At 44.5% G+C, this 72,089-nt stretch overlaps 1 protein-coding gene across 2 annotated transcripts; it reads right to left on the bottom strand.

Moving 5' to 3' along the window:
- Positions 1-29,152: 29,152 nt before the first annotated feature.
- Positions 29,153-68,459, bottom strand: tsc1b (TSC complex subunit 1b; the record flags this gene model as incomplete). Of its 2 annotated transcripts, none has more annotated exons than XM_084324300.1 (22): positions 68,417-68,459; positions 63,933-64,145; positions 61,768-61,871; positions 61,472-61,624; positions 60,875-61,019; positions 59,695-59,849; positions 58,951-59,024; positions 57,253-57,431; positions 56,434-56,549; positions 53,080-53,251; positions 52,187-52,308; positions 51,557-51,662; positions 51,146-51,247; positions 47,971-48,619; positions 45,004-45,047; positions 42,400-42,566; positions 38,491-38,673; positions 37,608-37,718; positions 33,436-33,558; positions 32,280-32,467; positions 30,271-30,444; positions 29,153-29,804 (listed from the first exon to the last, which is right to left on the bottom strand). In XM_084324300.1, exons 2-22 carry the CDS (start codon positions 64,039-64,041, stop codon positions 29,153-29,155), a joined length of 3,828 nt encoding a protein of 1,275 aa, XP_084180426.1. In that variant the 5' UTR covers positions 64,042-64,145; positions 68,417-68,459. The 2 variants fall into 2 exon arrangements, with proteins under 2 accessions (XP_084180426.1, XP_084180425.1); XM_084324299.1 differs by lacking the exon at positions 68,417-68,459 and adding an exon at positions 67,660-67,769.
- Between the last annotated feature and the right edge of the window lie 3,630 nt (positions 68,460-72,089).

Here is a 72,089-nt window from a genome sequence, read left to right as displayed (position 1 = left end):
AATGGGATGGACATGGGCTTGAGCGGGATTCGAACCACCAACCCTTCGATCATTGGACGCCCCGCTCTACCCCTGAGCCACGCCGCCCCACAAGAGCAGACCCTTCCCCCCTGGCACACCGCTCTGAAGCACTCTAGCTTACTGCACCTGGTATTCCCAGGGGGTCTCCCATCCAAGAACTAACCAGGGCAGAACCTGCTTAGTTTCCGAGATCTGACGAGATCGGGCGTGTCCAGGTTGGCATGGCCGTAAGCCCCAAGAGGCTACCCCCCACAATACTGTGGGGCCAGACGGCGCGCCGGGGAGACAACCCCCAAGGGGGTTGATCCCTCAATCCAGGCAACAGGCCAGAACTGGAGCACTGCGGACTAGACAGGCGCCTAAGGGGTCTACTGTGAGAACAGTACCCGGCGGAAGGGGTGTTCGGTATGCTGTGCACCATGTCATGACCTCCACAAACCCGACCCCCCATCCAGCGGGGTCGAGGTTCAAAGGAGAGGCTGACACAATTGGCAGACGTCATGAAAGATGCGGGGGCATACTCTCGGGCAGACAGGGTCAAGCCCAGCCTCAACCCGAGAGTCGACTCTGCTACCAACACACCGGAGAACCAACCACCTCCCTATGTTTAGTTTAACAGGAGGCGGTTGTTCCCTTAACCCACCAAGAAAACTTAGAAACATAACTGCGCGTATACACAGGCTATACAAGCAGTACAAGTGTTTCAGTTTTCAAAGGGTTAACCCAGGCCAACAGGTCGACGAGAACGAGTCCGGACCTGGGCCTGGCGGACCAGGACCTACACAGGGATGCCTAGAGGGGCTGACAGCACCCACCCCGACAGCCCCCTCCCATCCCCGCCCAGCAGGGGGAGGGAGGGGTGAAACTATGGAGAAGGACCAGGCCCCCTAACACAGCGCAAGGTACAACACAGTATGGACCAAGCACGTCACTGTTATGGGCAACTCGTAGTGGCATACATATGACACACACATCCACGACATCAATCCCCGCGAAGCCCGGACCAATGTAATGATCTACTCCGTCATCTCCCCCCGGAGATCCACGTGAGTCATCGAGTCTAACCTAGTGCACTGGCGCTCGGTAGAGATAAAAATCGCCTTCCCAGTCGCCCGCATAAAAAACACAGTTTATATGAATTGGGCAACCAAGGCGCGCCGGCCCATAACGTGGTTCCACATTGGAAGCACCCAGGGCCAGCGCTACATGCACGTCAAGAACCCGAAACACATCAATGGTGAATTCTAATAAGAAACACCAGACAACATTCCCTCCATGCTGTCTGGGACGAGCAGCAGGAAGCCGGTCAATAAGACACAGACACAGGTCTCATATGACGCGTCTGAGGGCAATCCTGTCAATTCTGCTCTTTACATAAGAGGGGAAGACAGAAGTTCCCCCAGAGAGACCTCTACGTGAGTAACAATTGAAAAAGATACATGTAATAATAATAATTGGGCCAAGTGACCAACGGCCCAATACACACTGTAATAGAGAGCAGAGCAGAAAACAAACAGTTTTCGAATGCATCGCATCATCCAACTTTGACAATGACGGCGGTCTGCAGCACAGAGCCTGTAAACTCACGGATGTCTCATGACCAATAGGAAAACGCGCTCAGTGACGTATTCCCTGGCTGGGGGGAAATCCTGTGACCCACCCATCCTAACATGGAGTGGAACCAGGGAACACACGCTACACATGTAACTTCTGTAGGACAACACCTAACCCAGTTGTGGACTCAATGCCACGTTTACTTAAACGTGAACACGATACACACAACCCTCTATCACAATAAAAAAGGGCAAAAAGTTCACTCTCACTACTGCAAGAGGAACGCCGTTTTCTATGATGAGAGAAGACAAGTCCTCGATCAAGTACTGGTTACAGGCCTTGCTAAGTCTACATAATAACGACCAAACAATTTTCAGAGAAAACTGCCTCTCTCTAAGCAAGAGAGGGGGGGGGGGCAACCCGGGGGATAATTTTACCCACCCCCTCACCACCTCACCCCTGATACGACGTCAAAAGAAAAAACAGAGCCGTGATACCAGGTGCATGGCGCGCCAGATGAAGCACATACTTCTACCTGTAGAGTAAAAGCTTTACATCATGCACGCCAGCCACAGCCAATAACCTTGTTTGAAAACAGGTTTTCCACAGCTCTGCTTATGTGTTAAAACTTGCCACTCGTTATTTTTATCATTACCCTTAAGTAAAGAATAACAAGCTAAGAGAGGGACTCAGGCTCTCGATCATATGCCACTATGTACAGCGTTGTAGGGTAACACCCAGCCAGTTGTGGACTCAGCCACATTGTCTAAACGTTACATGAACACACACAACTTCTCATCATACAACAAAAAACCCAGTTCATTTTTACTCACGTAAAAAACAACGCTGTTTTAGGTAAAGAGAAGACATAAGCCTCGGCCAATGCTAACCTAAGCTATACAAAAGCGACCAAGACAATTTTCATACCACACGTCGTATCTCCAAATGTAGTGAAGTAACATATGTTTTGTTAAGGTTAGCTTGTGTGATAGTCAAATAGCTTATGTAAACTAAGCCTAGCTTAGCTTAGCGTGACAAAGGTTCAAGGTCTGTTAGCCAACCTAGCTCTGTTCAGCCCGGCCATAGCCGGTTCCATACCCCTGCCGGTAGCAATCACTCTCGGCCATTCTCCAGGTTGACCCTCTCTTTCTTCAGATATTCTTCAGCCTCGGCAAGCGACCAAAACGTCCTCCATTCATCATCTTTCAGCTTCACGGACAATCTGGCCGGGAAAAGCAACATTGGTCGGCAACCTAGCTTCCATAGCCTGGACATGGTGTCTCGATATTCCCCTCTCTGCGCCAACACTTCAGGGTGTAATCCTCAAAGATCGATGGGAACTTTGTGGTCTCCAAAACGTAGATCTCCTCTCCTGGAGCGGGCTGCTCGGACGGTCTGCAGTCTATGAAGTTTCACAATAAAGGGTCTTGGTCTTTGATCCTTACCGGGTGGTTTAGAAAGAACATCTTTGCCCAGAATTTCCTGAAGTAAGCCGGGTATGAAGTCTGAAGAACGGTTCCCTTCAGATCCCTCAGGGATTCCAACGATTCTTATATTGAGGCGTCTCTCCCGGGATTGCATCTTGCTGATTCTGACCTGCATTCTGGTCAATTCTGTCTGTTTGTCGGACAGGGCCCCTTCCAGGCTCTGTCTTGAGGCTTCACCAGCAGGCTATCTCTTTAACGTTAGCCAAGGTTCTTGTATGCTGCGTCCCCACTTCTTCCATCACTGGTTCAATTGCCGTTCTTATCTCCTCCGTCACCAACTGACGATATGCGTCAAAGTGTTTAGCAAATTGGCTTTCTGTTAATGCCGCTGATGTTGATATAAGTTTACTAATGGCTGCAAGGCTAGCTTCACTTAGCTCAGTCCCTGCTGTGCCAGCTGTGGTACACGAGGAGCTAATTAGCATCCTATCGGTTGCTGGCGTAGCCACGCCTCGTCCCGCAGTCCGCTTGCTCGCCATATACAAATTAGATGTAGTCAGCCTGTCGATGTACTCAATAAAAACCAAATAAAAACCAAAAATAAAATAAGACTATGGGGGTAAATGTTTTAGAACGTTTGTGGAGAGCTGCTGTGAAACACGACCTCACTCCATCACACGTGGCTCCGCCCCCCCAAAAATATAAATATTTTAAGTGTATATAATATATTATATACTTAAAAAAAAAAGATAATACTTTTTTTTTTATTCATTAAAAAAGTCCCTTTCTTGGGGGCCCCTCTGGTGGCCACGGCGCTTAGTTCTCTCATGCGTCAGACCGGCCCTGGACAGAGGCTTCACTGATTTTATATACTGTATATAACTAGGAACTAGCAAATGTGAGCAATATTAGGAAGACCAACTATTTCCTTTTTCTACAGACCAGTTAACCCATATTTCAAAATCATACAGAGCGACTGCACATAGAAAAACAAAGTCAAGCTACGCCACATCACCGGTGTCAAGTGAAGTACGATATATATATATAAATAAATAAATATATATATATATAGCACATTTGAATTGGAAATCCGGTAAAGTGATAATAACAACCTCGTGCACTCGCTTGGAAGGCGAGAAGAGGGTTAAACGAACAAAGCCTTGGGAAAAAAAAGAGTCCAATCCTCCAGCTCCTGCTCCGATCCTCGCAGTTACCCCCACAAAGTACACAAGAAAAAAGAAAATAGCATCATGCATATCATTCATTAGTAGCAAATAAAAGAAATTCTCTCTAATAGCGCCCCCAAATCCCCGAGCTCCCAGCAACCGCGGAGCGGGGAAATCTAAAGAAATGGGGGGGAGGGGGGGGGGTAGTGAGATGCAAAAAGGAAGCCGTCTCCCTCAAGTGCTTGTTAGGCCCAAATTATTATGGCGATGAATAATTTTAAAAATAAATAAGAAAAATAAATAAATAAAAAAGAAACATTTATAGATCTAAGTATTACCAGAGGAGCAGCGGTTCTGTTGCCAGGCTCTCTGGGCCCCGTTTGAAATCTGCCTTTGTTTTTCACTTTGATCTTTAACTGCTAACCTATCACATCGCTTCACCTGATTCCCCCTGTTAACGCCTCCCTCACCCACTTCCTACCCGTCAAACTTTCTCTCTCTCCCCCTCCTGCATCGCCGCGGCTCTGCCCCGCGTTAAATGATAATCATCATCGCATCATCATCACCACCACCACCATCATCATCCTCATCATCATTAACTTTATGGTTCTCTGTTGCTTTCACAACAATGATTACCATACTGCACTGGGAGCAAGATTAGATGAAGAGAGCGTGCACAAGAGAGAGAGAGAGAGAGAGAGAGAGAGAGAGAGAGAGAGAGAGAGAGAGAGAGAGAGAGAGAGAGAGAGAGAGAGAGAGAGAGAGAGAGAGAGAGAGAGAGACGCACAGGAGGAAAGCTGGGAACAGAGGCTGAGGCAGTGGGAGAGAGATGGGAGTTAAATAGTAAAATAGCATGAGAGAGAGAAATTACCAGCTTCTGTCTTCTGTTCACCTCACACCTCCCCTATTCTCCACTCCACTTTTCTCCCCGCTACCCCTCTCCACCCTTCTCCTCTCTACCCCTCCCCTCTCTTCCCTATTCTCTACTCCTCTCTCCTCTCTTCCCTATTCTCCAGTCCTCTCCTCTCTACCTATCTCCTCTCCTCACCCCTCTCTACCTATCTCCTCTCCCACCTCTACCTATCTCCTCTCTACCTCTCCTCACCTCTCTTCCCTATTCTCCAGTCCTCTCCTCTCTAACTATCTCCTCTCCTCACCCCTCTTCCCTATTCTCCACTCCTCTCTACCTATCTCCTCTACCTATCTCCTCTCCCACCTCTACCTATCTCCTCTCTACCTCTCCTCACCCCTCTTCCCTATTCTCCAGTCCTCTCCTCTCTACCTCTACCTATCTCCTCTCCTCACCCCTCTTCCCTATTCTCCACTCTTCTCTACCTATCTCCTCTACCTATCTCCTCTTCCACCTCTCCTCACCCCTCTTCCCCATTCTCCAGTCCTCTCCTCTCTACCCTTCTCCTCTCCACCTCTCTCCTCTTCTCCCCTCTACCTCTCTCCTCACCCCTCCCCTCCATATTCTCCACTCCTCTCTACCCTTCTGCTCTCTACCTCTCCCCTCTCTACCTCTCTCCTCTCCACCCCTCTCCTCTCCTCCTCACCCCCTGCCTCCTGGGGATCCTGACCTGCAGTACAGGGACATCCCAGCCCCTGAGCCCCGTGCCCTGGCGTCTCCGATTGATATTGTAATGAGACTATATCTTCCTCAACATCCAGCCCTATACCCTACTACTGCCTCCACCCAGCCATCCCGACACCCCCCCCCCCCCCCCCCACACTCCTCCCAGAGCCCCTGAGCGGCTCGCTCCATTCCGTTTCATCAGACATCAAACAGGCCTGACGCTCTCCACGCGGGCAGGACCCAGGGACCGCAACATCTGCACAGGGAGGTGTGTGTGTGTGGGGTAGGGAGGGGGGGGCGGACACACCGGCCTCCGAAGAGTGGGGGGTGGGGGCACATCGTGCACCAAGCAGATGTCACAGAGACCTGAACAGCAGGTTGGGGGGGGGGGGCACAGGGAGAGAGAGAGAGAGACAGAGTGAGGGGCCGTGTCGCCACCCCTCCCACACCCCTGGCCAAGTCTGGATAGAGACCCCCCAGTACTGCCACACACACCACCTCCCGTCGTATTCCTCCTCTCCTCTCCCCCCTAGCTTGTCACCCTTCAGCCTGCCTCCCCCCCCCCCCGCTGCCCCCTCTGAGAGTACAATTAGGTAATTACTAATTAGTCACCTCGACGCTAATAAGCTAATCATTATCTGTGTGTGTGTTTTCTTTTTTTCTATTAAAAAGCCTTGTCGTCCGTGGGCTCCTCCCCCGAGGGCGGGGCGTGGTGACGCGGAGCCCACGCGGCGTGAGGACCGGCGGGGCGGAGGGCTAAAAGGCACGCGGCTTCTTTTGTCCCTCTACTCCCTCTGGCGCCGGGAGAGCCAAGGCTCTGATCCGGCCCGGCAGAGGGGACCCCCGGGTTAATGGAGACAAGAGAGCCCCGCTCATTGTCGAGGGTCAAAGTGGCTCTCACATCCATTAACACCATGAGTATCTCATCACCGCCTTGTTCTGGCAGCCGGGAGCTTGTGATCCGCCCGCGCGGCACGGAGCCACTGACATTTCCCCAGTTAGCGAGAGTGGCAATCAGCAGCGTCTCGCTGTCAATGACTCATCAAAGGGGTTGTTTGAGAACAGCTGTGGACGTCAGTGCACTGCCACAAGAGTTAACCCTGAGTGAAGGCTTTTTCTTATTTTTTTTTCTGAATTACCCCCAAGATCCTTTTATGATGAAGATGCAGCACACGCACACCTTTAAAAGGCCACTTGGAAAATATTGGCAAAACATTTCAACACTTTTTCACTTGAAAGATGGTTCCGTTTTCCGAATGAAGAAGGTTTCTGATGTTCATACCATTCTTGTAAAGGGTTGATTGCTGGTTACTGGTTAAGCTCTTTTGCTCACACTGGGCAGCACCACATGTGGGAAATAAATTCTGTTTGGTTGACCTTTCTGAGAGCTTTTAAAGGGGCTGTTCACCCAAAATCCCCCCTCACCCGAAGTGCTATCTATCCATCCAGATTGTTTTGGTGTAATTCACCTAGTTTTGGAGATATCTTCCGTTACTTTGATACAATGGAGCTGAATAGAAGCACAACAAAAATAAACACTTCAAAAACTCAAATGCAAGGTCTCTTTCCAGAAATCATGATCTGTTTACTCAAGATAATACACAGACCTTGTTGTGAGCAGTTTTATGTACAAACTATTTCCCACTAAAGTACACCCCCATTCATTATTATGGAGATGTAGTTCTGCAGAAAATAGTTCCTGCATTAAACTGCTCACAACAAGGTCTGTAGATTATCTTCATGATTTCTGGAAAGAGACATTGCTTTTGAGTTGGTTTTTTTGTGCTTCGAGTGCCACAAACTTGAGTGCCATTCAGCTCCATTGTATCCGAGATATCTCCACGGCAGACATCTCTATGGTAGATATCTCCAGAACTAGACAAATCACACCGAAACTATCTGGATAGCACTCCGGGTAAGGGGGAACATTTAGTTTTTTTCCCGATTGCTTAGGCACGATTTTGGAAGCAGGCCCCGATGTTTCAAAACACCACACACAATTAGCAGAACACTTTGCTAAATGAAACACTCTTGTAAAAACTATACACTAATTTATAAAAAAAACACATATGACTTCATTCAGTTTGAACCAGTTACACACTGTTGTGCTTAACCTAAAACACTTTTAGCAATTCTACTTCTCAGTGATTAGAGTACTGTAAGTGAAGTACACAGAGAATGTGCAAATATACAATAAATTCACCAAACACTACACAAAACCAATGCTGCAGACTATACGAAATATAATTTATTTCTCTCCATATAGCCAAATCAATCAACATGTCAACATGTCCCAGTTTTCATGCTACTACAGTAGTGTGCATAACACTAAGCTCAGCTAATATCAGACAAACATAAATGACTGTATCCAGTACAGGTTAAAATTACAGTAAAACAAAAAACTAAATAGAAAACGTTCAAATAGAGTACAGAAAATACTAGACATTATATATTCGCCTAGCTGGATCTGGCCAGAGAATCGATGGGAAACTGGGACATGTTTTGTTGTGATTCTCCATGTTGACTGATTTGGGTATATGGAGAGACAATTATAATATTCTCTGTGTAGTTCCATTTTGGTTGAAGACAGGTGAACTCACCTGCTGCATTTTTATAGTGCTTAAACCTGATTGGTGTGTCTACAATTAAGCAATCGTGTGTTTGTGCATCTGATGGCTGTGTTTAATTAACCCTATCCCTATTTTCTGAAAATCTGCCTAAAAATACATACCTAAGTAAATGGAAGATTGCTCCACTTCCACAAGGTCCATTTTCATGTTCTTGGTATCTAGGGACATATATGGATATCAGGGAATGTATTCAGTGTCATAAATATTGCGTCTGTTACTAGGCTTGAGTAAATTGTAATGAACCAAAGGAGAATATCAATTAATCATTTATTTTTTCCATATTTGACAGGGAATAACACCATGCTAAAAATGACCAGACATGAAAGACTGCCACTGAGCTTATTCAGCACCTTCTTGAGATCACATGTACAGAAAATCTAAGCAAATGAATAAAGGGAAGATGATTAAACAGAAGGTTTTGTAGATACAGTACTGAATTCTGCCATCCGGAGACATGCAATTTGAAATATGATTATAGAATATAGAATATCAGACCTATAAATTACCTTATTATGGCCAAGTCGCACATCTATGGATCGGGCCAAATCTCCCCTTTCCAATGGCAAAGTTAAATCTGGATTTAGTATCACCAGGTGTGATTCACAAACCGTGAATGAAATCTACTGTAAGTACAGTTACTTTATAATGTAAATTTTCTCCGACATTTTTCATCAGATTGCAAAAGTTTTCTTGCTAGACGTTCACAGAAAGGTAGAGACACTAACTGTGTTCTGTTTTATGGCAATAACATTCAGGTTTGTGGGAGATAATCCCGAAAAATAAGATAAATAAAAAAGTAAATCCAGAAGTCAGATGATTGACAGGGGCTGCTGGCGTGAGCTGGGTAGTGTAGTTTTTCGAAATTCGAAAGCCCTGGGTCTCTTCCTTCAAAAGACTACACTCACTTTTGGCTGCGCGACTTCCTCCCGTCAATATGCGCCGGTGTCAGACTCAATGCCCTGAGATTTCTATAATCTTTTTCTGTAACACTTTATATAAAGTTTATAATAACACTCAGTTATAAGACCTTTATAAGGTATTTGTAGATAATGAATTAATCATGAACAAATCATTTATATACATTTGTAAATTATTATTAAATCATTTATAACTATATTTGTATAACATTTACAAATTAGTTCTACATTATTTATAACTCATTATCAACATTGTTTGTACTTGATTTGTTCATCATTAAATAATGTTGTTTAATGTGTAGTAGTAACACATTTGTAGATGCTTTGAAACATGGATATGAAAAAACTACTATACTGTACCTCCATTTATTTGTTCATGTTCAACAAATGGTTTGTTAAGACATTCATAAAACATCTATACATCATTTGCAGATGCTATTGTGTGCCCTAATCTAAAGTGAAGCCTATTGATCATTAACAAATGTCTAATAGTTTGTTTATTTGTGGACTTTCATGAATACACACGAAGCAATTACCAGACTTGTCTTTTCATGTTTAACAAATGATTTATTAAGACATTCATAAAACATCTATAAATCATTTGCAGATGCTATTGTGTGCCCTAATCTGAAGTGAAGCCTATTCATCATTAACAAATGTCAGTTATTTGTTTACTTTTTCATCACCCGTTACAAATGTTGTAGACAGCTTTCGGATACACCCTTCTTTGTGACATCAAACAGTGACAGAATTAGGACTATAGATAAATGCAATTTTATTAACATAAAATACATGTGCATAACATATAGTGTAACATGGGGGGGACTAGGACCCATGATGAACAAATCAAGTACAAACAATGTTGATAGTTATAAATAATGTAGAACTAATCTGTAAATGTTATACAAATAGTTATAAATGATTTAATAATAATTTACTAATGTATATAAATGATTTGTTCATGATTAGTTCATTATCTACAAATAGTAAGTAAGTAAGTAAGTAAGTATTTATAAAGCACCTTTCATACATGTCATGTAGCTCAAAGTGCTGTACACAATTATAGGCATATATAACGATAAAAGCAATAAAGTCATAGTGATCAGTTAAGATCAATGTTTAAAAAAAAAAAATAATAATAATAATAATAGTAACGTAAAAATGAAAATAACGTAAAAACAGTCATTTGCTTACCAGTTTGGGAGAACAGGTCCACACAAACATTTCCGCTCAGTGGCAACCGGAAGTGCACTAAACCAATGCACTTGTATGGTAGGTAGCAATGTTTAGGTCTTATAATGCTAGTGTAGTTACGTTTTTATCAGTGGTCATAGTTGGGTCCATAGTGCTTTACCAAGTCCCATGGATCCATCAGTGGCCGTGTATTGTGTGCGTATGTACCCGTTCGCTCATGTGGTCAGTGGCCAGAGTTGGGTCCACAGGACTTTAATACCTTATAAAGGTCTTATAACTGAGTGTTATTATAAAGTGTTACCTCTTTTTTTTTATCCACTTTTTCTCCTCTTTCTATTTTTCTCCCATCCCAATTCCCCTGTGCCAATTCGCCCCTCCCGTCTTGATCGTTGCTCGCATATGCCCCCCACTGGCCGGTTGTAGGGAGGATAGAAGCCTTGCATCACGTGTCCCCTCCGATACACGAGGAGGCATCCTGTCACATCTTTTCACCTGTCAGCGCGGACTCTCATTGGCGAGGTGTAACGTGTGGGAGGCTCACACTACCCCCGCCATTTCCTGTCGCTGCTGTGCAGGCGTCCCCAACCGACCTGTAGGAGTCGCTGTCCACAATGTCCAGATTACCACTCATCGACTTCCACCCGCTAACTCTGCCAATTGAGTTAGTATGACGGCTGGCCCAAGCCGGAGGCAACGCAGACAGCCGGAGTCGAACCCGGTGTCTCTTGCGTTGTTTGACGAGCGCAATGTCCGCTGCGCCACCCAGCCACCCCCAGATTTCTATAATCTTATATTTCACTAATAACAGTTAAAATCATTGGTAAACACACGTAATGCTGAAAATATACACATTGACTGCTGTTTTGACAGGGGTTAGGGTCTTTACTCTTGGCTACAATTGGAAAAACATTAATTCATACATTCTGTAGAGATGGATTTATGGCGTGATGTCATTTGCAGTCCAGTACCGGACCACTCGGGCTTAAGAGGTTAACCAATTGGCTCATGTGTGTGGTAATTTGAAATTCTGTGTCTAATGTAATGCAAGTGTGTTTAGTGTTTTGCAAATCACTGTGTGTATTGTTTTGCAAAAACTGTGAGGCTGACATTGTGCTTATAGTGGTGCAAATCTGGGCCCATGTTTTGCTCCTTGAGTGTAAGGTTTTGATAATTGTGTAATACTTTTGATTTTAGTGTTTATGCAATGGATAAAAAAAAAAAAAAAAAAACAGCCAATTGACTCATCTCACACCGCCCTCTTTCCTTGATCCTCCAAACACAACTGTTGTTTCCCTCGGACAAGTGTGATTGGAGGATCAAGGAAAGAGGGCGGGGTTTGAAATGGGTCAATTACGGAATTACAATGTCAAATCAGAAAAAATATTCAACTTTGCCACGAAACCACCGTCGCCCGTTCCCGATCATCCACATTCCTGTATTGGTTGTGCTCAGTCTTGATCTCCCAGCGAGCGCGCTGTGACACAGACGTCATGTCGTCCTCATTACGATTCATATTTATTTTGTCACACAGTGGAGCGCTGCTTCCAAACATCTGTTTTCCGTGGCGGATTGAATTAGTGTTTGTCCTCCCGACTCCTGCCACAGAGGAACAGGACCAAGACCGAGCAGTACGGCAGACTAGATAATAACAATATATAGCCTACCTGTGTATAAGTTGAGTCAGCATTGAAAACAAAATAGATATCAGAACCTCTACTACACAAATTCATTGGTAGACAATGGGCCTCATTTGTGAAATGTTCTTACACACAAATCTGTTCTTACACACTCTAGTGTAGCAAAGCCTAATGGCTATTTGTAACTCCTTGCTCCCGACTTAAATCTAATCAAATCTATTTGTAAAGCCCACAATCACAGGTTAATGTCCCCATGGGCTGGACAAGTCTTGAAGCAACATCACAATAAATAAGTAATAATAAATAAAAACATTATGAAATCCAAAACAACACTCCCAGACATACTGTACCCCAGCGAAGATAAGGAAAAACTCACTAAAAACCTAGCAATAGGAAAGAAAGCACCACAGGCAATGTGGAGGAGAGAAACCTTAGAAGGGCCGTTCAATGGGGGATCCCTTCTTGGATGTCGGTGATAGTAGTGTTGCTAAGGATGATCGGTGGGTGGAGAATAAAACCTGCGAATATTTGGTATGTATGAACATATAGCCTACATGTAATAAAACACAAATATGTACATTTGTAACTGACAATCACCCAGGCTTGCAAAGACATTCATGTTACAAGAGGTACACAATACATGTCAAGGACAAGGAAATACAAACAGCCATCGGGCTTAGTTTCCTGGCTGTAAGACTAAATTCAGGAACATTTAAAATTTTCTTTTGAACTCCTATCACGTGTAAGAACAAATTTGTGCGCAAGAACATTTCATGAATGAGGGCATATTTTAAAGTGCTGTGGGGGTTTATTATTGAGAATGCTTGGCATCGTGTACATTTGTATATGAATTAAACTTTACCATGAATAAAACATCCAGACTTCATATGCAGGGATATTTTTTTTTAACTACGGAGACAAGCGTCAAAACCACAGAGAGAGAAAATTAATGGTCGAAGCCACTAGCAATATGTCTCCCCTATAACAAACCATTGGAACGCAAGCGAAGCGGGGGAGGTACGTGGTATACGCGGTAAAGGGAGCAGCCTTTATTAGGCCGAGCTGAGCGCGTTGGCTTTCGCCTCGGCGGTGAAGTTGGTGCAGTTTATCACAGTCCGGGTAATGAGAGATAACTTCCCCACGTCCGCTGCGAGCGGGTCTGCCCGCCGCAACTCCCATGCATTTTTTATCAGCCGCAATTACTCAGAGCTTGTTGATATTTCCCCATTCATTTCATTTGGGAACATTTGCATCAGATAACCAGAGGCCTGCTGCGGGGCTAACCGCGCCACACGCTACAGTAAATAATGGCTCTCTCCCGTCCGTCCCAACACCGTTCTGTGGGGGGAGGGGAGGGGGGGGGGGGGTTACTAATGACCGGTCCGCGTGTCAGCGACACCAGAGGTCAGACTCTTTGACATGTAAAACCTTTTTGTCATCCCTCATCACCGCTTGGCTTCACAGTTTGGAACAACTGTACTAAAGTCTTAGTAAATACATTTAAATTTTACATTTAGTCATTTAGCGGGCCCTTTTATCCAAAGCCACCTACTTATGTTCTGCACAAGAAGTCAGCAGGAAGGGTACAACTCTGGCAGCTAAGGGTAAGTAAGATTGTTCGTCAAACAGTGTTGAACTGGAGTGACAGACTCTTGAGTGCATAGTAGTATAGACATACTAGCATAGTAGGTACTAGGTGGTAGTAATATAGGCAAGGTAGATTCCTTAGTAGCTGAGTGCATAGTAGTAAAAGACAGTACAAGGTTTAGTCGTTTTTAAATATATATTTTATTTGTATTTTTTTTATTATTATTAGTGAAGTAATCTGGCAAGGCATTGTGCTCAATTCGCGCTCAAGTCGTTTGATCGAGATTAATGGCTAAATTACCATTTCTCTTCTTGTGTTTTGACAGGACAGACCGGAGTTAGATTGAGTGACAGGCCGGCCTCTGGCTCCAGGTATTGGGCCTGTTGTTGTTGTTGTGATTGACAGGTAGGGAGAGAGGTTAGGAGGTCCAGGCGGCACTCTGTGCCGTTTATGCAGATGAAACACATCAAAAGTACAAATGAATAAATAACCCGGTAAGCACTATTAAAGCATTTAGCCTGAGGGGGAGGAGGATGGCGTCATTACCAGATCAAACTAAATGTCTAATCACAAAACTATTCGCTTCAAACGTAGAACAAGTCAAAAGATGCCAAGCTTAGAAAAAAAACTAAAAACAACAACAGACAAACAATTCTGTGAACTCACAATTAACTCACTAACAGAGCGCTAAGCGCAAACCAACGATGGCTAATTATCTGAAGAGAGACAGGCCTCTGTAGCTAATAAAAGCTGAAGGAGAACGGCTGCAAGAAAAGACACACCGGCGCTCTCCTGTCCATCATATCGGCTCGTTCACTGGAGAATCAAGTGCCGCGGTCAGGATCACAGGGAAATCCCCATAATTCCCAAAGCTGCCAACCAGCATGGGGGACCGGAGGGAGGGGCCTCAGGGAATACTCAGGGGTCATTCTAAGGAAGAGGGCGCGGTAACGGATGATAAACAAACGGGACTCGTGGTGCGGTTTTTGACACTCGAAAAGAAATACGATTCCCTTTGAAATCCAAATGAGCCGCGACGTGAAGGTCCCCCGTCTGAGGAGACGATCAAACAGACCGCGGTGCCACTGCCCCTAAGCTGCACTCAAGAGAGAATATCTGTTTGAATTTACGGTTGGTGTGTACTGTTATCATATCATTCTTTCGCCCCACACTGGCCAAAACAGCCACGTTAAATCGGAACTTCTTTTGAACCGAACTTCCCATTGCAATCGCACCGCGATTCGGTTCAATTGGCCTCAAAGAGCCCCCTGCTCTCCCGGCGTTATCCACCTTCCACGGACACACCATCCTCCTTTGACCTTCTACACACCCAGCCCACGGCCTCAGGAACCCTCAGCTATTGATTTTTATAACTTATCTGTTTACTCCTCGTCTGCACGCGCTCCCCCCTGGCTGCTCGGAGAGCATGGTTTGCCCCGAGGCGATCAGCAGGGCTCAGCTTGTTCCAGCCTTTGATCATCGTTCAGCCAGCGGATTAACATATGCACGCTCTCTTCCTCTCTTTGTCGCGAAGCCCCGATAATAAATCTATGGCCTCCACACCCCCACCCCTCTCTCCCCCCCTCTTCCTCTCTCCAATACGGGACGAGCCGCGAATCAATCAACCTGCTTTATGTCTCTTGTCCGACATGGATGCAAATCGCAGGAGGATCTGCGGGTAAAGCTCTGCTTATTAAAACCCAATGCCTGACTCATTACAACCCGCTCTCGTACACATGCATGGAGCACAGATGAACAGCAGGTAGCGCACATTAAATACCAACACGTGAGACAAGTGAGCGGCACTGGTAAGAAATACAGACGGATGAGATTAACCCGATTGTGAGACGGTTATCTTAATGGAAGACGGTGTTCAGCCAAACTAGGAGAATAAAGAGCTTGTGAAGTTAATTAGCGGGTCGTTGCAGGAGGTTACAGTCCCGTCTGAAACGGACGGAAATAAACGGCAGTGCTTAGGGTTCTTCATGCCCTTGCTGTGCAATAAGTGCAATACCAATTATGGCAATTTGAGTTTACAACCTCCCTAGTCAGCTTACTGCAAGGGTCAAGCCATTTGGGTAGAGTTAAGACAAGATATAAGACAAGATACAACTTTATTGTTCATTAACACGGACAATTTGTCAAAATTACATGATACGATATATAATCTGAGAAAACCCTTCACCTGACCGTCTTCACCTGTCCCTCTTCATGCACATGCATACACACACACACACACACACTACATTCAAAATGTCATATTAATGAGGACAGAAAGTAAAAAAAGAGCTCAGTGTTGTGCAAGGACCATGTACATAGTCACATACACCATTCATGTATATGTGGGGGGGGGGGGGGGGTATGATCACAGTCCCTGTGTGTGTACTGTAGTAGTTGCTAATGCTGTAGTCGAGTCAAATCTCAAGTCCGAGTTGAGTCTCAAGTCCCCATTACCCTAGTCCAAGTCCAAGTCATCAAGGTTGAATCCACTCCACTCAGGCAGTCAAAGAGCTGACCTACAAATGATATATTGACATACTACATTAAACATAAATGACACAGCGGCCACCATTTCAAAAAGGGAGTTTATTTACACAATAGCCAAACAAATGCACTAGCCATCAATATCTTGTGACAAATGATTAGGAACATTTTTATTTTTTATGCTTTTTGGGGGGTTTTGGTGATCAAATATCGAACTATAATAAGCAGTGCAGGAGCTCACTTATCCTTGAAAGAGACTTTTATCACTGAAAAGGCCCATACATCTCCATAAATGTTCAGGGGGGAGGGAATAAGTGCTTACCCTACAGACCCCAAGAAGTGCTGTATATTCTGTATTGTTTAATATAAATGCATTTTTTATTCCAATCCCGATTTGTATTTGAGATTCCCAAATCCCATCGGACTTGACTTCTTCGTGTCCCTCAATGAGTGTAATACCAGCATTCAACTGTATGCGCCACAGCGGTTTCTATCATCATCATCATCACCACCACTCACACACACACCACTGAGGATAAACGGGGCTACCGTGGACAGGGTGAGCAGCTTCAAGTACCTGGGGGTCCACATCTCAGAGGACCTGACATGGACAACACACAGACTCAGTCGTTAAAAAGGCGAAGCAGCGCCTCTACCACCTGAGACAGTTAAGGAAGTTCAGAATCAGAGTATCTGGGAAGATACTCCAGTCCTTCTACTCCGGAGCTGTAGAGAGCATCTTGACTGGAAACATCACTGCCTGGTATGGCAACAGCACGGCACAGGACAAGGCCCTACAGAGAGTGGTGCGCTCAGCTGAGCGTACTACGGGTATTGCACTACCTCCCCTGCAGGTCCTATACAACAAGAGGTGCAAATCCAGAGCCTGCAGGATAATGAAAGACCCTCACCACCCCAACAACAGCCTGTTCATGCTGCTGCGGTCAGGCAAACGCCTGCGAGCACCAGTAACGAGGACAGAGAGACTTAGGCTCAGCTTCTTCCCACAGGCCATCAGAGCCTTGAACACTGAACTCTCCACGCACAAGCACACATGAGCACACACACAACACACACACTGTACACGCTCACACACTAGCAGCCACTTTAACATGAGCACACACACACTCATGCTGCACACGCTCACACTACGGACACTTTACAGAAGGAAAGATCACTTTAAGAATGTACAGATACCGATATGCCTACTTTGTTTACTTGTTATTGCACTATGTCACTCTATTGGTTGGACTCTTATATTATATTATTACTTGTATTATGCACATCGTTGCGGGCGAGACCCCCCGCATTTCACTGTATACCTGTATGCCGTGACAAATAAAACTCTTGTATCTTGTATCTACCCACGCTATGCATAAAATATATAGGTCCGCGGAGGCACGCTGAGGAGGCCGTGCAAACTGCAATGGAATATGGGGCATCTCGCTCTCTTTACCTAATATTTTGATTCTATCCTGACATTCTTCAGTTGGAAGGGCAGTCTATATGCGTAACGGTAAAAAAAAATCAAAAAAAAATCCTTATTTTTTCTTCAAAAATTGCACTTTTTAATGAGGCTCAAAAAGGCAGGTGCTCAAGCACCCCTTGGGCTCTATGTGTGCACGTGCCTGTGTATGTGTGTGTGTGTGTGGGGTCTCAGTCTACCCCACACAGGGAGGTGTTGCCGGTCAGAGAGGGCTACGCTCAGTGCAGTTGTTTGGGAAGGAGCTCTGTGAGCACCTTGGAGCAGATCCCCACGAGGAGCCGTAGAGTCCTGGCTTTCAGGCGACTGAGGGGCCCCTGAACCGGGCTGAGCCTCCGCACTGCAGGATGCTTCGTGAGGTATGGTGGAGCAGAAGAAGCGCAGTCTCCTTAAAGAAGCAACTCCTCTGTCCTACAGTACCTTATTGCATGAGGTCCACATGGTCCAGAACACTTGTGAACAGTGCACAAGAAGATTATTTTATTGTCAATGTACACAAGGTAATTGAAATGTGTCTTTTCGCATATCCCTCCTAGGTACACATACACAGTGCTCATATCCCTCCTAGTTACACATACACACAGTGCTCATATCCCTCCTAGTTACACATACACACAGTCCTCATATCCCTCCTAGTTACACATAGTCCTCATATCCCTCCTAGTTACACATACACACAGTCCTCATATCCCTCCTAGTTACACATACAGTCCTCATATCCCTCCTAGTTACACAGTCCTCATATCCCTCCTAGATACACACACAGTCCTCATATCCCTCCTAGTTACACATACAGTCCTCATATCCCTCCTAGTTACACAGTCCTTATATCCCTCCTAGTTACACACACAGTCCTCATATCCCTCCTAGTTACACATACACACAGTCCTCATATCCCTCCTAGTTACACAAACACACAGTCCTCATATCCCTCCTAGTTACACACAGTCCTCATATCCCTCCTAGTTACACATACAGTCCTCATATCCCTCCTAGTTACACACAGTCCTCATATCCCTCCTAGTTAGTTTTTATATCCCTCCTAGTTAAAGTCCTCATATCCCTCCTAGTAGTTACACACACAGTCCTCATATCCCTCCTAGTTACACATACACACAGTCCTCATATCCCTCCTAGTTACACATACAGACAGTCCTCATATCCCTCCTAGTTACACGTACACACAGTCCACCACACATTAATGTCATCAGAGAGGTCAGAGTGGAGGGTCGCCTGCAGTGCAGCACTCCTGGAGCAGATTTGGGGTTCAGTGCCTTGCTCAAAGGCACTTAGACAGAGATGGTGGACACTGTAGATGTAATACCAGTCACCCGTCAGTCACCAGCTCACAGTTGGAATACACCTTCCTGTCGGGGGCCAGGGATTGAACCAGCGACATTTGGGTTACGGGCCAGCCTATTTTACCTCTAGGCAATCCTGCCTCCCCAATGGATGAAATATGGGTTCATCTCCAACTGATGCATTTTAGAGAGCAGTCTGTCCAGCTGTATTGTATTGAATTGAATGCAGAGGGGAGGGCTATGAACAGCACTCTGGCATATATGCTTTTATTTTGGGTGCATGCAGATGTTTTAATAAATAATAATAATTCATTACATTTATATAGCATTTTGAGTCTGCGGCATGGTGGCGTAGTGGTTAATACTGTCGCCTCACAGCTAGAAGGTCCTGGGTTCGATTCCCGCTTGGGGACCAGGTTGCCAGTTACCCAGGTGGGGTATCTCTCGGGCCTTTCTGTGTGGAGTTTGCATGTTCTCCCCATGCTCACAAGGGTTTCCCCTCCCGATAAGATAAACCCAATGGAAAAACATGCACAACAGATCGCTAACGTTGTCGTGTCCCTGAAGATGGACAGGAGCACTTGGATTGGTCCCCGGGCGAGGCGCACGCTGCAGCCCTTGTCTGCTCCCGGCTGCCCTTGGGGGGGGGAAGGATGACGGGATGGGAAATGCAGAGAACATTTCATCAGCGACTCAGTGCATGCGTGTGTGTTCCTGTGGGTCGCCCATCGCACGTGTGTGTGTTAAATCTGCAAATAAAGACATCTTCTTCTTCTTTACAACGTAGGGTTAGGGAAATTGTGTCCTTCCCCACCACTGTGTAGCACCCAACCTTGGGCTACGCAGGGTCAATGGCATACACTGGCACCCGGCACACATCACACTACACAATGGCTGAACGGCTCAGGAGACAGGGATTGATATCATCCAATTAAGGGGGAAGGGATGATTAGGTGGCCTTGATGTCAGAGACCCGATTGGGAATTTGGCCAGGAACGTCGGGGAACCCCCTACTCTTTACGATACGCGTCCTGGGTTCTAATTCAGTCAGGACCTCTGGTTTTGAAACAAGGTGCACAAGGGAGGATAGTTCACTACAATCCCGACAAAACTCTGAAAGCTGTGTGTGTATCACAGGTGTGTTTGTGCACTTCCAGTTAGGTGACCTTTATAGAGGAAATGCTGCCGTTTCTCTGAAACGATTCATCACAACCTAATGAGACCACTGTGTCGGCTAACATGACTAGCATCATGTCCTAAAAACGCTACAAATGCTCTCGTGGGCTAACGCTGCACTTACAGACCTTCCGTTTTCCCCCGAAGCCGTGTGTACCTTTTAACCGAGGTTTCCGAGGCACAGGGGTTGCCTTGAGCGCACGAGTTCCACTGAACCTCGCAATGGCGCATCAACAACGGACGAGGTAGCCGTAGCAGAGGCACATGCGGTGAAGGAAAACACAGTAACGAGACCGAGGGCGCCGTGTGGTTCCTGGTTCCAGTGGAGGAGACGCGAGCGGGGACCTCTCCTCCTCATCAACAACAGGCCTGTGAGGTGGCAGGAGCCCAGGCCCTATTAAAACCGGAGCCCAGCTTGCTGGAAGAAGGACGCTCGTCGTCCTCCTCGTAAAAAAAAATAACAATCCACTCGCCCCGGCGGCGAGACAATCAGCCGCGCGCCGCGCAGGGGTGAGGCACCGATGACCCGCTGTGTGTCCCGCACAGCAGAGACGAGGCCAGCGCCTCCACACACTGATGAGGGCTTTCACAAACATCAAACGGAGTGCGGCAGACCTCCCCGCGACCTGCCTCCGCCGCCCTGTCTCCTGCTCGCTCCTTTTATTTGAGGTTGATGTTGATGTTGGAGGACAGATCGGCAAATATCGATCACGGTGTCGGCGTGCGCCGTAAAGTTCTCCCTCCAGGTTTGAGAGGTGATTACTGGCCCCTGGGCCCAGCTGATGCAGTTGTGGCCTCTGTGTGTGTGTGTGTGTGTCTGTGTGTGTGTGTAGATCTGTAGGTTTTCAGACTGTGTGTCAGATGGGCCTAGGAGGAGGATCATGGCCAGATATTCTCTGGTTTGATTACAGGAGCTGTGTGCTTCTCCAATAAACCACAGGAGACAAGACGTTAGAACGACTCAGACAGAGAGACGGAGAGACAGACAGAGAGACAGACAGACAGACGGAAAACAAATGATAAAGCATGAAGAATAATGCATGTGACTCCGAATTCAAATGATTTGGAAGCTTCCCCAACCATCCCCCTTGCTCTAGCCAGCCTTCTGTCGAGGCCTCAGAACTCCCCAATAGAAGAGGGGAAGACAGGCTGCCGATCCGGAGAGCGCTCGCGTTAGGAAACGGGGCCCTTATTAATTAAGCTTGTGGGGTCGTTTTTTTGATGGAGGCTCCCGAGTGGCAAGCGGTGTGGATCTTGGCGCTGACCCGGCTCAGCGGGGGTAGGTGCCGCATCTTTGAGGTGGGGGTGGGGGTAACGGTGTGGAGTGGGTGGTGGGGGCGGGAGAGAGAGAGAGGGGTGGGGGGGTGGGGGCTGGCTCCATGCCGGCAGCCAGGCCTGCCACGTCTGCGCGCCCGCTTTGAAGTGTCACCTTGAGGGAAGAGCCGATGGCCGGGAAAGCAGGGGAGGGCGGGAGCCGCGGATAGGAGTGGCACGGTCGGCGTTGCCAGACACGGCGCTTTAATATTACATGGGCTCCCGTCCATCTCCCCGCACACTCAGGACGTTCCTTCTGCTTGATTTAGTTTGAATGTGGATCTCCTCTCCCGGCCGTGCTGTGGCTCAACACCTGTGCCGGTTTTGTGCTCGTTCACGTCCCGAACAAAATGTGGAGCTCTGCGGTCTGAGGAGGTCTTACGGGGAAGTCTTATCCCCGCGTTATGGGAGCTGACAGCGTCGCATTTTGCCGTGGGCTCGACCGGCCCGATCTACGTGCATATTGTACACGTGCTAGCAACGCCGATCTGTGACTGCCTTTAACGAATCGGACGAGCTCGTCGAAGACGGCGCCGGCAACCTACGTCTGCAAACCCAAGAAGCTGTCCAGTCTCAGAGATGTTTAAAATCGCTAAAACCGATGTTTCCCTAGATTATTTCCCCCCAAACGACTTCCTCGCTTCGCGAAAACTAAACCACCCCATTAGGGGGTAACCACACACTTTTATCATCTCCTTCCAACCATAGCGTGTCTAGCCTGCCCTCCTGCCAAGCCACGTCGGTTACACAGCACACCAGAGCATCAAGCACACTGTTAGTCAATATAATCTCACTTCTGAAGACAGCTGCTCTCTACGAGGGGAGTTTATCAGCGGAGGGTGCGGAGAGGAGAGGTGTTTTGAAGTGAGGAAAATGTTATTTAATGAAAAAAAATAAAAACACTCACACTCATACTTTCTACTCACTTTAACAACCGTCCCAGTTCACAAATAGCAGTTTTAACTCCCCTGATTAGTGCCGACATCTGTAGCCTTTCATCTTCGACTCCATCTTGTTTTTTCCCCCTTTTAATCAGATTAACCCAAACGGGCATCCTTTAATGGGCTCTCTCTTTTTTCGAGAAAGCTGAAAGAGGAAAGATAATTAAAATAATTAAACCACTGGGACTGGTCTATGCTCCTCTCCCTTTTTTCTTTTCTCTCCTTTAAGATCTGAATCTGCTTTGCTTACTGATTCAAGAGGGGGGGGGAGAGAGAGAGAGAGAGAGGAGAGAGAGGAGAGAGAGAGAGAGAGAGAGAGAGAGAGAGAGAGAGAGAGAGAGAGAGAGAGAGAGAGAGAGAGAGAGAGACTCACCACCCTCATTTAATTGCATTAACTTGTCTCTCGGAGGTCCAATTTTTCCCTCCAAAAGCAACAGCCAATGTAGGATCTGATATTTAGGTGCTTGTCAGTTGTCTAAATGTGATAGAAGGGGGGGGGGGGGGGGGGGGGGGGGGGGTCACAATTATACACATATTTATTTAGTCTATTTCAGTGTATTTTGCATAAGGCCTGAGATTAAAAAAAATAAGGGAAAATAGTATCCTCTTTAATGATTATTTATTCATGGACTTTTAAGCTTTTAATGAGGACAAATGAAGCCGTTTTCTAGAGTGTCAGTATGTAGTTCGCTGCTTACCAAAAGAATTATTCTTGTTTAGCGTTTCCTTTTGCACTGTGTGTCCATGAGGAATAAACACTAACATTTAAATATAACTGGTGATTTATTTTTATTTATTTCTTTGGAGCAAGAACTTTTAAGCGATCATTTTATCTTGATCCTGCGTAAAATTAGGTTTACTGTAAATCGTAATCGATGATGATACACGGTTTCATTCCAGTTAAATGACAATAATAAAAAGAATAAAAAATTATAATACACATTCATAACATCAAGTGGTGCATCGGAATAATTGTCACTTTATTGCTGCAAAATCCAGCAATATTGCCAGAGGGTCTGAACAGTTTCCACAAAGTTTTTATTTTTATTTTGCAACTTTTGTCATAAAAATGTAATTCCGGTCCCGTATTAATTAAAGAGAATGGAAGTGTAGTTATTAATAAAATAGGAACTTTTATCAATCACTGACCATCTGAAAGAGCCATGTGCTCCTCCTCATCCGTCATGTATTATTCATCCCTCTGTTATTCATTCTCATTCATATCAACGATGGGCGCCATATGCTTTGTATATCCTGCGACTCCCAACACCACTGTTCTGAGGCAAAAGTAAGACTATCCTGTGTTTGCTAAGTCCATATTTTGCATATTAAGCAACAGTGTACCTTTTCGTGAATATCATAACAACCTTATAGTTGCGTATCTTTAGATAACTCTCGTCAGAAGAGAATCCGATGAATCCTCTCGCACATGTTTTTCTCTCGTGCCCGAGAGGAAGAGCTCGACGTCGCACCAGTCCTAACTTTACATAGCGTCTCTTTCTTGCACGTCTCCCTCGTTCAGATCATTTTCCTGAGGCTTCACATCAAGTTGGCAGAAAAGGAAGAATCCCTTTGCTGAGAAATACTCTTACACTTATATTTAAATTTTCATGGAATCTTTGGGAACATTGAGGAGCGATTTCACATTTGCACTGACATCTAATTTCTCGAGTCGAGTCTGAAATCACAAATTGCCAAGGATTCCCTATGTGCCCAATTACCCAGCATCAATTTCCTTGACCCTGCGGAATGCTGGTAAATTAATCATACCACTTTTTTCTTTTTTTCTTCCCACTCTCTCATGAAATACATATGCACGCGTTTGATAAACTAATCATACTTGGTCTGTTATACTCACAAAAAATGATTCAGTCCCGGAAGCAGCAGAGGACCCGGCAGCATGGCCCAGGGAATTGTGTGAGCTGATAAAACACACACACAATAAGTGCACATTCTGGAACAATGGTCACTTTCAGTTAATGGCAATGTACTGACAGCTGTCAGCTCAGCTGTATAAATACACATGAATATTTTTTATGAATGCATATCTATATATATATATTTCTTATTAACACACATCCATATATATTTCATTGGGATAGATGTAGCGAGTGTCAGTAATACTTAAGAGTTGGGACTTCTTTGACTTACAGGCTTTGCATTAAAGAGTCGGATCTCTTCATAAGAGCCCCGGTCGTTTCCTTATCGACTAGTTAGGGCAGCATTAAAGAAGAGCACATCTCTTAACATCATCAATATTGCCGTCATGTATTGACCTTAGTAACACCGTAATAGCCTAAGGACTTGTTATCGCCAATCATCAACAATGTAACACCACACATTTGCCAGGCTCCCTTTTACCTGTTGACTGCCAACGCCGGCTCCCCGATGCTGCTGTATCCTTTCTTTTTGGAACAACAGTGCTATCTGGTGGAGCAGGCGAACAGAAGAGTGGCGACGCCTGCAAGGACAGCGTTACTGTCGAGATTAAGACTCCCAACAGTCTGCGTTGCTAACTAAACAAGACTAGAATACATGAGAGGAATAACATGTCCTTAATAACACACACTAGGCGTAATAGAAAGCCATAAGCTTGAAGGGGAATCTTCTATTTCACATAAATAATCTAGATCTCCTAGGACCGTGCGAGACGTATTTGTAAAGATGGAACGACTCCGTCCCAAAGCTAAAGACAAGACAAGAACGAGACTAATCTCTGATGCAAAGGTTTCAGAGCCGGGAGCTGTGGCTCCTTTTAACAATGAAGTGGCTGAACCTTTACATTGAAAAGCAGCTTTACAGAACATCATAGTGTTGCCATTAGTTCTCGATGGCAGATAATGTACCCAGCCAGGCACGGTCGCAAAACACCCTCTTCCATCTTTTTACCATTCATTCGCGATTGAATATTGAATAAGTCATTTATAAATAATTATAATAACATCCAGTTTCAATAAAGAAACACTATATTGTACCTGATGGACATACGAATAAAATGTATCACTAATATCTATTAATCTCCCTTGAAATCAACAAGCAGCAGGAGCCATTAAACACAGCAGCAAAGGCAGATACAAATAAATAATAATAATAATACTGTGAATTGTAGTGCAAAACATTGAAGATGATCTTTATTGTTCACAGTTAAACACAAGCAACTGCTTTTAAGAACTTTTATTTTTTTTGCCTTTTCGTCCCAAATCTTCCAGCTCCGAAACGGGAGCCCTGGTTCAACTCTCCGTTCGGTTTTTTTACGCTGATTGTACCTTCTGTCTGGTTTTGCTGTAGTTCCTATTGTTGGCGTTTTAAAGTGGATTGTTGAACATGCTTTAGATTAGCGAGGCAGAAGGAATGACGGCAGGGCTTTTTCCCAGTGGACAACAGGATTTAGGCCACTTTCAAAAACGCTGGAGTTGACTTTGTAATAATAATAATAACAATAATAATACTTCTGCAAAAAAAAAAAAAAGGATATGAGGCAACTCTATGGCTGAATGCCACGAGGAGGCCCTGTGAAGAGATGTAGGTTCAACTGACTAAGTTGAGATATTCTCTATATGACACCTTGAAAACCCTGGAGTGTTAATACACAGCCCTTTTGAAAGACCACCATTACAAGTCAACGCAAGAAAGAACACTTCTGTTTCTGTGAAATTGTGCGGCGGTTCTTAAGACAGAAAACAAATGTTTGGCACTTTCAAAAACATCAGCTGGTACACTTGGGAAAAAGAAAACTGCTTAATATATATATGTATATATATATATAAGTTGGGTTCATGTAAACTATGTCACGAGATAAGAGTCTGATTCGAATTGAGGATATGTTATTGTGAGCGGCACCATTCATTGGTCAAGCAGGTAATGAAAGCTCTGGGTACTTTTTTTTTGTAAATAAAATAGCAGTATTCCACAGATAATACAGGTAACCGTGTGTCTCAGTAACATCCTTCCTTGTTACTGTACCAGGAAAGCAAATGACGGCTATTACACATCTGACCTCAGTGACCTCTGACCTCTATGCTTAGCACCGTTGACCATAGTCATCCGGGCGGCCATTTTGCTCTATATAAGTCATGCTCGGGTTGGGCATAGATATTATAACTAGATGGTGCAAGGCGGAATCTCCATCGTAGTTCACCGACGGCCATCTTGTCACAGGCAGCACGCCCACTCATAACATGAATGTCTATGGTGCATGTACTATTGAACTAACCATAGCTTGCAAAATGTTCAACCAATTTAAAAATGGTTTGGTTTATTACAAACGTTATTACCGTGGCTATGATTCAAGATGCTTGGACATGTTGAAATAATTTTCATATTAAAGTCCATTAGAAGTATGCAGTATAACAACTACCGGTACATCTGACGTTTATAACAAACCAAACCGTTTGAAAATCGGTTGAAAATTGAGCAAGCTATGGTTATTTCAATAGTACATGCACCATAGACATTCATGTTATGAAGTGGCGTGCTGCCTGTGGCAAGATGGCCGCCATGTGGCAACTTCGGTCTCCATTGGCCAGCAGCGCGGGTGAATCATCTAGCCTTTATATGTCTACGGGGTTGGGGAGTCCGAATCCCAAACAGAGCGTGACGTATAAAGAGCAAAATGGCCGGCCGGGTGACTACGGTCCACGGCGAAAAACGGGATGAGTTGGAAAAGGAGATTCTGAAATAATAAATAATTCTTAAAAAAAAAGAAAAGAAAAGTATTAATAAAAAAAGAAAATAAAAAAAGAAAATGCATTTCTAAATTTCGTACACTTCATTCCTTATTGCATCTCGACTGAAACGACAAAACCCGACGCGCGTACACGTCGCCCCGCGTACTCGCGAATATCCGAACACTTTTTCAAACACTCACAGACACATTCGTTCGGCAACACATTATGCTACAATGAGAAAAAAAATTAAAATAAAGAAAAAAGAGGACATAAACGATTCTTTTTTTTCTCCTGGAAATGTCAGTAGGCAAAGCAACAGTCAAACTCCCCACTTAGGTTTGTCGCAGACAGACCCCACTTAGCGCACGCTCCTTTCACTCGACACTCGCACGCGCCGTTTCACGGGGGACTCGGCTTTCACGAAAAACCTCGCCAAACGACGCCTCAAATAATAACACGTCTCGTCTCTCTCTCTCCCCTTAGTGTTTCTAAGCTTATCTTATTGGTTTAGATGTGGTCGCTTTTTTCTCTCTCGTTATGCGGCCCTTTTGTAACTCTGCGGATCTTTAGAGAAGTTCCTCCACTGTGGTATATAACTCACACCCTTGTGATAATGATTGATATATACTCACATTCTACTAGGTGCTTATTTCTTTTTTTTCTTTTTTTTTTAAAGCAGCTTATAAGTAAAGCCAGATTCACGAGTCTGGCTATCGCCGTGGTTAACACGTTGTCCCTCTGGGTCGACTTTTACGTTTTTTCTTTTTTAAGTGAATAAATCAAAAAAAGGGAAAATCCTGTTGTCCACTCGAGGGAATGTAACAAATAACACTGAATTCAAAAGAGTTTCTTTTTGACATGTTACTCTTTTGCTGCTCTACGTTTGCAGCTCTCCATCCTGACCCAACCTCCTTTATACTTCAGTCTCTCCCCTCCTCTCTTCCCGGGGTCCGTGCCTCTCCTTTATACTTCAGTCTCTCCCCTCCTCTCTTCCCAGGGTCCGTGCCTCTCCTTTATACTTCAGTCTCTCCCCTCCTCTCTTCCCAGGGTCTGTGTCTCTCCTTTATACTTCAGTCTCTCCCCTCCTCTCTTCCCGGGGTCCGTGCCTCTCCTTTATACTTCAGTCTCTCCCCTCCTCTCTTCCCAGGATCCATGTCTCTCCTTTATACTTCAGTCTCTCCCCTCCTCTCTTCCCGGGAAGCGTGTATGCTTTCCGCAACGCAGTTGTGTTTCCACATTCCCGTTTTGCGCTCCGATTGGCCGAGCGCGCGCATGAGCCGCGACAAGCCCTTCAGCCAGGCAGGAATACTCAGCTCCGCTTAACGCAATGTATACAAATGGAAGTATTGATTTCGCCGTAACGAATCATTAAAAAAAATATACAGTTAACTGGAATATGTTGTTTCTTTACACATATGTTGGATGATGTAATTGGTTTGTCATGACAAACCAATAAAAAAATCGCGAATTAACCGGTGGCTACAACAACACACAGTAACTACATGCATCATTGTTTACAATGACCGGTGGGGCTAATCGAAAGGACTGGACACGGACAAGTTAAACTAACCTAAAGTTAGTTGTTCACCAACAATCTACAGACACAAACAAACACAGAACCGGACTGTTATATTAAATTAATTGATTGCTGTTTAACTTGTCCGTGTCCAGTCCTTTCGATTAGCCCCACTGTTCATTGTAAACAATGATGCATGTAGTTACTGTGTTGTTGTTGTAGCCACCGGTTAATTCGCGATTTTTTATTGGTTTGTCATATCCAACATATGTGTAAAGAAACAATATATTCCAGTTAACGGTATATATTTTTTAATGATCCGTTACGGCGTAATCAATACTTCCATTTGTATAAATTGCGTTAAGCAGAGCTGAGTATTCCTGCCCGGCTGAAGGGCTTGTCGCGGCTCATGCGCGCACTCGGCCAATCAGAGCGCAAAAAACGGGAACGCGGAAACACAACTGCGTTGCGGAAAGCATACACGCTTCCCGGGTCCGTGTCTCTCCTTTATACTTCAGTCTCTCCCCTCCCTCCCTCCCTCCCTCCCTCTCCCGTGTCTTCTAACTGTGCTCCTGACGTGTTTCGTTGTAGTCCATGATCTTTAGCTGCTGCTGCTGCCTGGGCCGTGTGCCCCTGCCGGCCCCGGGCCCCGCCCCACCCTTCCTCCTGGGGCTCTCCTGGTTGGAGGCCCGCTGCTTGGATTCAGACGGGCGCTCCCTGGCGGGCACAGTGACGTGGGCGCTTCCCTGGGCGGCGGCGGGCGCGGGGGCAGGGACGACGGGAGCGCGGTGCCCCCGCGGGCGGTGCCCCGGCTCCACGCACAGCTCAGTCTTCAGGTCGTGGCAGAGGCCGGCGAGACGCGGGGGGGGGCACGGCCGCTCCTCCTCGTCACACTGGCTCTCGCTCTTGTTCCGGAACAGCTCCCGCGCCCTCATGCCCAGGAAGCTCTTGGCGCTGGGGTACGAGCCCACGGTGAGGGGCGCGTCGGCGGAGGGACAGGGCGGGGAGGGGGGCTCCACCAGCAGGGGCGTTGGGGGGGCCTCCTCCTGGCTGCCGTTGATGGAGTTGGCCGTCGTCTTGGAAGGGTTGGTCGCCTTTGGTTGCCCGGGCGATAAAGTGCTGCCGTTTCCCCGAGGGGAATCGTGGTGAGGTGGCGCGTCATCCGACGCCTCGTTGGCGTTGGTTTTCATTGGTCCGTCTGGCACCGTGACACTGTGGACGACGACGGGAAACAGAACAAAATATATTCTTGAAAATGATGTTTCCCTTTGGTGGAACATTTGTACCGTTAAGCACATAAACCTACTTATATGAATAAGTAATTTCCTCTATAGTTACCATGTCTAACATTGTCTATCATGGGAAAATAAAGATTCACTTAATAATAACTCCATCGAGTGCAAACCCATGTTCAACACTGACACGTTACTGCACAGCTGATTGAGAGGGGTAGTGGGGTTGGCACAGCTGATTGAGAGGGGTAGTGGGGTTGGCACAGCTGACTGAGAGGGGTAGTAGGGTTGGCACAGCTGACTGAGAGGGGTATGCCTGTTCTCTTCCAACCCTTGTACCCTCTTGGACTCCCGGACTTGAGAACTCAGACATAAAGTCAAGTCTGTGAGGGCTCAGTCTGCAAATCCTTAGTCTGGACATTGAAATTCAGCCTACGTTGTCTCACCTGGACTCTGCAGGAGTGTGTGTGTCAGCTCTGCCCCCTGGTGGTGAGGCAATGGCGGCGCAGGCAGGAGCCTCCATTTCCAGTCTGCTGTAGAGCTGCAGGAGCTCTGTCTGAAGGAGCTGGGTGACTCTCCTCTGAGCCTGGTACCTGCTGTCTGATGCCTGGAGCTCCCCCCTGGAGGGAGAGAGAGAGGGAGGGAGGGAGGGAGAGAGAGAGAGGTATATAGATAGAGGGAGAAAAAGTGAGGAGAGAAGAGAGAAAGGAGAAAGAGAGAAGAGATGGAGAAAAACAAGAAAGAGAGAGAGGGAGAAGGAGTGAGGAGAGAGAAGAAAGAAGAGAGAAAGGAGAGAGAAAAAAGAGAGAAAGAGTGAGAAGTAGGGGCGACAGTGGCTCGGGAGGTAGAGCAGTCGTCTGGCAATCTGGAGGTTCCCGGTTCGATTCCCACTCCTCCCGGGCAGCGTGTCGATGTGTCCTTGAGCAAGACACTTAACCCCTAATTACTCCCGATGAGCAGGTTGGCACCTTGCATGGTCGCCTCCGCCATCGGTGTGTGAATGTGTGAGTGAATGTGTGAGTGAATGGGTAAAATGTGAGTAACAAATTGTAAAGCGCTTTGGATAAAAGCGCTATATAAAAAAAGCAGCCATTAACCATTTACCAAGGAGAGGAGAAAAAGAGATGATAGGATGCTCTCACCATCAACACATGTAAGTGTAGAAGCATAGACCCTATAGTATAGTCATATACCAGTGGTTACAACCTGGGGGTCCCGGCCCCCACTAGGGGTCGCCAAAGCCTTCTTGATTTTAAAAGGTGCTATAGAGAACATTCTCTTCTCCAGAGTCAGACAAGAAGATAGATATCAATTTCCTCTCTGTGTGCTCAGTAGAAAGCTCTCTGGCTGGACCACTAGCCTAGCCAACAGTTATTTTTGGCCAACAGCTGAGCTAGCTGGTCCATATCCACTTCCATTAATTTGTGCTAAGCTAGGGTAGCTTGCAGCTGGATAGTTTCTACTGAACGCAGAGAGGAAATTCTTCGTCTTCGTGTCCGACTCTGGAGACGCTAAGCGCATTTCCCATAATGTTAGCGTGTTCCTTTAAGATAAAAGGTTGGAAACCACTGGTATAGATGCCTCCAAAACGTATCACAGACCCACTGGTGGTGACCCTAGTGAGTGACCGACTGCTCGAGTGCTTTCCAGAAAACCATCAGGGAAATGATCCAGATACAATATGTACTTTGACGGTCCAATTTGTCCAAACATGCTTCGAGAGGTGGAGAGCCCGACCCGGCCCCCACCATTGATACACCACGGTCCCCCATTCCATTAGGTTTTCTCTCATCAAGGATCTCCATCCGAGAAGACGTTTTCCATAACCGTCTATACTATAGGTGGGTAGATATCTTTGGAGAGTGAAAACTAGGATTAGAGTAGTCGCTCTTAACTTAACGTCTACTGAATGAAACCTCTCAGAGCAAAGGGGAAATCGCCAAAACAAATACTTCTATGACCAAAACCTGTCACATCTCAAAGACTGACTCATCAGGGATTCCTCCTGGTGAAATATAGTGTAGTGTGTACACCCCCCCCCCCCCCCCCCTTGCTGATCAGTCAGTAATGGTAAATGAACTGCATTTATCCAAAGCACATTACAACTTATGCCTCACATTCACCCACACACCGACGGCGGTGGAGGCAGCCATGCGAGGTGCCAACCTGCTCATCGGGAACAGTTAGGGGGTTAAGTGTCTTGCTCAAGGACACATCGACGCGCTGCCAGGAGGAGCCGGAATCCAACCGGGAACCTTCCGATTACCGGACGACCGTTCTACCTCCTGAGCCACTGTCGTGTAGTAGTGTGAAACCACGACGACTTCAAGATCCCCGATGGAGTTATACGGTGTGAACAGCACAGCACGCATACGATAAGTAAAGTCAGTGTAGTGTGTAGTCCGCTTGACCCCTTGACCCCTAATGACTCCGCTGACCCCCCCGTTGCACCTACTTGGCCTGGCATTTGACATCCTCCAGGAACTTCTTCTGCTCCGCGACGAGGTGCTCCTTCTTGGAGAGGTGGGTCTCCAGCTCGGCCACCCTGTGCTGCGCCGCCTCCAGCTTCTGGCCCTGCACCAGCAGGCTCTGCCTCAGCCGGTCCGCCTCCTTCCCCCAGGACGCCTGCAGCATCTGGGCCTCCTGAACGCACGGAGGAGGAGCGTGGGCGGTGGGTCATTGTGTTCGGGGGGGGGGGGGGGGTAAATGGGAACGATGTGATATTTAGCAGTTCCTAAAAACCCAGGCTCGCACGGCGTGGCGACTCTATAGTATACCGCTGCTGTCGGGACAAAACCTCATAACTCCAAAAACCCAACTTTTCAGCAGATGAAAAAAACTAACACAGATTTGAGGGTGAATAGAGTTAGGAGGTTTAGACAGATGATCGGTTTAATGCTTTCCCATTGTTTAAACTTTGTAAAACCCACACACACATATGGAGGATGATCTACGGAGTTGATTTATATAATAAAAAATAAATAAAAAAAATTGAGTTATGAGGTTTTGTCCCGACAGCAGCGATACATAGAAGACGGCACACTTCATGCCGGGGGGGTGTTGCTATATTTAAGAAATACATTATACATTATACTAGAACAGGGTATCTGCCGGTTTCAACTAGTTACATTTAAGACCTTTTTAATACCACTTAGAGCCAAATGTAATACCAATTTCACACTGAAACACTGAACACTGCCAATTTTAAATCTTGCGTGTTCAATACGAGCTCCCACCAGACGCACCGAGGTCACGGTAAGTAAGCCCCGCCAAAAAAAAAAAACACGAATTGAATACAAAAACATAATATTTGATATCATTTCATCTCCCATTCAAATCAAATACCCGTGCAAATAAAATTTAAGACTTTTGAATACCTTCTAAGCCGCCTTAAATTGAGGGAATTATGAATCGAATACATCGTAAGACTTTTTTAATACCCCGCAGATAACCCTGTAAAAGGCCAACGGCGCTTGGAGAGCAGAGTTTCACTTGACACCCTACAAACACAATTAGTGTTCCTCTTTTCGCCTCAGTATGTATCCTCCACAGCTCTCACACACACAGACGCACACACAGACACACGCACGCACACACACACACAGCCCTACCTTGGTGCTGTCAGGGCCGACGTGATGCCGCTCCTGCATGGACAGCTTATGCGCCTCCCCCAGGAGCAGCAGCTGCTTGTTCAGGAAGCTCATCTGCTGCTGGGTGCTCTCACTGGTGCTGAGCTGTGAAGGACACGCAGGACAGCCAATGACAATGGGAGGACAAAACAGCAATTACCACTACAGACCAACCTTGTCAAAAGCGTTTGGGGAGCAGATCAATAACAAGGCGAGAGGGGCTCAAGAGGAGCGTTATAGACGGTGGAAATTATCGGTCCGTGGCAAGCCGGGGTGGGAGAGCAGAACTTCACTGATGATTACAGTCAGTCAGGTCCATAGATATCTGGACATAGACGCCATTTTGGCTCTGTACACCACTGCAATGGACTTTAAATGAAACATTCAAGAGGTGCTTTTAAGTGCAGACCTTCAGCTTTAATTTGAGGGTATTTACATACAAATTACTAAGCGTTTCTACGTGTTTGTTTCATATTCAGGTCCATTGTGGTGGTGTACAGCGCCAGAATTGTGAGAATTGTGTCAATGTCCAAATATTTAGGGACCTGGCTGTAGTTCTGTAACAGCTTAAAAATCCAGGGATCTCGTGTGTAGACCCGCCCCTACCTCGACCCCAACCGTAACCTCATTGGACCTTGTATCCAAACCAACTGAACAACTCATTGGCTGCGGTGAGATCCCTGGTTTTTGGTGAATCCCTTATGTTAAGATGGAAGAATGAGTGTGGGGGGGAAAAAAGGACATTTGAAACATTACATTTATTTGATTTCAATAAATGGTGTTGCTGCTACAGAAACCGTGCTTTGGCAGTTGCAGCGCCGAAACTCTGGAACAAGCTCACAACCATCAAATCTGCAAACACTATAGACTTTTAAGGCCATGCTCAAAAACTCACATTTTCTCCATAGACAATCCTTGAGCTAGTTTTGTGTTGTAGTGTGACTGACAGGTGTATTTATGTCCGTCTGTTCTCTGTCTGCTTGGTTGGCCCGCATGCATTTGTGTCTGTTTTTTGTATTGTTTCCGGTCTTTTTGTTTTTCTTCTTTCCCAGGCGGGCGCCCCGGGCTGATGTAACTATTGGTTGGGGGGGCGCAATATAAATAAATGTATTCATATCCTATCTTATATGTGACAAATAAAACAAAATTGAAACTTGAGAAATAGTGTCATATGAACAAATGTTATCTGGAATAAATAATGAAGGGGATCGTTTTAAGAGGGCATGGGGCCGCTTCTTTACACATAACATTGCTGGAACACTGATGATATCATACCGCCGTGATACTAAAGGCTCTAATATTTTTTTTTTTTGTGTGCATTTACCCTGGAGTTTTGGGCGTTTTCTTTTTTTTATGATTTTACTGTCGATGTGCGTATATAAATAAATCAAAACTTTAATAAAAAGAAATTTAATAAAAAATTGTGTTCATTATTTTTCCTGATAATGAGGTGGATATGTAGCCTTCAAGAGTCTAAGTGCCTGACTGCCAGACTGAGTGACTCTCTTAACCGAGATAGAATCACAACACATGGGTCCAGGTGTACAAGGGCACAGAGGCTCCTTTCTATCTCACGTGGCTGTTTTTCTACAGGTCGGAAGCTAGAATAATTAAACTTGAAGACATGGTTAAGTTTCAAACAATGTTAATTATGTTTAGGGCAAGAAATAATACACTGCCAGAAAAACTACAAAATCTTTTTCATTTAGAAAGTGAGTTTAGTAGGAGAAAATACAATTTTAAACATCAGTTTGCACGTACCACACTTAAACAGATGTGTCCTTCAGTTATTGGTGTAAAGTTATGGAATTCTCTCCATAGCGAGCTTAAGGGATGTAACAGTGTTTATCAATTCAAAAAAATGTATAAAAAAAAAATATTTAGTCAGTATGAAAATCAAAATGTGATCTGAATAGTGAGATCTTTTTTTTTCTCTTCTCTTTCTTTTCTTTTTTATTCTTTATCATTATTATTATTATTTAAATTTTTCTTGTTTAACTGTGGATTGTGTTTCTTTTATAATGGTATAAATGATTATTTGTGTAAATAAGGTTATACGCCGACCATTAAGAAAATACATGTTAGTTTAGGAATAAGGGGCAGGTAATTATAAGATTTATTCTTCTTCCTGCTCCTTTTGTCCATGGAATGGCTATTTATGATTTTTTAATGAAGAAACTATGATTGTATTATTCCATGTGGCAAATAAAAACTCTGAACTGAACTGAAGAAGCACGGCTGAAAGGGGATGTCAAGTAGAGGAAGCTAATTGTAACAATTGTAATGTAAAAATTCATGGGACCAGTGTAATCGGTTGATATGGGAGATTAACATTGGCTTAACCTGTAAATCAATGGCCACGGGTGCTTTGTATTTTTTAACTGAAGCCAACTGGTTTCATTACCTAGCTAGCAGATCCAGTACAGATGTTACATTTTGACGTTGTGTTGTCTGTGTCAGACTCATTGACCCATTCATTTCCCGCAGTGATTCAGGTGTGGTACCAAATCCGTTCCGCTTACATCATATCTGTTCCTAATCCTATAAACTATTTCAAGTTTATATTTGCATTTCAAAATGGTAACATCAACTGGCCATTGTATACACAATCAGTTTATGACTTATACAACAATTTCCATCACTTATGGTTTCAGTTTGTCAGCTTGATGATGTTAGCATTGTGCATGGCTTGCTAGCCAAGATGGCCGACGTCCACTAGCTAACGTTAGCTTCTCTATCAAGGCAGTCCGTTTGTGTTTCTAAATACAATGGAAACTGATTATAAATATGATGAAAGATTGACATTACCATTTTGAAATGCATTGAATCGTTTTCGGGGACCCGCGATCCATTATGCTGTGGTGGGATATGTCGTGGGCCAAATGGACATAGGATCTACCAGCCACAATCCCACCGGCCACAGGTAAGAGCAATTTAACGTCAATTTCAGCTTTGATTGTGCCTTGTTTTCATAGCCATCGCCCTGATCAGCGTATGTTGTTGTACTAACAAATGCCGTTATTGACAATCAATTAATCAGAAACGACTCCCCCTTTCATGCATTCATGATGGAACATAATACCGATCATATGCATTTGAATTCTTTATTGTAGCGTGTACTGTATAGGGACGAAATGCCAATGGATTAAGTATAATATACGGCGCAGGCTATTACTAGCCTCCCAGGAATTACCCTAAACCGCTCTAAAACCATACTTATATTCACCATGGTATAAAACGGGAATGTATGGATGGAAAAATAATTTCTTTTTCACATCTTGAACGGTAGATACTCGATGTCAAATGGGCCATAGTATTGCATCCATAGCTATAATATAGAATATAGTTATAGCCCTGCAAACAAGGTGACCGACTCCATTGGTTTAATGCGTGGCAGGCTGGCAGCACATAGCCATATCCCGTTCCCAGCGTGGCAGAGAATGAGTTAAGTAAGAACAAAACCATACATTAACATGGAAGCTCAGACATTTCAAGCATCAACGATGTAACTTTCAGAATTAATGCTTTTGTTCCTGGAAATAACGTTTTTGTTTTGTCCATCCCTACTTTATATAGTATTAGTTTATCACTTTATTCTGAACAAAGGAAACTATAAAAGAAGGAAGGGTCATCACATCCATATACCAGCATTCTATGCTCTGCTTGGTGCCAAGCACACTAATAAAATAAAAAATATCCAAACTGTTTGAGAGGAAATATACATCGACCAATATATAAAAACGTTAGCTAGTTAACAATACAACACATTGCAGATGATTCTGACATCCGAGGTAATAATAACCTGTTTGAAATAACAGGTCATAAACAAAGAGATGGCTGATCCCATTCAACACAATGTCGGCCAAACTGAACATTTCCACACTTGGCACCAATGTGCGTTTGACGCGCCACTCGGTGACGTGATGACCCTTCCTTCTTTTATGGTTTTCCTTGCTTTGAACTAGGAAGTAGGATGGAACACATTTTGCAAGTGGAATGGATTTTGGCAGCGCACACTGATCCCACAGAGAGGAATACTTCCTTATGAATGCAACGCACCGTGGGATACTATACATAGCACCCGCGGTCACCTCCCTTCAACAGTGCTTCTAGGTCAGATGGTATCACTATGTTCTGGAGCGTGGAGGTTGTACCTTGATGGTCATCTGGTTCAGAAGGTGACCGGTGTGGCCCACTTTGTTGTTGGCGCCCTGCAGCTCCGCCTCCAGCTCACACATCCTCTTCTGACACTCCTGCAGCTTGCTCTGGAACCACACGGTCACCACACGTTAACAGCCATGGAAATACAGTACAATCCTTTCTTATAGTTCCCCTTAAACCAAAACATGCACGAGGCCAAGAATACATTATCATATCCAATGGCAGCCAGGAAATTGGCTTTTTGAGTGAGAGAGTGAGAGAGAGAGCGAGAGCGAGAGAGAGAAAAAGGCAGAGGATAATAAAGAATACAAATGAAAAAAATACCACTTAGGCGAGAAAGACCGAGCTTTCCTCCATAGCTAAGCTGTGATTTACACCTGCTGCCAGTTAGCTATGGACTAGCTTGTTAATGTTCCCTTCTTCTTTGTGATCTAGTTGCATCCCACATGCCATTGCTCTGATGAATTCTTAAGATTAAAATTTTTACCATGGTACTGGTTAGGTACCCTTCTTTTTGTTGTTTCTCTTTTTGTCTATGTATTGGGCTGTTTTGGGTCAATGTTTTTTATGCCTGTGTGGTGTTTGTATTGTGTTGTCTTGTTGATTGCAACCATGGTGAAGCCACAGACAAATCTCCATGAAAGTGGACCAAAAAAATTATCTATCTATCTAACTGGCCACATATGTAGCGGCAAACTTAGCTTCGACAATCGCAATCTCTGCTGTACTGAATAAATCACTAAGTCTACAAATGTTAGGTTATTCTTTTGACAATTGTGTGTGTGTGTGTGTGTGTGTGTGTGTGTGTGTGTGTGTGTGTGTGTGTGTGTGTGTGTGTGTGTGTGTGTGTGCGTGTGTGCGTGTGCATGTGTGTACCTGCAGTTCCTGGTTCTTGGTGTAGAAGTCGTCTCGGCCCTGCTGCAGCTGTCTAACCTGGGTATGTAGCCTGGTCACCACGCTCTCCCGGTCCTCCCACAGCTGCCTGTAGCGCTGTTGCTCCACCTGCAGGCTCTCCTTCAGGGAGACGATGTCCACACTCTGCAGGTTCAGCTGGTCCTTCTGCACACACACACACAGACACACACACACACACACACAGAATATGAGACGACAGACGCTCTCTTGTATCCGTCGATAAATGCTAAAATTATAGTAATGAATCGCACTCCTACGCAGAGCTTGTGTCCCAAGTGCCTTACAACTGTACCAAATCTGGACATCCGTGACCAAATTAGTGATAAAAATGCAGCAATAAAGAGTATCACAAATAACCAAAGGTTATTTAGCTCGTCTGAACATTTATGAATCATAAAAGTAAACAGACCGTCTCGTCCGTTGTAAGGAAACCGTACTTTTATGGCCATGTGCATCGTCATTTCCATGGACACGGTGAATAAACGAGGCTGCACAGAGACGCTGTGAAATAAAATTATTTAACTTTCTTCAACTCATTTTCAGTTTTTATTCATAAAATAGACTAAAACATATGAGAGGAACAATAATATAATAGTATTATTTATTCAATATGTCAAGAGAAAATAACAGGAGTATAGGGAGCACCGTTTAGTTTACTTCCTCTTTGGGCAGCTAGATGTTTTTGACAGTGGGAACGTCGTCCAACTCTCTGCGTAGGAATGTGGTAATGAATGATTTAAGCTGCCAGGCATTTTCCCCCCATGTTCTGTACAAGAGATAAGATGATAAGATAACTCTATTAGCCACGCCGGGGGAATTAGGTTGTCAAACAGCAGGCACTGCATACCAGCCTCTGCCCTCTCGAGAAGAGTCCTCAGTGCGGTCGCTTGTTGTGGTTCTCACACAGTGGCATGTCAGTGACGCCCCCACATTCATACAGAATTGGCCATGGAAACCCATTTGATAATAGTTTCTCCCCGGGACCCCATATGAGAAGACATTTGTTGTTAAATATGCTTTAGTCCAGAATGATATAACTGTCTATACTATAAGTGGAGGGATACCACCAGAGGAGAGGGTGAAGATGATGAACAGAATAGTTATTCTTAAACATTCTCCGACCGTATTAAGATATTACAATTTGTATAAAGGTGGGGGAGGGGCAGGGTTTTTGATGTTCACCCTCGGATGCAGAGTGACGCAACTCCCGGATTAGGTACTTTTTTCCAGAAAGAGAATAACCAATGGATTTTTTTTTTACGAAAAAAAAATTTCATAAAGAAATATATTTGTGAATTATTTTGACACATAGCGGTAAATAGATGAGAACTAGGTGCAGACAAAAGAGTTTCCTGTTTTTTCATTTCATGGGATCTTTAAAAGGGTTCAAACTAGAAAGAAATTATATTGCAAGGCATATTGCAAATGGAATATCAAATAATGACAAAACAATGGTAATATGATACTGTGTTCACACAACAGAGGTATGGCTCATCATCAGGGGAAAGATGACTTAAAAGTTAAACTACGCCAAATCAAAGCATCTCACTTTGCCCAAATTGATTCCATCACTTATCTAACGCCACTGCTCTGAGATACACAACTCAACTGATTCAATTAAAACCTGGCCCGCGGCGACTGATTCAGCGGCCCACGAGGATATGTATCATGATCAATTCAAATGTTTTTAAAAACACATTGGATGTTGTAGTATATAGACGCCGTGTTTCCATCACACGGTTATCCTCTCCCGCCGGCGGCAAGAAGCGCCTGAGAAGTTCTGTCATCAGCAGATAATGGACTGTGGCATATTGTTTTGGCCAAAAATAAGTCACATAGACGCACAATAAACAGACTAGCCACTAAATAGCCTGCTGAACTCTTTCCCGGAAGCGATGAGTAAGGTTTGAGGGCGTTAACCCTCTCCCACCACGATGAGATACGCTGAAGCAAGGCATGGAGCGTCCTTATCTTAACCCCGTCCCTCTGAGCTCCATTATTGACATTTCTCTCATTGATATTCTGTGTTGCGGAGCAGGTCTCATTGATAGTTAAGTGTTTTTTGCATCATTTGTGGTTCTGGTGAGTCCACATCCCACTGCTTGGTGATCAGGATAGGATGGTGTTTGCCTAGTAATTTTTGTACGATGTAAATGGCTGCTTTTTTATATAGCGCTTTTATCCAAAACGCTTTACAATTCGTTACTCACATTTTACCCATTCACTCACACATTCACACACAGGCAACCATGCAAGGTGGCGACCTGCTCATCGGGAGCAATTAGGGGTTAAGTGTCTTGCTCAAGGACACATCGACACGCTCCCCCGGGAGGAGCGGGAATTTAACCGGGAACCTCCTGATTGCCAGACGACTGCTCTACCTCCCGAGCCACTGTCGCCCCGATGCTTTTAAGTAACTTATCCTATAACCTAGGAACCACAGCGCCACCTTGAGAGCACACCTTGGGTCTAAAAGACAGCATAGAATACATTTTAAAAAGCACTCTATTATTAGAATAAAAAAAATTTAATAAAGAGCACTCTTATTATACAAAGCTCTATAACGAACTGCCGTGGATTGTGAGGGTTAAGTCAAAACTCGTCCTAACTAATTATTGCAAGTTTGCATTGTGTTTTTGAAGGGATCAACAGAAAGCTCCAAGAGTCTCGACAAAGGCTGGTGGTGAAAACACAAGCCTCTGCTGAAATACAGGATCAAATTAACCCCTTTCTCTCCGAAGTCTCCTTTCAAATCCTACAGCTGAGATGCTCTCCTGTGGTTTTCTGGGAAAGCTCAATGAAAGCTCGATGTTGCCTGGTCGCCAATAAAACACGTTACTTACTATCACTGTTAACCCGTCAGGTCAAGGTGCTGATCTCATTGACGACCAGTGGTGGCAGCACCGAGCGTTCATCGACTGTATAGGATTTGAAAAGAGACTCGAGAGAAATGGGTCATTTTTATCCTGTAAATACAGCAGCGGCAAGAGACGAGGCTTAGATCTGCAACCGTTGAATTCACTACACTACAAATGAAATGAAGGAAGTTTGCTCAGATTTGGCAATGTACAAAAGTCAAATAAAGCAAATAGCGTCGTAGGGCTGTCCCCGACTAAGGATTTGGATGGTCGACTATGATTGGCCAAAATTTGCCGTTATTCGACTATTGGTAAAAAAAAAAAAAAAAAAAGTACAATATTCTTTTAATTATTCGAATTTTTTTATTATTATTTTTTTTTATCATTCCATTTGGGCTGTGGGGGGTGCTTAATGTCTGAAGGAGTCGACTGAAGGCTTCTTGTCCCCTGCAAAAGCATGCAATTGGTCCACTGATGGATACATCTTGATATTTGTCTAGTCTAGTGTGTTCATTAGATGGGTGAAATCCTCTTTCAGTGCCTCTGTGCCTGTTTTCGTAGGCAGTTAGCCTCTGGTATGCGTGCCATTAGCGTTAGCCACGCTTCTAGGCCTCTTTTCTTTTGGAAAGAATGATAAAAAAAAATAAATAAAAATAAAAATAAAAAAATATTATTATAATATTTTTTTTATTACTATTCGACTAAGAGGTTGGTTAGTCGACTACGGCCCCTTTCGACCGATTAGTCGACTAATAGACTAATAAGGGTCAGCCCTAGCGTCTACCATCCCCACTCACACGCGCAATACGAGTTCCGTCTCCATAGAAACACTCACAAACGCTCTTAATTTTGCTCTCACGTCACGCGCTCCGGTTGGGATTCCCTTCCGGCCTCCTGACCCCCCGAGCGCGACGTGAGAGCAAATAATCAATAAACTAGTTTGCGACGGCACCAGCGGTCCTCCCGATTGGACCTGTGGTGGCGGCGGGCGGCGGGCTCTGTGGTTAGTTACCATGGTGTTGTTCTGCTCCTCCAGCGCCGTGGCGTTGATGATGCGTCGGAGGAGGCGGCGGTTGCGCACGGCGTGCTGCTCCCTCTTGTAGCGCTCGTACAGCAGCTGGCTGTGCAGCAGGAGCAGCTGGCTGCGCAGCGTGTGGAGCTCGTCCAGGGGAGCGGAGCCTGGGGGGGGGGAGGGGGGAGCCAAGGAGAGGGTCACACACTCAACAACGCCAAGAGCGGGTGCTGTTTTGTAAGTCGTTTGTCCTGATTAATTGCCACGTTATACAAAATGACTTAAAAAGAAACATGCATAATCTCACACACGCGTCCGATAACTCTAAAAGCCATTTGTGCGTTTTAGTTTTGACGGTTATTGAAAATTAATGAGTTTCAATATGGCCGCCGCCAGTGATGTCATCGGGGACGTTGAATCCTTGTGTTTTTTTTATTTTTCTTATTACAGCTCAATGAAATGATATGGTATCAGTACCTCGTCTTAAAAGGACCGCTACCTTATCATTTTATTGAACTGTAATTAACTAAACACAAGGATCAATGGCGCGGCCATTATTCCAACTCATTCACTCTCGATAACGGTCACTAAACTAAATTAATGTGTGCAAAACTGAATAGAGTGAGAGAGTGAGATTATGTGCTAAGCATTGTTTTTGCTGAAGTTCCCCTTGAAAAGATTACTTCATTCATTTGTTAACTGAACTCAAGAATAACTAGGGGTAATAAGACTGCATTTGGTATCTCTCATAAATTATACTGTCACTTGATTACTTATTCAAAGGTCTTCAAGTTTAAGTGGAGTACGAAGGGCTTAATGTCTGTACAGCACTAAAGTTGTGGTCATCATAATGGAGAGTTAAGCCTCTGAAGGTAAGATTAAGTTTCCCTTTGAAGACTAGTAAGCACTGCTCCAGCCGTCCCTACAGTCTACCTCTCCATGTTATACAGTCTACCTCTCCGTGTTACAGTCTACCTCTCCATGTTATCATGTTATACAGTCTACCTCTCCATGTTATCATGTTATACAGTCTACCTCTCCATGTTATCATGTTATACAGTCTACCTCTCCATGTTATCCAGTCTACATCAGAGCTTCAAATATTATTCAGAACCATGCTTTCAATATGGATGAATCTGCTGCTTTATGACTACAGAGTTTTATGTAGTTATACTGTGTGACAGAGAGACAGAGACAGAGCGAGAGACAGAGAGTGCGAGACAGAGGGGGAGAGAGAGTGAGATAGAGCGAGACAGAGGGAGGAGGAGGATGGAATGAAAAATAAAAAAAGAGCAGGAGATAAAAATCTCCTGAAGTTGCTGGAAGATGTCAGCAGTCACCCAGAGAGGTTACATACTAGAAGTTAAGCACAAGTTCTTTGTAGAGTTGTGCTGCTTCACATACAATCAACAATAGATCACTTCCATGATCACAAAACAACCAGGGGAACACCGACTCAATTCCAATCTTATAATTCCCACTTCCAATATACACTAGGTTGGCAGCAGAGCTTTGGCGAAACACAACGTACACCCCCGTCTACACCGTGATCAGCAGCTGGAGAAAATTAGACAGATTCTTGTTCTGCATGACTGAGTGCAATGAGGGAGGGAGGGCGGATAGGGAGAGAAGGGAGGGAACTTGCATAGCTAGAATGATCAACAGTCCCTACTTCATTCTCATGCTGATGGTAGTATTAAGTCACTAGTGGTGTAATCAAACATGATGGTGGTATTAAGTCACTAGTGGTGTAATAAAACATGATGGTAGTATTAAGTCACTAGTGCTGTAATCAAACATGATGGTGGTATTAAGTCACTAGTGGTGTAATCAAACATGATGGTGGTATTAAGTCACTAGTGGTGTAATCAAACATGGTGGTATTAAGTCACTAGTGGTGTAATCAAACATGATGGTAGTATTAAGTCACTAGTGGTGTAATCAAACATGATAGTGGTATTAAGTCACTAGTGGTGTAATAAAACATGGTAGTATTAAGTCACTAGTGCTGTAATCAAACATGATGGTGGTATTAAGTCACTAGTGCTGTAATCAAACATGGTGGTATTAAGTCACTAGTGGTGTAATCAAACATGATGGTAGTATTAAGTCACTAGTGGTGTACTCAAACATGATAGTGGTATTAAGTCACTAGTGGTGTAATCAAACATGATGGTAGTATTAAGTCACTAGTGGTGTAATCAAACATGATGGTGGTATTAAGTCACTAGTGGTGTAATCAAACATGATGGTAGTATTAAGTCACTAGTGGTGTAATCAAACATGATGGTGGTATTAAGTCACTAGTGGTGTAATCAAACATGATGGTGGTATTAAGTCACTAGTGGTGTAATCAAACATGATGGTGGTATTAAGTCACTAGTGGTGTAATCAAACATGATGGAAAAGCAAGTCAAATGTGCTCCATTGGCCGTATCTGCATATAAAAAAAGAAATAATGAAAAAATAAACGTCCACGTCCCACTGAGTAACCATAGAAACATCATATTGTACCAGGCTGCTAATGTTCCAACTCTAGCAGCCACATGACAGATCTCCCACTCAAAGACAATGGTGCTCCTGCAGCCGTTATTGGTTGCTTACCTCCAAAGTGCGTCCAGTCTGCCGACTTGCTTGGCAAAGGTAATCTGAAAAGGAGAGAGTCGCAGAGGCAGTGAGTAACAACAGGAAACACAACCTCAGATTCATGTGGTGGTCAATCATACTGTAGCTGCTGTCTTTTGTTGTATTATTTTGCTAATGTATACACATTAGGCATGAGTACGGTGTTTATTATCATTGTTTAGACTAATATAGTCAATAGTACACTTAGTTTGTTTTTATCATCGGTTTGTATTTAGAATTCTATACCACATCACATACTAGCTTTTTTCCCCTTTCCAGGAAATAACATATTTAACCATCCAGCTAAAAAATCCTGAATTAGCCAGAGACATCCCTACACTCAACAAGGTCACACAGCGGGATGAAGAGACACATACATTGTTGTAATTCCCAAATACCCTCAAATTAAAGCTGAAAGTCTGCACTTAAAGCACATTGTTTCATTTCCATTGTGGTGGTGTACAGAGCCAGAATAAGGAAATTGTGTTCATGCCAATATTCATGAACCCGACTGTAAGTAAAGTAATAATCAACCACAGGAACAAGGTACATATTGTATGTTATGTTATAGCCATAAGTAATATATTGACGTATTTACAAACATTTACAATGTGTACATATTACAAATAAGTACACATATTACATATTCAAGACATTTTAACTTTTACCGTTTTCAGAAAACCTTTGAGTACCCCTGCAGGAGAACCCACCCAGGACGCTCACATGGGAGGCAAGTGCCTTTACCTCAAGACTAGCGAGACGTACTTTTCCTATAGCCTCACCCAAACCCTAACCACACTACTGTTACCTTAAAGGAACATGCCAACTTTTTGGGAAATTAGCTTATTTGCCATCTACCCTGGAGTTAGACGAGCAGATACATACCCTTTTCTTCTCTGTGCATGCATTAGGCTTAGGGAACAGCCGCACCGTTAGCCTATTTTAGTATCATTCACTGGAAGTAGGTGTGCCAGTGTAGCCTAGTTCCCAACAGTCACGAAATACAACTCCAAAACTTTCCTGTAAACATGTTGTGACATTTACCACGTGAAAAATAAATATGACATTTTCTAAGCAGATATATACTCTGAAATTTTTTTGCCGAACCCCTGCTGCCTGGGCGCAGTGATTTCATCACCTCAAAAATGATTAATGATGAAATCATCTGCTTAGAAAACGGAAATGTGGGGCGCCCCAGTGGCGAACCACATAGCGCGCTCAGCCGCGACACGGCCGACCCGGGTTCGACTCCCGAACCCGTCGTTATTTGCCGAATATCTTCCCCCCACTCTGTCTCCCATTCCTCCTCTGTCTCTCCCTACTGGACTGCCCAGTAGAAATAAAGCGATAAAACGCAAAAAATAATAATAATAATAATAATAATAAAAAAAAAACAGAAACGGCAATTAATTTTTTTTAAATTTTCTTTCTCCACGTGGTAAATACACTGGTCACAACATGTTTACATGAACGTTTTAGAGTAGGGATGTCCCGATAAAAAGAATGTGCTCCCGATCCGATCCCGATCATGTGATTTTGAGTATCTACCGATAACGATCTTTCCCGATCCGATCAATTTTTTTTTCTTTTTTTATAAATATTATAATATTTTTTTTCATCCCAATTTCTCACATTACATTCACCCTGAATGTTGACATTATCCAGGTGAAAAGTTAACTTCATTCAAGCAAGGCATTGCAATCCTTGATATAAATAATTTGTATAATTAAATCAAAGGAAATGCGTTTGTTTTGGCAAAATTCTTCTGCTCTGTGTGACAATAAATAAATGAATGATGATATGCAATTTAAAACCAAAACTAAGGCCTCAGTATGAGTTTAAGACATGGACATGGTCATGTTTGTTGAATAAAAAAATAAAAAATATAAAAAAAATACAGATTTTTTTTTATTTATCTTTTGCCAATCCCGATCTTCGGAAAATCACATGATCGGCCCCGATCCCGTGATCGGATCGGGACATCCCTATTTTAGAGTTGTATTTCTGTGACTGTTGGGAACTAGGCTACACTGGCAAACCTACTTCCAGTGAATGACGCTAAGCTAGGCTAACGGTGCGGCTGTTCCATAAGCCTAAGTAATACATGCACAGAGAAGAAAAGGGTATCTTGCTTGTCTAACTCCAGGGTAGATGGCAAATAAGCAAATTTCACCAAAAGTTGCCGTGTTCCTTTAAACTAACCATGAACCATGAATGTGAAAATGAACCACCATAATTTAGTATTGCCGTGTTCGTGGATGGCTTGGTCCACAAACACTGTTGGCTCGACTCCTGGTCGTGGTGTTTGTTTTGGACGTAGATATATGTCTTATGGCTGTGACATAACGTACGGTATGTACCCTTTTTTCCTGTGGTCGATTAGTACTTTATTTACGCTTTCTGATGGGACCGTGTTGGACCTCTCTATAGGCCCTGTGTTCTGGTTCAGCTACAGACCGTATCCTCCAGTGTCCTGTTATTCAGCTTAGAGAGGAAAAATAGTGAAAAGGCGGGGGTTGGTGGGAGATGACATGACCACAGCCAGATTGTTCTCCGACTCTGCCCACACAGTCTCTGCTGACTGACTCCCTGTTTGTTTGTGTGTGCGCGTGTGTGTGTGTGTGTGTGTTTGTGTGCGTGTGTGTGTGTGTGTGTGCAGAAGGCAGGCGGCGTTACGGACAATGGGCATGTTGTTCTGAACCGGGCGGGTTATCCTGCCTAAATTACGGGGCAATCGACTGGAAACGTCCCAGCAGCCAGGCTCTGATCGGGGGAGCATCGGATCAAAACAACACGTTTCACTTTGTCTACACCGCGAAACAGGCTATAATACTGAAAGACCCACAGGCCAGATGGTTCTAGACGGCAACAGATGGACGGAAGGTTGGGTAAAAAAAATTTAAAATAAAAACACCGCTTTGGACCTTCGCCCCGCACGCCTCTCACCTCTTGAGCACCTTATCGTGGGCGTCGCTGCCCTGCTGCACGAGGCGATCCAGCACCTCCAGGGGCGAGGCGGACACCATGCCCTCCTCCGCCTCCTCCTCTCCGTCCTCCAGCCCCTCCTCCCGCTGCAAGAGCCTCGCCGACGCCGCCGCCTTGCGCAGTGCCTCCGACGTCTTCCTCGCCACGAAGAGCGCGGCGGCCCTGGGCAGTGCCAGGTCGAACAGGGCCTCGTACGGCATGGTGGCCGGGGCCTTGCTGCAGGGGCTGGGGGAGAACAGGCTGAACTTGGCCACCCCCCCGTCCTCCTCCGGGGCGGACGGGCTCCGGTGGAGGTGGTGCTCGATGGGGGTGAACGCGGGCTGGAAGGACCACGGCTGCTCCGGGCCAGCGGCCGAGCCTTCTCCTCCTCCTCCTCCTCCGCCGCTGCCATCGCCGTTTCCTGGAGCGTTGTCCGCCTTGTCCGGGGTCGTCACGGCGTCGTGGGTGTCTGGGATGGGGCCGCCGGGCTGGGTGCTGGACGGGGGTTTCTCCTGGGCCTGCGGGCCGGTCAGTGTCTCAGTGGTGCGGTAGAAAGGAGAGTCGAAGCCCCTCAGGCTGCTGTGGTCCCTCTGCTCCTCCGTGATCTTCAGTAGCTCCTCTGTTATGGCAGCTGGTAGAGGAGATAGAATTATTATTAACATTAGAAAATGTACAAATATGTTATCATCATAAACACAACAAATATGACATCATATAAAAGCTGAATAAAAAGCTGGAGATTTAACATAGATCAACGATGTTCCGTACACTTGGCGCACATCGGGGAACATTCCTCTGTTGTTAGGAGCCAGACAAGCATGTTTGTGTGCGGAGGAAATTCTTCATTCTACATCTACACTTTGACTGATGTGTTTTGAACCAATAGTATTCGAGAAAAGTGGCAGGTCTGTGTACAGAAGACCACAGGCCTCTACAATGTTCCATACAGACTGAATCAACCAACAATGTTCCATACAGACTGACGGAATCAACCAACAATGTTCCGTACAGACAGACGGAATCAACCAACAATGTTCCATACAGACTGACAAAATCAACCAACAATGTTCTGTACAGACTGATGGAATCAACCAACAATGTTCCATACAGACTGACAAAATCAACCAACAATGTTCCATACAGACTGACGAAATCAACCAACAATGTTCCATACCGTGGGGGGGAAAAAACAGGACTTTATGCAGTGAAAAATCTGAAAATGTATATATAGTTTTTAAAATCAATCCAAATCATTGTATTATACAAACTATTACAACACTCAACACTTCAGGCAAGGGCAAGCGGCATTACCCATGACTTGATATTTAAAAAAGAAAGCATCATTGAACTAAAAACTGACCTATTAAAATGACTACAACGACCACTTAATTACTTAACCACTGATGAGACGGTGAGAGATCTTGTAAACAAACCTCCCTCTCAGCTCCCTCGGTCACTCACTGATGGTGACTTTATAGTCACTGATAAGGCGAGCATGGGCAATATTTTTTATCAGCATTTCATCAAGTCCATCTTTATGGCTCTGCTAATCCTCCCTGCTCCCCTCTCCCTCCCTCCCCACAGCAAGAGCCAAGAATTATTTTATCTGGGAAACCCTCCTGCCATTTTTACTCCCACTCAGGCTGACCCAAATTGTTACAGACCCATCTCAATACTCCCCTGTATTTCAAAAGTCTTAGAAAAACTGGTAAATAAGCAGCTTACTGAATTTCTGAATGTTTTTTTTTTTATCCACTTTTTCTCCCATTTTCTATATTTTCTCCCATCCCAATTTCGTATCATCCAATTCAACCCTCCCCTGTCACGAACGCTGTTTCTTGCCTCCCACAAGCCGGCTGCAATGTGGACTAAGTCATACATAGCACAAGTCCCCTCCGGTACTTGAGGTAACAGCAGTCGCATCTTTTCACCTGCGCAGCTCGATCTCTCAGTGGCGAGGAGTAACGCGTGGGAGGCTCACGCACCAACCGACCTGTAGGAGTCGCTGTCCACAACGCCCGATCCACACCCATCAGTTTCCCACCCCCTAATACGGCCAATGTGTATTAGTATGGACGGCCAGCTAAACTGAAAGCAATGTGGAGCGCTGGGCTCGAACAGGCAAGCCCAGCGTCTCCGTCATTCGTGGCGAGCGCCTTGCCCACTACGCCACGTAGCCGCCCACTGAATTTCTGAATGTTTACAATAGTTTGTCTGGTGATCAGTCTGGTTTCCGTTCTGGTTTTGGCTGTGTAACTGTAACTCATAAAGTCATCAATGACATTGCATCTGCCCTCGACTGTATAAACAACACTGTGCAGCTATATTCATTGACTTAGCCAAGGCCTTTGACACTGTCAAAGAAGTACCAGGGTCTCTGGTCACTCCCTGGCCTGTTTTTCTAGTCACTAAGGGTGTGCCCCAGGGCTCCATACTAGGTCCAACACTATTTTCTATATATATATATATATGTGTATAAACGACTTAGCCAGCTTTCTTGGGGACTCTTCCATTCATCTTTATGCTGACAACACTATTCTGTATGCCACTGACACTTGCAACTGCTAGTATAATAAGTATAATTCTTCTTGCTCTCCCCACCCTAGGTGAGCATCTCCACACCGTCCCTTTTGGAATGTAATTGGGCGCACATCGCAAACTCACCCAATAAATGGAGGAGAGAATGAACAGATATACATTTATAATCATGCTTGATGTGGACTCTGAGACAACAGGTTCTGATTCTGAGCCCACTGGTACTACCGATTTCCTCGCAGCAGTGTAAAAAGAAAGGTTAAACAGAAATCTACCACTGTGAATGAAATAGCACCATGGCAACTGTATTACAAGATATAGACATAAAAGGAATGTGATATCACATTGTAATTTGTGCTGGAAAACAAAATACAGCCAAATACCTTTATACTATCAAAAGAAAGTATCACAAATAGCAAATAACTTTATGCCGTTAAAATATATATATATATCGCAATATATTTTGACCACATCGCTTAGCCCGGAGTCAGCTTCCTCCCCCTCCTCCCTCCTTCTCCTCCCCCTCACCCCTCTCTTTCAGCTCAGCCTACTCCCTCTTTCAGCTCAGCCTACTCCCTCTCCTTCTTCTCACCCTCCTCCCTCTCCCTCTCCCTCTACTCACGCTCCTCCCTCTCCTTCTCGGTCCTCAGCTCCAGTTCCTGGTTCTTCATAAACACAGACAGCTCCGTCAGAGTCATGGAGATGTTCTCAGCACCCCCTGCATCTGATGAAGAGACCGAAGAAGATGTTTTACACATGACCAGACAAGTAGGGATGAACACCTGACCAGGCAAGTAGGGATGAACACCTGACCAGCCAAGTACTAGAACCTCTGGATTACCAGACGACTGCTCTACCTCCCGAGCCACTGTCGCCCCCTGTCGAGCCTTGTACAACAGTACCGGTGCATCCCTACAGCCAGTATCTGAATCATTCATTACAATAATAGAGGCAGATGTTTTTAGGTTTCCCTTTTATCTCACAAACACAAAACAACAGAACTCAATACAAAGCTATGAATAAATGTACTGACCTCTGTTGTTGTTGTTGTTGGCTACTTCTCCTCCCGCCTTCTCTGGTTCTCTCACTGGTTCTTGTCTCATCAACACAGGTTTACTGGACTCTGCAGGCCGACGGTCCTGGAACACAACCATTCGCAGCACTGTTAATATGAGGGTCACTTCCTGTTTGTCATTAATGAAGCCCTGATAGATTGGTCAGGTCATTTATATATATAAAAAAAGAGATGATTTAAAAAAAATACTAACCTTCAGTCTTTTACTATTGTGCACTTTGCTACTAAGTAATCTACCTTGCCTATATTACTACCTACTATTCTAATATGTCTACTACTATGCAGCTCAAGACCGCAGCGCTCAAGTTCGACACGGTTTGATGAACAATGTTACTCAGCTGCCAGAGTTGTACCCTTCCTGCTGACTTGTTCTACAGAACTTGTAAGTCGCTTTGGATTAAAAGCGTCAGCTAAATGGCACAATGTAAATGTAGGTAATAAATCAGACTTATTCTCAGACTAATCTTAACCACTGTACTTCGTCTGGGTTAAAATGACAACCTAAAACCCGACTTTGACTTTATAAACACGAGTCTCGCTACGTTGGGGCGAGCGACAGCTCTTGAGTCGACGTGGAGGACGACGAACCTTTCTAGGCGGACTGGACTGGACTGTGTTGGAGGGGAGCGAGGCGACGGGGAGGTCGTCAGAGAGGGAGGGGGGAGGGGAGGAGGTGGCCGGAGTGCTGGAGGCAGGTGTTCCTTTCCCTCCTGTTAAAGAAAAAGGGGGGGGGGGGAAGAGGTTCAGAAAAGGGGTTAACCATTTCATGTCTGTACGATGACCTCATATTATGATGGAATTTTTGAGGAGGATGACACAATTGGTCAATTGGAACCTATGGAGCTGTAGAGTTCCAAGATAGAAAAAGTTCATAGGCACTTTTCCAGGGTATCTGCAGCAGGTTTCGACAAGTTAAATTGAAGACCTTTTATTAAGACCTTTTTAATACCACTTAGAGCAGAATTTTATACTATATACTAATCTCACGACCAGACTAGCAAAAACACATAGTGACACTGAACTGGCAGTGGCTTGCTAATTTAAATTCTTGTTTCATACAAGCTCTCGCCAGACGCACCAAGCTCGCCGTAGCTCCGCAAAAAAAAACAATGTGAATACGATAACATTTCATATAATATTATTTAATCTCCCGACATCCAGGCTGCCCCCCCCAAAATTTGATACCTGTGCAAATTTAATTTAATTACTACATTTTGAGGACTTCAATTTTTTTATTATTTTAATACTTTTTAAGACTTTATAATACCCCGCAGATACTGTTCCCACGCCAGATGCGGGTTCTGTGAAAGGAGTCTGTTCCCTGAACTCTTTCAAGAGGGGAAAAAAACATCACTTACATTTCCATGCTTGTTCATAATCACATGATGCGCACACAAGACAGGGAACTATTTGAAAACCTCTTGGCAGAAAAATGATGCAATCGACGGGCTGAGATCAGCAACGACGATGTCATCACTGACCTGAGGTGGAGTGGAAGCGCCCAGGGAGGTGCGAGGCACTGTGGGAGAGCTCCTGGTTGGGGGAGATGCCCCTCGAGGAAGGGGGCGTGGCCATGCCACACAAGGAGGAGGGGCTCCACAGAGAGTCCTTTCCCCCACAGGAGGAGTTGGAGTTGATTTCACAGCTGGAGTTCTGAAAAAGGAGAGAGAGAGGGGGATATTGAATTATTTCATTTAAATCTAAACAATTCTTACAATCCCAAAAACTATGTTTTAAAGGTAGAATCCATAATGGTGTCAGAGAGCCCCACTTGGTCTGAGTGTGTGGGCTGCCTGATTACTTTTACCAACGGATTTCCAGTTCCGCGTTCGCATTCTGCGATCTGATTGGCCACTGACGTTTCTGGTCGTGTGACATCTGCGCCAATCGTGTGACGCCTGTTTCTATCACCGGTTAAGCTTAGGCACTCTTTCGAAGTTGGTTAAGGTTAGAGTTTGTCTTAGAGCAGGGCGATAGAACATCAGCCCTGATTCCAAACTCTAACCTTAACCAACTTCGAAAGAGTCGCCTAAGCTTAACCAGTGATAAACTAGGCGTTAGGTAGTTTGCAGGCTGTTCGAGGCGGAAATGGGCGCAGAAACAGGCGTCACGCGATTGGGCGCACATGTCACATGACCAGAAACGTCAGTGGCCAATCAGATCGCACCAGAAACGTCAGTGGCCAATCAGATCGCAGAACGCGTAACTGGAAATCAGTTGGTAAAAAACTAGACGCGTGTTGGCTGGAGTTTAGTAACTTATTATATTGTGAACTTCTCCAGACCGCTCTTGGTAGAGCCTGAGGTGTGGCCAGCAATAGCAATATAAGGTGAGATAAGATATTATTTTATTGATCCCCTTGGGGAAATTCTGGAATATGAGCTTATCACAGCTAACACAAACAGAATATGAGCTTATCACAGCTACCACAAACAGAATATGAGCTTATCACAGCTACCACAAACAGGATATGAGCTTATCACAGCTACCACAAACAGGATATCAGCTTATCACAGCTATCACAAACAGGATATGATCTTATCACAGCTATCACAAACAGAATATGAGCTTATCACAGCTAACACAAATAGAATATACGTTTATCACAAACAGGATATGAGCTTATTCCAGCTATCAAAAACAGGATATGAGTTTATCCCAACCAGGATATGAGTTTATCACAGCCATCACAAACAGGATGAGTTTATCCCAACCAGGATATGAGTTTATCACAGCTATCACAAACAGGATATGAGTTTATCACAGCTATCACAAACAGGATATGAGTTTATCCCAACCAGGATATAAGTTTATCACAGCTATCACAAACAGGATATGAGTTTATCACAGCTATCACAAACAGGATATGAGTTTATCCCAACCAGGATATGAGTTTATCACAGCTATCACAACCAGGATATGAGTTTATCACAGCTATCACAAACAGGATATGGCATTTACTTGCACCATCGCATAGACCGAATGATTGTGCATAAACAAATAAAGTTTATTATAAACAAATAAAGTTTATTATAAACAAGCCCAATGTCAGAATCTGAAATGGGGCAGAAACGTTGTACTCTCAGACAAAGCCACACGTTTCCACCATTAAAGAATCGGATTAGATGAGATGGCGAGGCTAGATGGGATGACCGCTAATGCACTTGGAAGAGGAAGTCATCACGTCTCACACACACACACACACACACACACCACAGCTGCGGTTAGATAAGCAAAAACGAGGATGTCACATGTCATTCCACTTTCATCACGCTGGCTGCTCAGCACAGGGATCTCGTTCCATTTAGCATCAGGTAGCAACATGCTGCTGCAAATCAATGGTAACAGTGTTTCTCAAACGAGGCGCATCAGAGTGAGTGAGTGAGTTGTGCCTTGGGATTTGGTTTGTATGTAAAATAAAATAAAGAATTTAACAAAAGGTAAAAAAAATATTACAATCAATTAAATTCAACACTGGCTGGCTCAGGATCAAAAACTATTTTCCTGGTTAATGTTTGTTTTGTTTACATATAATTTATTGATTGATTATTATCGATTATTGATTATTTTCGTGTCATGCACACAAAGCGCCCGAGACTCATGGGTTTATAAGACACCAAAAATAATGTTGAAGTCACAACATATAATTTATGAGACACCAAAAATACTGTTGCAGTGTTCCATTATTTCATTGCATAATTTAATTACGCAATTTATCCCAAGCTTGTTAAGTAAAATCCCTTCCTGAAGCAAGTGTTTCATATTCGTCCCGCTGTGTATGATCATACAAGGATTCGTGACATTCACTCCCAAACAATAACATGGCATGCAATACATTTTCGTGCCTTGCCGTTTTGAGAAAGCTGCAACCCATATGACAGGAGTCTGAATAAGAAAACCTAATGTATATATATTAGGAAAATATCCCACAGTAATAGTGTGTTATACTCAGAAATATCTCTGCTATAAAAATCCCTGTAAGAAATATCGTGTTCTCTGGGATATGTCTTCAAGCCCAAATATAATACAGTGCTATTTTTCTGAGATTATTAATAAATTAATGTTGCACTTGATGATACAATACTGAACACTGTTGAAAAATGTTTGTATAAATTCCTGGCATGACATCACATCCTACCACACAGTAAAAACACACAAGAGCTCAACGTTTAGGTCCCTAAGGTTTGTGACCTGAGGTGTTTAAGGCAACGTCGTGAACACACTCTGATTGGAACCAGTGGGCCTCCCTTGTTTTCTGCAGGATCAGGCCTGGCTCAGAGGACGTCTAACAGACAGACAGATCCTCAGCCAGACCCTGAGGGACACAGAAAAACACCCAGCCCCCTCCTGCGCACGCATGCAGCCGGCCCAAAAATAGCGAGGGACCGGATCTCCAAGGCAACCGGCCCCTGGGACAGACCACGACGGGGTGGCGGGACGAGGATGGAGGGAAGGGGGGGGTGGGCATGTTTTGTTTCTCCCGAGGTCTGCCGGCTTGGGCCGCTCCGATAACTCAAACCCTCTCCTCCCTCTGTCCTCGCCTCTATGAAAACAACAGGGCTATTCGTTGGGCCGGGCAGAGGGGTGTGTGTGTGTGTGTGTGGGGGGGGGGGTTGGGGAACAGGCGGGTTGACTAACAGCGTCTGACACGGCAGGCATATCAAGTGTAAACAACACCACCCTGTGCAGAACAACAAGCGCTGCACAGACAGGCAGGGACTGTCCACTCAGTCACTGCCACCCGGAGAACGGAGGAGTCGGGGACAAAAGGACGTTTCTCGTCTCCGAATCTCGCACAAAAGGTCCGTTGTCGACGGCGTCGCGGATGATCTTACCTGGCGTCTGGAGGTCTGTGGGCTACGGGAGGAGGAGGACTGTGTCCCTGAGAGGGGGGGCAGGGAGAGGGGCGGGGGCAGCCGCGCGGTGGAGAACGGGGTTGAAGAGGAGCTTCCTGTTTGACGAGAGGAGAGAAAACGCATCGTCAAAACCGGTACGCCATCTCCATCCATTCTCCACTGTTGTTGTAAAGTCATGACATCATACATCATTACAGTAACCCTCAGAGACCCACATATGTACAACGATTGCTGCAACAACTTATGAGACATAATTGAGCGCAGGAGTGGCCATCATACACTTCCATCATAATGTTCTAAGCACTCAAAACCTTCAAAATCTGAATAGGCGACCTAACCAAAAACACAATGTTTATTATAGATGTATAATAAACAAAAGACCAAAATGTGTCAGTAAGGAAAAATTAAGTGTAATTAATTAATCTAATTTATAGCAAAACACAAGATACTTGTGCCATAATGAAGATATGGATTAGCGCTCAATGAAGAACCGCAATCCCATTGCCAAGAGAAAGTCTAACACATGCCTATAAATACTTATGTGACTGGTACAAATACTGATAAATACTTATGCGACTAGTACGTTCCCAAAACAAAAAGTCAAATGTGATTGACGAGATACACAGAATATATCAACCGTTGACCATATTTGCGACAGCGGCCATTTTGCTCTTACGTCATGCTCGGGGGGTGGGAGAGGAATCCCAACGTGAGCGTGACGTAACAGCAAAATGGCCACCGTGCGAATACGGCCCATGGGGAACAGGAGGAGTGGTATAGAGCGAGCGCTCTGCTGACCATAGCTACTGTGGAAGTCGGTGTAGGGGCTGGATGTGCAGTCCTGCGGCCGGAGCTGGAGGTTGGGGTTGAAGTTCTCAGGCATGGTGGCGTAGCCCTCCTCACACGAGGCCTCCTTGGGGTCCAGAGACACTTTGGCACATTCAATGACTATATCATGGATTTCAAACCGTTTCCACCTATATTAGATAAAAGATAAGGCCCATCGGTCATTCTTGATAGGTGTACTTTTCTAAAAGAATACTTTTTGTCACTTGGCTGATACTCGAGAGTGAATTTGCATTCCGTTTCACAGCGTTATTCGGTCTTAAAAAAAAATGCTTCCACTCTGGCCGGTTTTCAGGTGTTATTATTCTGGTCAACACACTTGATAAGTATAAGTAGACTCTGCCTAGTAACAGTCGCCGATTGGCCAGAGTTAGCGCCCCAATCAGGGCAGCAGGACCGGAGCCTGAATCGCAAATTAATTCAAAAGTAGGCGGGACTAGCAGCTAGTGACAGCACAGCCGGATACGAGGAGGGCGGCGGAAACCTTTTAAATGTCGTTTGGCAGCAGACGGCAGCACGCACGTTAGGCAATTGTCAGCTGACAAAAACGAAAAACAGTGTCTGCATACAAGGAAAGAAAGCGTGGTAGCTCTCCTAGTTGACAAATAAGTGCCAGCATGCATAAAGTTCATAATATGATGAAGCCTGAATTACATTCTTCAGACATTTATTATCAGTCTCCCTTGATTTGTTTGCATTTGTATGGGCCATGTGGTCGTGGTGTTTGTATGTTATGGGCCATGTGGTCGTGGTGTTTGTATGTTATGGGCCATGTGGTCGTGGTGTTTGTATGTTATGGGCCATGTGGTCGAGGTGTTTGTATGTTATGGACCATGTGGTCGTGGTGTTTGTATGTTATGGACCATGTGGTCGTGGTGTTTGTATGTTATGGACCATGTGGTCGTGGTGTTTGTATGTTATGGACCATGTGGTCGTGGTGTTTGTATGTTATGGACCATGTGGTCGAGGTGTTTGTATGTTATGGACCATGTGGTCGTGGTGTTTGTATGTTATGGACCATGTGGTCGTGGTGTTTGTATGTTATGGACCATGTGGTCGAGGTGTTTGTATGTTATGGACCATGTGGTCGTGGTGTTTGTATGTTATGGACCATGTGGTCGTGGTGTTTGTATGTTATGGACCATGTGGTCGAGGTGTTTGTATGTTATGGACCATGTGGTCGTGGTGTTTGTATGTTATGGACCATGTGGTCGAGGTGTTTGTATGTTATGGACCATGTGGTCGTGGTGTTTGTATGTTATGGACCATGTGGTCGTGGTGTTTGTATGTATGGACCATGTGGTTGTGGTGTTTGTATGTAAGGACTATGTGGTCGTGGTGTTTGTATGTACGGACCATGTGGTCGTGGCGTTTGTATGTTATGGACCATGTGGTCGTGGTGTTTGTATGTAGGGACCATGTGGTCGTGGTGTTTGTATGTTATGGACCATGTGGTCGTGGTGTTTGTATTTTGATCTGGCAGATCCGTGACTATGAACCGTCACATGGTGTGCAGACTCCCGCCTACTCTGCGCACCACAGGCGTAGGCCGGCATTGGTAATGGTGCGGACCCAGTGATTCGGGGGCTAAAATCTAGGCATCTTTGTCACTCCCTCTTCATGCAGTAGGCAGAAAGGTGAGAGACTTACCTGGTGGGATCGAGTTCATGATCCTTGGTCCCAGTCACTAATTCTGGATGTATACGGACATGTTCAAGCATTGGCTGAGAGAGAGGGGATAGAAACAAAATTAATGTTGGGAATAATCTCGGAAGATACAGCAACACAATTTAATAAATCGCTGCTGTCGGGAAAAAACCTGTAGCTCCAGTTTTGGTGATTATTGTGTTTTTACTTCGATTTAATGTTTACGTCTTTCCCAACTTCGCGAGCGAGTTCCGCGACACCCGCTCAGGTCCACATGTACAACAGAAATAAAAAAACTAGTCTTGAAACGTTGACCCTTTTGGAGATACAAGGTTTAAAAACTAGTCTTGAAACGTTGACCCTTTTGGAGATACAAGGTTTTCACCCAATTGGACCTGTCTCAAGCCCCGCCCTCTTTACACAACTGTTGCTTTCCAGGAAGAAACAGTAGCGATTGGAGGATTGAGAAAAGAGGGCGGGGCTTGAGATAGGTCCAATTGGGTGAAAACCTTGTCCTTGAAACACCGTCTTGAAACTTTTGGAGATACAAGGTTTTCACCCAATTTGACCTCTCAAGCCCTCTCGAGCCCTCTTTTCTCGATCCAGGAAGCAACCATAGCACTTGGAGGATCAAGAAGAGAGGGTTTGAGATATGTCAGTAGCAGGAAAAAAAAAAAAAAAAATAACATAACACTCAACAATGCAAAGCTGTTAATAAACGACAAGCGACATTGACCCATCTCCCACCTTCACAACCTCCTCAAACGTCTCCATGTGCTCCTTCATGCTGTAGTGAGAGCGCAGGTAGGACACAAAGTTGCAGGGATACATGCCGTAGAGGCGGTGGAAGAGAGAGTAGACGCTGGCGTGCAGGTGGATGAGATACACCTCTGAGACATGCCCTGAGCAGAGGAACACACACCACAGCAGAAAGATAGAAGACACACTCATTTATCTTGGAGAAACCCTTCCACTTCCAGAAAACATATTGCAGTGACATCGTCTGGGCCATTTCCGAGAATCCAGATTTAAGATTTATCGACATATCAAACACAAGTTGGTCGGATTGCTCAAGATATATATAAAAAAAACGGAAAAAAGGAACATAGATGCACATACACCTCTATACAATACTAATTGTACTGCATTACACAGCAGGGTGGCATAGTAACACCAGCCAAATACTGGTGCATGTTGGCTATGGCTGGTAAGTGTGTTTAATCACCATTATACGTGTATCACTGTACATATCGGTATTACAACTCTGTACATACATCTGATTAGCACTACACCCAGTAGTACTAATTTATATATTCATACCTAGTTTAAATCACCTGTACATTGTATATTACACTTTACGGTTACATCTGGTTGGATTCTCGTTGTACTGTATAATGACAATAAATATGAATCTAATCTAATCTTTGCAAGTAACCAACTACTATTCTGAGGTCTTCTTCAATAGTAAAAACCTGTTTGACTGGTCAAAAGAATAGTGAAGCGGACGGTGAATTTTGGTCCAGAAATTGTTAAAGGAACGCGCCAACATTTGGGGAAATTAGCTTATCGTCTGATCCAGAGAGAGACAAGAAGATAGATACCAGTTTCTTCTCTGTGTGTTCAGTAGAAAGCTATCTGGCCTGCACGTTAGCCTAGCTTAGCACAATGAATAGAAGCGGACAGTGCCAGTTAGCCAAGGCATTGTCCAACTAACGCCTCTCCCGAAGGCTCTGTCCGCTTCCATTCATTGTGCTAAGCTAGGCTAACATGCAGCCAGATAGCTTTCTACTGAACAGACAGGGAGGAAACTGGTATCCATCTTCTTGTCTCTCTCTGGAGAAGACGGTAAGCTAATTTCCCAAAATGTTGGCGTGTTCCTTTAATCCCTGACTGCCTCTGTGACACAACAAAGTAAACTATTCAGTACCGGGATTCTTCAGGTTCCAGGATGCCAGGCGGCCGAAGATGTCAAAGAACTCCCACAGGTGCTGCTTCCCGGCCTGGGGGATCATGGGCAGCAGGGTGATCAGCACCAGGACTCCAGTTATCAGCACCACCACGTCCGAATCCGTCTGACACCGGGGGAGAGGACATGAATGAATGAGTTTATTTCTTTTTTTTTTTATCCGCTTTTTCTCCTCCATTTACTATTTTTCTCCCATCCCAAATTTAGCCGTGCCAATTCTCCCCTCCCCTGTCTTGATCGTTGCTCGCATGTGCCCCCCACTGGCCGGTCGTAGGGAGGATAGAAGCCCATCACATGTCCCCTCCGATACATGTGGAGGCAGCCAGTCACATCTTTTCTCCTGCCAGCGCGGACTCTCATTTGGCGAGGTGTAACGTGTGGGAGGCTCACACTGCCCCCGGCCATTTTCCTGTCTTTGCTGTGCAGGCGCCCTGACCGAATTGGACGTTCTCTTCAATAACAAGAAATCCGTTTGACTGGTAAAGTAGTGACATCTGTTCTCTAACCCTAACCCCCCCCCCCCCCCCCCAGTCCTTTACTACAGGACCGGGTTTGTACCTTGAGGCATTTGAGCAGCGAGAGCAGTAGGGGGTAGCGGGCGATCTTGTGGATCCAGGACGGCTGCTTGCGGACCACGTGGCCCAGCAGGGTGAGGCTGGGCAGTCGGCAGGCCTGTTTGGTCATACACTCGTTCATCTTGTCCAGAAGGTGCTGGAAGAGATCAAAAAGGAGGGGGAGGGGGGTATTAGGGGGTGGGGGAATTAGGGGGTGGGGGTATTAGGCGGGCGGCTATCGCTCGATGTTGCTGAAGAGTTGCTAAAGAGACAGTAGGTGACATTATTCTCTCTTCTAACCTTATCATGGGGCTCCCTGACTGAGGAGAGGATATGCATGGCCTGCACAGAGTTTGTTTCCAAGAAGTAGTCCACCAGTCCGTTCAGCAGCACGGACCCTCGATCTGCAAGGAGAGAGAGAGAGAGAGAGAGAGAGAGCGAGAGCACAGCATGGGTGATGGGTCCATTATTACACCCAGGGAAGGAACACAAGACTCTCACAGCAGGGACGCTAGGTTATACAAGAACTAGCAATAAAGACAACAACAACAATCATTCAATTGATCTGCAACAAACAAACAACAAATAAAAGAGGCTGGGTGAGGAGCATATCTAAGTAGGCGGTAGAATCTTTGCCTGATTCTCAAAAGTTCCCAGATGTAAAACATTTTATATAACCAAAGGCAGGGCTGTACACTGCGATGATATCATCGCGAATTGCCCCTTTAATTGGCCGTTGCGATTGGTAAATATTATCTGGGGGCGGGCTTGCGAGTAGTGCTTTCAAGTCTTGGATTCGCATTTCACTCCTAAATTATCCAAGGCGTGTGATGACGCCACTCACGCGAGCTGAGCAGTGAGCACTCAGCAGGTATGATCAGCGGGAACAATCGACTGAGCACTCACTCTGATAGGGCAAAGTGTACCGGTGGAATAAGTCCCCGATGCATTGATATAATTTCCTCTCATCCACTTGTCAGCAGTGCACTGTGACTGCACACACACACAGCAGATACTATTGCTTCGCTACTACATATAAGGCGAGAGCCGCGTCACAGTTATCAACAAACAGTGGAAGTCGAGGAGACATGAATAGAATTGCTCAACATGCTAACGCTAGTAGCCTCTGGCTAACGCCAGTTAGCCGTTCAGCTAACGCTAAACTAGTGTCTAACTAAAGTGACTCTGCAACACCAGTACCATTAGTGAGGAGGGGGGGGGTATATTGAAGACGCTTGACAACAGGGGTTCAAAGATAACTTCACATTTATTGGTTATTCATTTCTTAATTATATCGCTTCATGCAATCCATCCAGGCTGGCTGCCTCCGTGTTGTTGACATAATGGAGCGGTCGGAAAGTATAAACGACGCATCCTAGTGACCTAGTCTAGTGTGTGACATCATCAACTGTCGACGACAGCTCAGACGGGGATTCTCTCTCTCTCTCTCTCTCTCTCTCTCCAATTCAAATGGCTTTATTGGCATGACGTACTTCTACATGTTGCCAAAGCAATATTAAACATAAACATGGATTACAAACAGATATAAGTACATACAAAATATCATTGTAAAATATAGTATATACAAAAATGTTCATCATAAAATAGAACATAAAATATTACGGCATATCTCTCTCTCTCTCTCTCTCGTGTGTTTTTAGCTAAAGTGGATAGAAAAGACAGTTTATGCAAAAGTCTTCTTAGGCACCCAAGAGTTTTTATATAAATTGTCTTACAGTAGATTCTTTTATTTTTAATAATAATATAAGCTGCATATAAGGAATACAACCAAATCCTCTGTCATACCATAAAATTGTATTATTTATTATTATTATTATTATTTTGCATCGTGTTGAATCGCATCGTATCGCCCCGAATCGCATTATGTTGAATCAAATCGTATCGAATCGTATCGTATCTCAACAGGGGGTGAATCATATCGCATCGCCCGGTGCTTCAAATGTATCGTTAATGTATCGTATCGTTGGCACCGTATCGAGATGCACATCGCATCGGCCTCAGTGAGGAGATGCACATCCCTACAGTATAGGGCCCAGCTGCAGCTCCGGAGAATCCTGGCCGTAGCTGGAGGCTACTCAGTACACACAGACAGTGGAGCTGGTTGCATATAGCGAGCATTTAGACTTGTTGCGTGGTGGCGATGTCTCGCAGATAATACAACTACAAGTATTATTATATATGTTATTATATAATATATATATTTTATTAAAAAAAAAATTATATAAAATAATTTTTTTTCTTTTTTTTTTTAAATCAAAAACAATCGATATAAATAATGGTAAAATTGTTATTTAAAAATTTGCCCCTAAAAAATATTTTTTGTCCCTAAATTTCTCATTTAGGGGCAAGTGTGCCCCTAGTGAAAAAGCTTAGCGTACAGCCCTGAAAGGACCTGGATAGCTAAACCTCTGAAGGTCTTCAAACAAACAATGCGGTCGTCTTACCAGTGTTGAGGTGCTCATTGATAAGGCCTTTGATCTCTTCCAGTTGGTGGAGGTCGGAGGTCTCCAGGAGAGGGAGGAGGTCCCCCACGTTGGGCTGCTCCTTGGCCATGGTGGCGGTGCTGCGGGTGGGTCTCTCTCACGGTGTCCTTCCCTGCCTGCCTGCCTGCCTGGAGGGCTCCCTGGGACACCCGCCAATACAGTCTCCAGGCACCACTGCAGTGAACCAGGGCGCAGAATCAGAGTCCAATTACTCCATCATAGGGATTCCAGTTCCATTTTTGTCAAAAAAGCATCTACCCGCATTACATTAGAACCAAGATCCAAGCTTGTTTTTGAGTAACCTAAGCCCTAATCTGGGATCATAATGACTGCATTTATATAGCACTTTTATCCAAAGCGCTTTACAACTTATGCCTCACATTCACCCATTCACTCACACACCGACGGCGGAGGCGACCATACAAGGTGCCAACCTGCTCATCGGGAGCAGTTAGGGGTTAAGTGTCTTGCTCAAGGACACTTTGACACATTACCGCCGGGAATCGAACCGGAACCTTCCGATTACCACACAACCACTCTACTCGAGTCCTGATCCACTGTCACTCCTAGTCCTGAATCACTGGTCAATGAGGTCATGTGACAATATAAAAACACTCGTATAGCAGCCTAAAACCTGTCCCAGATCAGCACTTAAGTGTAAGATCACTCATCACCAGCCTAGTGTAAATGATAGACCAACGAAAATGCTATCCCTGCCTTGTATGGGCCTATTATTGCACCAGTTCTATGCTAATGTCTGTAAACTGTTGCATCATTTGTGACCAATATGACAGTTACTGCACCAAGCACAACCTCTCTCTCCACATTTTGCACTGATCTAATAGATACCGAGCAAACATATCAAATAAGACTGAACCTTCTATTACAAGGCAAAACATTTTTGCTTCCATTATTAAGGTTTCGCAAACCAAGCTCAAAGATAGGCCTAGTTAAGAAAAACAAACTCAAAAACAGCTTGCTAGATATGTAATAACTAGGGATGGGATTTTGAAGGCATATCAATATTATTTTGAATATTCTATGTGAAAATGATCAACATTTTACGGTCCAACCCCAGCAGCTTATGCATTAATGGCTTTATGACTGAGCAGAATCAACATCTAGAGACTACAACACAAACACCAGACAAGAAAGGCTTATAGAGTTATATGGCCAAACTGCCTTGTCTCACTAGAGTACAAGGTCATTGTGAATCTCTCAATGTTGTGAAACGTTCCAAAATGCAAACCACAACAACAACTGCAAACCAATTTGATGAGGACCCTTGTCCTACATGTTTTGTTCTTATCGATTCCTCTCTCCACAAAATAAGTATTGAACAATGCCCCTCAGGAAGGGTGGGGGCATTTGTCTCCTTTGGTCCCTCTCAGTGTAGCTTGTCAGATAGTTTTACCCTCTGTATGCCTATTAAATTCTATTGGTTATGACTTGCAAATAATCATTTCCCCCAAAATACCTAAAAGAAACTATAATTGTAAGCCCCTGGGACGATCATTTAACATTTCCCATCTGGCAACACTGGACCCTCTTGCCCTTTTGCTCACACCAAATCAAAATAAGAAACAGCTAATGCCTCGAAGCTGGCATGCTTGTTGATTCACGACCAGTACAACAGTACCATGCAGCGATTGTTTTTTAAGTCATCAATTAACCGCTCTGTCATGGGGGTTGAGGGCTCGGGCGCATGAAGTGGATTTCTTTAGTTTTTTAATGAGAATGTTTTCTCCGTGCGAGTGTCTTGCAGAGAGACACACACACACAGTCAGCCAGGGCCAGTGGCACAAACAGGAACCAGCCAGAGACACACACAGTCAGCCAGGGCCAGTCAGCCTCAGTGTGACCTCAAGCAGCCGCTCCTGGCAGCCCTGGAACGCCCAGGAGGACACAAAGAACCTTTATGCGGCCCGAGCACTTCCATGTAAACACTGGAAATTGCATTTGGCTGTGTACAAGGCCATTACACACAGAAACCCGCCCCCTCCGTTCTCCTGCATTGACATTATAGGCGATTTCACACTAGATATAAACAAAAAGCATTTTGAAAAAGCATTGTTTTCATCCACCCCGCCGCACCCTTTAGGTAGCCAGATGTTCCAGAACAGTAGTAGTGGATGAAAAAACTGAAACATTCAAAAAGTCAATCAATATTCACTATTCAGAGATAGTGTTCTAATAAAGTCATGGTAGGTTGAACTGCACACTGATATGGGAAAAAATTAAATGTCATAATACTCAGAAAGCCCTTATATATACACACACAGTATATATATATGTAGGCCTAGATCTCACAATATCGACTTACTTAGGTATGGATAATCATATGTAGTAACAAACTGTTTAATACCTTTTTTACATTTATTTAGATGACAAAATTGTCAATCTAAATTGACGATATAAAAAAAAAAAAATCACAATCACACAATGTGATCATCACACACAGACAAGTGTATAATATTATGAATATCAATGGGCATATTGTCCAGCCACCTATGTACAAAGCAAGCCTTGAAACATATTCTCATGAGATTGTTAAATATAGGATTAGGGTAATAATTTGAAATATATACACATAAGGTGTATGCCACCCATTGTAATAATTAACATTATATCCGTAATGTGCCCCAGGACAGTTCAGTCAGTTCCGTTTGTGAACATGCACCCTCCAACAGCTAGAAATCAGAGAGAACCCTCCAATCAGTGATTTAACTGGAATGTAAAATCTGGGGCTTTTCCATAGACAACGAATGGGGCTCTGACTTTGTGAGGCCAATAGGCCATCAAAGGTTTGTGTGAGCTATTACACCCAAATGAGGTTTATATTCTAGCTTTGCTAGGTCTGGGTCAGAATTAAAACAGCATGTGGGTGTGAGAGCTCACACAAAAATATTGTTGCCTCACAAAGTCAAAGCCCCATTCATTGTCTATAGAACAACAGGCCCAGATTTGACATCACGTTAACATTACTGCTGGAAGGGTTCTCTTCTCCGCATTGAAGTCTCTGATCTCTAGCTTTAGGAGAGAGTGGTGCGTGTTCACAAATATCGACTGAACTGTACTGGGGCCGGGGGCACAAGAAGAACATACTGTATGTGAAGTCTTAAAATTGGCAGCATTCCCCGTTAACAAATTAATCCAAATGAGTCCAATTGATTTAAATTACTTTGGCCACACAAGCTGTGATTCTGAGGTTCAGGCTCATTATGGGAGTGATACAGATTTAGGCTAAGGTCCAGTATTTCAATTAAAATGGCAGAAAATTCACTATGGTGGACATTGATCATCGAGGGGGGCAGATAGCTGGATATGTGGACGAGGTTTTATGATTTCACCAGACCAACAGTGATGGAGGTTATGGCCACTTACAGCATTCAAAATAACCTTTTATTACAGCAGCTGGCAACTGTGGTAATAATAGTTATTGTGAAACCACTACACACACACACACCACATTGAACATTGTGCAATACCAGTATGTCAAGTATCTTATAGCATGTAGCATCTCAAGGGATATTGTATAATAATAATAATCATCAATATAATCATCATAATAATAATAATCATCATAATCCAGCAGGACAAGTGCAACATGTTCCAAGCCCTATGGAGCTCGACTCACAAATAATAAACTAATACTAGTAGTATGCCCCTATGGGGCTTGAACTCTTACCTTGTGTGATGCAGCTGGATTGAACTCCTGATAATAATGCCACAATATTTACATTCATATCTACAACACTCACTACTCTGTAGGCTATGGCGTGAGGAGGATGATGATGCTACAGCTGAAGTGGACTCTGATGCAGTTGAAAGATGAAGGTACGCCTACGCCTCGAACTTGGACGAGCGTCATGATGTCGAAAGAAAGCTGCAAGTAAGCCTCGATTGTATTGAGTTGCAAGAGAGGCAAGCAGCAAATATACCATTCACTAGCTCGCAGACTCTCAAGCCATGTAGTCAACAAGCAGCTAAAACTAGCAGCACTCCACTCAATGCGACCTGCTCTCTGCACTGACCACCGAGAGACTGACTGCTGGCTGTGTCGTAAACAACTCGAGGAGAACAATGGGCAGGGTTCGGTTCGCTTTATCCGATTATCTTCGCAGGCATTACTCGTTGTAATCAAAATACCACACCGACCTCCACACAGAGACACACGGGCGTGTTGAAAACAAGTACATGTTTAGCTATCGTTGACATAATGAAATCAGCTGTGTGTCTGTGGTCCTAAAAACAAGTCGGTCTCTAATCGTCGACAGCTAAACGTTAGCTGGTTACACAGGGAGGAGGAGGAAAAGGCATCCGTTTGACAGCATCGTCGGGTCGACAGAGATGCACGTCAATCGAATCGCGTTGAATAAAGAATGTCATAACGATTGAAATTCGCCGCGGAAAATTATAATACATCGATAAATGGACCTGTTTACCTGTTAGAGTAGCTGCACTCCACAGGGCGCCGCCATCTTGAACACCTCACAGCCCGTCCCTCCGCAATCAGCCTCCGCTTATTCTGACTGCATACAAAGTAATCCCTCTCAAATTGTCTCTCCAAAACATGCAAAATGCAAGTTCTACCACGAGTTTTCCCAAGTAACGCTCCGAGTAGGTTCGTTAAAGTACTTCTAATGTGTTCGGGTCATATTTGTGTGAATACGATGGCAAATGCATTTGTACTGTAGAGAAACTAAAGATTGTTTTTCTCACGGGTGGAAGGATGAGCTTGTGTTATGCGGTTTCGCGTGACTCAGGTGGTGGGCGCATGCGTACATGATACAAATATTAATTTGATAGATTTGTTTTTGTGGTAGTCATTTTTTCTTTGTCTTTTTTTTTCTCTGTGGGGTGGGTAGTCCAGTCCCCTTTGTTTTTAATGTACCCTTTATTGTCACATAAAGCTGGGAGGGAGAGCCAGTAGGGCAGACACAGAATACATGGGATTTGATCTCAGGCCAGCAGCAGGGTACTTGTGTTTTCCAGAGGCAGGGATTTTAAGTTTTTAACCAATATCTCTGAACATACAATTGACTGATATTATCATTGCAGCTGTACGAATAGCCACCACTTTAGAATTATTAAAATAAAAATGTATGCATTGTGGATAAACCATCCAGCCTAAATTGAATTGTGGTCACATGAGGCTCTAAATAATCAGGAACTTTGCATTAATTTACTCTCGCAATATAGGCCCGAAATTCAAGCGAGGGATACACATACAGTAGCCTGATTTTATTTTATGTGAGACATAATACAGTAACAGGTCAATATATCATTGACATGTCGTCAGCTTGTGACTGCAACTTGTTCCTGTTTGCGGACGACTCAGCCCTGCTGGTCTCTGACAAGAACAAGTTACAGGTTGAAAAAGCCCTCAGCTCGGAACTAGGCAAAATCTGCATATGGCTCGCCGACAACAAGCTATCATTACACATGGGCAAAACAGAGTCCATTCTCTTCGGTTCAAATAACAAACTCAGCAAGACCGACGGCTTCTCGGTTACAGTGGGTGACAATATTATCACAAGGAAAGATGAAATTACCTACCTGGGTTCCATCCTAGAGGCTAATCTTTCCTGTGACAAAATGGCATCCAATGTAATAAAAAAAGTCAACCAACGAACGCGTTTCTTGTACCGGATCTCCTCTCTGGTAAACAAGAATACCCTGAAGACTCTAGCAGGAGCACTCATTCAAGGGTACTACGACTATGCTTGCACCTCATGGTACCAAAGCACCTCAAAGGCACTAAAAAACAAATTACAAACATCTCAAAACAAGCTAGTCAGACTACTACTTGACCTGACTCCTAGAACCCACCTCACCCCTGCCCACTTTGACAACCTAGGATTGCTTAGAGTAGACGACAGAGTACAGCAACTTGCAATGGGCCTGGTCTACAAGATACATTACGCGACCAAGGTACCCATGTACATGTCAAAATACTTCCCAAAGGTCAGTGAATACCACGATCACAACACCAGAGGGAGCTCCACAAATCATGTAAAACCCAGATTCGGCTCAAACAAGGGACTAAACACGTTTCGCAATTATGCCACATCAATGTGGAACGCCCTGCCTAAAGCTGTAAAGGAATGTGAATCACTACCCACCTTCAAAAACACTCTCAAAAAACACCTACGTGAGACTGCAATTCGAAACTGGCCCCTACAAATGTCCTAACCTAGTTGTACAGTAAATGACCAAGTAAGGCTTTGTCAATATTCCAATGTACAGTGTAAAATGTGTGTGTGTCCCCTTCCCAACCCCCCCCCCCCCCCCCCCCCCACCTCCAATGTACAGCCCTCACCCAACCCACCCAACCCCACCCCACCCAACCAACCTCCTCCAATGTACAGTTTCTATGCCAAATGTATATACACTCCTTTTCTGGACACTTTTGTATCACAAACAGTACTGTATTTGCAAATCTGATATGTCATAAATGTATAGATGTAGCAGTACTGTCTATCTGTATGTCATGTATGTCATATATGTTATGATGAATTGAAAATGGGGGACCCTGATGTAAACAAGACGAAAGTCTTTCTCTGGTCTGCATCCCCTTAACAATTGTATGTATTGAGCTGTACTGTACTGTACCCATTCTGCAATCTGTTAATAAACTTTTCAATCAATCAATCAATCAATCAAACCTGTAATAACTATGAGATAGGCTGGTGGGATATACTGCAGAAATGCAACACTTACTAGTTAACTTTTAGCAACAAGAAAACAATTGTAAAATATTTGGTGTTATATTATTGTATTTAACCCTCTTTTAATAGACAAACCCCAGTCCTAACATAATAATTGCAGCCCTCTGAACAGTCACATTTTAAAGGAATGCTTGCACCAAATACTTTTCTTTCTTCAGCTGAAATGTGATGTATTTTAGCATGTTATTAGGGCAAAAGACATTTGTATCTGGTCAAAATCTTTGGCTTATGCACATACTGTATATGCTTTCTTCTCTAATATCATGATTTGTAAAGGGGTGTCATGCAGGCCAAGATTCTGGGGGGCACAATTAGGGGGGGGGGAATACAAAGGTCACCTTACAGATCTTAGCAAGGCAGTTAAAAGTTAAGGTTAAAAATAAAACAAACAACAGGAAGTATAAAAACAGTGAAGTCGATCTGGTAATGCACAGGGAGCCAGTGTAATTGAATGAGGACGGGAGTGATGTGGTCGGATGAGTTGGTGCGGGTGATGATCCTGGCAGCAGAGCTTTGGATGATTTGTAGTCTGTTGAGGAGTTTGGTGGGAAGGCCGGTGAGGAGAGCGTTGCAGTAGTCGATCCGGGATGTGACGAATGAGTGGACCAGTGTTTCCGTGTTTGATTGGGACAGGGATGGAGTCTGGAGATATTGCGGAGGTGAAAGAAAGCAGACCGGGTGATGTTTTTGATGTGTGGTGCAAAGGAGAGGGAGCCGTCCAGGATGACACAGAGGCTTTTAACTTGGGGGGAGAAGGGTACAGGGAAGATGGTGATGTTCGTAACTGGGGTGTTTTGTGATTTGGTGAGGGTGGATTTGGAGCCGATGAGCAGGGCCTCAGTTTTGCTGCCATTTAACTTCAAGAAGTTTCTGCTCATCCAGCTCCTGATGTCCTCAAGGCAGGTGGTGAGGGTGGTGAGGGAGGTGGGGGGGAAGGGTAGTGGTGGGTTTGGAGGAGATGTAGACCTGTGTGTCGTCTGCATAGCAGTGGAAGTGGACCCCATGGTAACGGAGGATTGTGCCCAGGGGAAGGAGATAGATGGTGAATAGGAGGGGACCCAATACTGACCCCTGGGGGACATGAAGCAAGGTACACTTTCAATAACGAATTCATATGGCCATCAAAACCAAGATTGAATGAATGAATGAATGAATGAATGAATGAATGAATGAATGAATGAATGAATGAATGGATGAATTAATGAATGAAAACTTTATTTAACAGATTGCAGAATGGGTACAATACAGTACGGTTAAGGGGATGCAGACCAGAGAAAGACGTTTGTCTTGACTTGTTTACATCAGCGTCCCCCATTTTCAATTCACATAGTGAAGATCACTGGCGGACTATGGGGGGGGGGGGGGGGGGGGTCCCCCCTGGTGCCCC

This window comes from Notolepis coatsorum, assembly GCF_963971535.1.
Source record: "Notolepis coatsorum genome assembly, chromosome: 11".
Classification (NCBI taxonomy): Eukaryota; Metazoa; Chordata; class Actinopteri; order Aulopiformes; family Paralepididae; genus Notolepis; species Notolepis coatsorum.
The sequence above is the reverse complement of the archived record's forward strand: the minus strand, read 5'-3'. Positions and strand labels throughout refer to the sequence as shown.